At 50.1% G+C, this 69,881-nt stretch overlaps 1 long non-coding RNA gene across 1 annotated transcript; it reads left to right on the forward strand.

The window, feature by feature from the left end:
• The first annotated feature begins 35,544 nt into the window (after positions 1-35,544).
• On the forward strand, positions 35,545-56,733 carry LOC110342477. Its single transcript, XR_002384558.2, has 4 exons — positions 35,545-35,654; positions 52,001-52,048; positions 52,566-52,808; positions 56,124-56,733. It is a non-coding gene; the product is annotated as an uncharacterized LOC110342477 (long non-coding RNA).
• The last annotated feature ends 13,148 nt before the right edge of the window (positions 56,734-69,881 follow it).

The raw sequence follows: 69,881 nt of genomic DNA on the forward strand, positions 1-69,881 counted from the left end.
TCACATGAAAGGGGCTGAGGCTAATAGTCCATCTCCAGTCTCTCTGAGTTTGTGGAATAGCTCCTCACTGCAAATTGTTACCGACCCAGACAGTCAGGAACAGCCATCTCCCAGCTTGTAAGACTGACGCAGCCAAAGGCGTGTCCAAGAGGCCAAATTTTAGGCCAAGTTATTCTCCATGGCTTTGTCAAGTCTCACCTCTATGGTCTAGAGGCTGGGCCCAAGTGTCTCACAGGTCTCCATATTTTGGGGAGCGTTTAGGAAGAAGTATGCATGTATTCCCCCTGGTGCGGCCTTACTGGGGTTGCTGAGTGGCAGATTCTTCAGGAATATCTAGTTGGTGTGGCTCAAAGTCTTTCTCCTCACCAGGCTACAGTGTCAGCATTGATGAGTAGTTTCTAAAGACTGATGCTGCTGTCTTCAGAGTGCAGCTTCATGTTTTCAGTGAAGCGAGGCCTACATGCTCACTGGGCAGGCAGCTTCCACAGAGGAGTGGGAGACTTTTTTTCTCTGCTTCCTTCCCTCCAGAGACCTCAGTCTGACAGCTGTCATGAAAGTCCGAGGGAAGCCTCTGGGGCTCACCTGTTTGAGTTGGGGTGGTGAGTGGGCGTCTGGAGTACGGGTTTGCAGGTAGAGTCCCGCTGTGGAAGCCATCCAGCTGCTTCAGGACTGGGCTCTCGAAGGTCCCAGAGGAAGGGGAGAGACTAGTGAGCAGCAAAAAGAGCTGTGGAAATGTTAATTTGGCTGTGAATCTCAAACCAATGCCTTAGCCTTTCTAGAAGCCAGTTGCTATGGTGACGGAAGCAGTGCCAACTTCGAGAGTTGTTTTTGTGGTTAGAGTGACTGTCTCAGACAAAAGAGATGAAGGCTAACCCAACAGCACAAGTCCCACTGTCTTCCAGGCCTTGGGTGTTGCTGGCCTGCTTTGGGAAGGAGTGGGTGGCAGCCTTGAGAGGAGCCATTTTGCTCTGGCTTTATTCTGGGGATCTAAGAGCCCGACCAGAAAGGAGAGGTCATCTCATGTTCCCGGGAGTGGGGAGCACAGCTGGGTTTATCCAGGGTGAAAGGCAGCTCAGTCAGAGCTAAAATGAGGCAAAAACCGACCTGCTCTCTAGGCAAACTCACGATAGAGCATTCTTTATGGAGCCCCTGCCGCCCAGAGTCTGGCCCTAGCCCTCAGAGGTCTGCTCTTTAGGATACATTTTGTCTGGGGCCTCAAATATCAACTCTCTGTTGAAAATTTCCTAAGTGACGGAATGGAGGCCTCTTCTGTAGCCGGGGTGCTGTTGTACCTCGTTAAATTTCAAAGTGTTTTACAAATATTTATCCACCTTAGGTCATTTGCAAACCTAACCCCTGTCATCCCACCCCAAGGTTGTCCCCTCCAAGTCTGGTTGCCCAAAATGAAGTCAGAAGCAGTGGACTGGGAATTCCATCTTGGCGGGCTTTGAAATGCTGTCCCAAATGGTTTGTTTATTTCTCTAGTCTGCCCTTCTTAGGGCTCCTAAATGTGTCAGGACTGCCCAGTCCAGACACGCAAAGCCCTTTGCCCTCCCTGCTAGAGGTGAAAGGGTTTTACTTATGAATTCATCTGAAATCACTTTGAATCAAGTTAAGACTCTCTGGGATTATGAGAAGGGACCAGAATAGAGAGGCCATTGGTAGGAGCGAGCTATTCAAGGACAGGTGAGCTGTCTGCGTGGATGTGCCGAGAAAGCCTGTTTCATGCTACACTAGGAGGTCCCCAGAGTGTAACTGCTTCCTCGTTAAGAGGAAAATTCTTCTAGTTGGAAGCCTGGATCCTTCCTGGGCTCCTGTCTTCCCCCTCTTACTGGTAGTCCACAGGTCTGAGTTGTAACAGGGCTCATAGTGGCCGAACCTGATTCCGCCTGGCTTCTGGTCTGAAGTCTGACCCCTGGTGAGTTTTCAGAAGCTGTGGTCTGCCTGCTCCTTCTGATAAGATAGGCCTTTGTGTAGTGCGCGCAGGAGGGAGCAGCTTCAGTAAGGTCCGGATCCTGGTCACGGTGATACCAATCCTCCGGCTGATGTTTGCCAAATAAATAGCCTCATTAGGAAAGGCTATAAAAGTCTGATAAGATTTTTATAATTATCCCCCAAAGCACAGATTCTTGGAGTTTCAGTTTGTTAGAATAGGAGGCTGGGAGAAGGTTCACTATGTGCATGCCTGACCTACAGTGTCCGCCTACCAGCCGCACGTCTAGCGTTACATACTTTGTTTTTGCAAAAGCACCAAATTGCCAAACAGAAGGGGAGAAAAAAAAAGACAATGACATATTTTAGGGTACTATTTTACCTTTGCAAATCAATATACAAGCCATTAAAACTACATTTTTCCATGAATGATAAGTGTAATTACCTCTCTCTTGCCATAAAAACTTGTCCTTATTAAATGTAAATATTTAAAAATGATTGAAATATATTTGAAGGGCACTTTATAGCCTGATTTTATATGCTGACATCTGGGTTGCCTTTCCTAAAACACTCTATTTCTTGGAGAGTTATTAAATTAGTATTTTGAAGGGACTAACACTGGACTTGTTCCTTGTTTCAATTTTAATTTCGTACATATTTAGATTTACTGGGAACTGGAGTTTTTACGTGTGGCTAATGCGTCATTACATTTGTGGTGCTTGCACACGTAGGGACCATGATGTTATTGGCAGAGGGAATCTTTAAACAATTGGAAATTCCATTCCCCATTGACTGTGTACCCCGCAAAGAGTACAGGAATGAAGACTCCGAGATTCCTGCCTGTAAATGTTTAATTTTCCAATTCTTCTTTAGATCAGGATGATTTTAAACAATATTTACTCTACGTTTAACTGGTCAACTTTGTAGATAGTGAATTTGCCTGGCCTGTTGTTTTCTCCTGTGAAATCTGTTGAGGACTTGATTTAACAAAGTTGCAGAGTATGAGAGTGTTGTTTTTTTTTTCTTTTTGGAAGAGATTTCTCCCTCACTCCCCTTAAAAGTTCTTAATTTTGGTTGTTTCACAGGAAGTATGTTTATAGGCAGGATGCTTGCTCAGTTCTGTGCTTTAAGAGAATCTCAGACAATGACAGAAAATCTAATATTTGAAAACACAAGCTCCACTAACATACCCAATTCCAGATGGTTAAAAAAGATTTTGCCCTAAATGTGCAAGAATTCAATATGAGTGGCTCAGATATTTTTTCATGGGAAACAAATAATTCTCGGATGGATGTATTCCTGAGCTCTGCATAGGAGAGCAACCATCCATGCAAGCCGTTCTGGGCTAACCCTCCAGCCCTCTCCACTCTTTTCCTTTTAGAACGCTAAATCCTTGAGGTGTATAAAAATGTTATGATAGGCAGTGGGTCAAGTAATCTGAACATGTAGCTTTTTATAAATTTTTCTTTGCAAAGGAAAATTTTTCTTCAACTCAATCCCCCCAAATAAATGGTTTGTAAAAACAAAAGTCTATTTGTTTTGAAATTGCACACAAGGAACCATGTTATAACAATATCTCTATTTGCCTTCTGCCTGAGCAAAGAAATTTAAGTATAGTCAGTGACTCCCTCGTGATAAAGTTTTAAAAAATAAAGTTGTCTCTGGGGGAGAAAAACCATCAGCGAAGTGTAGATATTTGCAGAGGGGGGTGGTTTTATTCACTTGTCCAGAGGAACAACTTCATCTTTATTAGCTATTTTCTGTATGTCTTTTTTTTCTTTATAGTTCTGTTCATGCACTTTCCTGAAGCTATAAAACTTTAGAAATTTGCTCTTTTTAGTTACACGGGTTCTTCTTAAATGTGCGAGTGTGCCATGGCAGCATGGAGATTTTAGATGAGTTTTGAGTTTCTTCCTCTTCTTCTTCTTCTTCTTCTTTTTTTTTTTTTAAAGAAAATACTTTGCTAGAACTGTTGGCAAAATGTCCGGCATCCAGGAGCATGGTCTCAGTGCCACTGGGGGTGGACAAACCTACAGAGCCTGCGCAGATCACAGGCAGTGGCTTGGGAATTTCTTAGGAGGCATATTTTCTTACGCTAATGCCTTTGTAGATTCCATCCACGTTCAGACATCAAAGGGCATGCAATTAATAATGGGCATCTGGAGGGCCGATCACATGCTTCCGATGTTAAAGTGGGGGAAGGACAGGAAAATCAGCCGTGGCCAGGTATTAGCTGTAATCATTTTTAAGCAACGGCACTGAAGGTTTCTCCTCCGTGCCTCTGTTCTCTGAGAAGTGCAGCGGCGCACAACACATGCAAAAAACGTTCCCGGGGACACCCTTCTTCTGCTGGATCAGTGAGCAGTGAGTGATCCGACCTTGGCTGTCAGTGTTAGCTCACATAGCCTTAATTTCTCAAATAAAACCAAACCCATCGTTGAGTGAACTCTTTCCTTAACCCTTAACCCCACATGGACACATGGTAACAGACAGTTGTATTATTCAAGTCTCTGTTAATTCCAAAATGAATGTTTCCAAATACTAGGATAATCGTAGCTTTCTGTTTGCCGGGACCATAAGCATCTTAGGCATCATTTATTTCTTCTCTTTTATGGTAGCCTGTTTGTCTTTTTTAATAATGATATATGTTACCAAATCTCAAGTATAAGATAGTCAAGTAAGACTTGTATATATGTGCAAGAAAAATGTGCCAGAGAAATGTGGAGCTTTGGGCTCTAAACTCTCCAGCAGATAATAAAAACCTGCAACTTTTTAACAATAATTTTCATTTCAGTGGGTCGCAGATAATAAGGAGATGCTTGTTCCTGGGAAATTAAAAAACTGACATGGGGGAAATATTTATTTGCTTTCTACATTGGCCAAATGACTGGTGGATGTTTTAAAAAACTCTAAATAGACAGATGCAACCAATTCTCTTTCATTAACAAATACTGCAATTTCACAATAAAGTAAATTCATTTAAAAATGTCTGTAGTCTTAAAAGCAAAGCTGCCACTTTCAGCTTATTTAAAATATTTAAAAAATGATACATTAACTGGTTGGGGGGTGAGGAATTCTTGTAAATCTTTAAAAACCAACTTGAATTTTAAAGGCTCCTCTGGCAGGTCGAGGTAGGAAAAGCTCCTGTCCATTTTGCGTTAGTTTCTGTGCGTTGGCCTCTTGACTACGTGTGCCCAGCAAGTCAGCTTTGTGTCCCTTGTCCTGTAAGCAGGCTCGGCAGCATGCTTTAGAGTTAATCAGAAGCAGGGTCTGCATTGCCGTCAGCAAACATGTTATAAGCTTACTATTTAATAGTGATTCCGGGGGTAAGGCCATCATCCCCTTCCTAAATCCAAATATAAAAGCTGAAATCGTATTTGTTAAAACTGTCATGTTGAATTTGTGGCACAGATTGCTTTCCTGGGGCGTGCTGGGCCAGAGCTGAGCGGCTCCCAGCTGCAGACACCCAGAGCCCAGTAACCTCCTGTTAGTGACTGAGTCGCTGGCTCCAAGCTGCTCAAACTGCCTGCCTCCCCCCCCCCCCCCCCCCTCCAAACAGGGCTGCAACTTAGCCGACTCTCGGCTTTTCCACATTGTAAAACCATTTGATTTATTTGTTTGGTTTGGTTTTTAGAAGCACTGCAGAAATTATTTCCTACTGGCAGAGAGGGCACTTGGAGTTACACTACATTAGTTTCATGTCATTAGTTTAGCGTTCTCGAACTGAAAATTGGGAAGTATATGGACGGCTTCTAGAGAGACCTCAGCTCTGACCAAAGCAGAGCAAATTAAAGCTGACGGATTCCTTTTGCTTTCTAATGCGTGGGGTGATACATCATAAAGTGTTCTGGCCACGCTGAGGGGTTCCCTCTGTCAGTTCTGGAATTTGGTGGTAGGAAATGTTAGTTATTAAAAAGCGGGGCGCTCCTGGGGTGGGGGTGTCTACTGTTGTCATTCCAGTTTAAAAACAAAACAAACCAAAACATACTTTTCTGTCAGCGATTGCAGCGGGCAGCCAAGAAGGGGGCACCTGACGACAGCGGGGCCGTATCTTTGGTCTGTGGCACCTCCAGCCACTTCCCATTCTGAGTCTAGATCTTTGTAAGCAACGCAAACCCCTCGACCCTGGTTGCTCTTCTGGGATGGAGCTTGGGGTGGATGGTGGTGGTTTGGGTACATCTAGGATGTGGTGGGGGCCCCCTGCACTCCATCCGTGGGACCCAGCCCTGGAGGCTGGCACCCGGTGGGGACAGAGCGAGGGCCAGGCTCCACAGCAGCTCTTGTGTCTGTCCCAGGCTGCTCAGTGCCTGGTGGCGAAAGCCAGCCTGGGTTTCTGCCGGCTGTAGCGTGGGGACCAGCATGGCCTTCAGGTGAGCGCTCCCCGAAGCTTGCCTGCCACCTGTTGGCCGCTGGTGGTGCTGACGCGGTGGGAGAAGCTGAGCATCCAATAATCCTTAAAGACTGGGCCAAGGTCATAGTGGCTGGAGACCAGCACCTGTCTCCTGATGGCCCATCAGGCAACCTCATCTGTCCAGGTGGCCAGGTCCACCGCAACAGAGCAGGCCCTGAAATACAATGTCCAGACCCCTGCCTCTGCGGACAGGACAGTTGAGCTGGACATCCCGACTCCTCTTTTGGCCTCTGATGTGTAAGTTCTCTTCTAGGAGAGACAGGCTTGGCTTCATTTCTGATGTACATAGATAGCCCTCTTGATACGCTGCCTCTAAGGCTGCCTGTATGGTTTGGGATTTCTTGCCACTGAGTATGGGTTCTTTCCCTTGTACAGGGCCTCCCTGGGTCTGATGGAGGGGTTGTATAGGGAACTTCATCCACAGGCAGAAAGAAGTGTATGGGAGCTTCCGGTAGAAGGGGAGAGTATACCTTCTCCTCTTTGGAAGTCAGGGATCACCTCCAAATATCACAGATGAACCATTGTGTTTGGGAGGGCTGTGTATCAGCTTACATTCACCCAGGAAATATTTCTGTAGGCAGCCTCTAGCAATATGTGGCTTATGTGGATACTGGGAATAGGAATATAAGACAGGGTGGCAGGCATGCTGGGAACCCCCCCCCCAACACACACACACACACACACACACAGGACAAAGCAAACTATCTCTCTAGGTTATATTTGATCTGAGACACAGAACCAGTCAATGGACCTGGCAAGACTTGAAGAACATCTCCCATGCTTTCCCAGTTCTGGGGATAGAGGCCGTGAATGATGGCGGAATCTGCATTCCTGTTTTGGGTGTGTGTGGGGATCCGATGTCAGGGCTTTCTCCTGGGTCCAGAGGGGGGGCTGAGAACCCCAGCCACTGTTGGCCCACAGGTGGGCCTTGGCCCAGTTGAGGTACACAGTTTTTCATCCCACGGGCTTTACGCACAGACTGCTGTCATTCTCCCAAGGCCGGCACCTGCAGCGCCATGAAGAACTTGCTCTCTTGATCTGCTCCCATAGGCCGAACCTCATTTACTCGGCATTTAATAGACAGCAACCATCCAACCCAGGCACCTTTTCTTTGCCCCAAATAAGGGAAGTGGCTGTGAGAGCCCAGGGTTTTTTTTTTTTTTTTTTTTTTTGGTTTTTCGAGACAGGGTTTCTCTGTGGCTTTGGAGGCTGTCCTGGAACTCGCTCTGTAGACCAGGCTGGCCTCAAACTCACAAAGATCCTCCTGCCTCTGCCTCCCGAGTGCTGGGATTAAAGGCGTGCGCCACCAACGCCCGGCGAGCCCAGGGTTTTGTAACCGAATGAATTCCTCCTAACTTACCTGAGGACAAAACGGCGTCAGCGTCTCATCTGTAAAACTGTAGGCACTCTGATGTTTGGCTAATAGCTGTTGATGATTTAGCCATAAGAAATACTTTTCTTAGTCTAGGGCCTCATGAAAACCCTGAAATGGGATGATGTAATTGGGCAGATCTCTCCCCGCCCCCGCTCCTGTTGTAATTTAAGGTAGAGATGGTTCTTTGACATGTTTTCTCCTGGGTGACTACTGACTTAAAACCAATATATACAGAGAATGCCTTGTGGTCAAGAGCCCTGACACACAGCTCTGGGCTTTCAGAGAGGACAAGGGCTCACTGAACTGTCTTAGTAGAGGGGGGAGGGAGGGAGAGGGAAGGGAGGAGGGAGGGGGAGAGGGGGAGAGAGAGAAAGAAAGAGGGAGGGGGAGAGAGGGGGGGACAGAGGACTACTGAGCCAGGACTCGCATTTTTATGGAGACGAAAGAATGTAGGAAGTCAGTAAATGTCTACCTTCCTGGCCCCAGGAGCATGAATAGAAAGCCCCCGAGCAACGCTATTCACCTCAGCACAAAAGCCGCCTCCCACCAAGCAACTCCTTTTCATTCCCAGCCTTTCTGACAGAAATGCACAGCTGACTGAATGCACCTTCCCACAATACTGTCCGTCATGAAATATGGGGGGGGGCAAAGAAAGACAAACTTTAAACACACCTGGCACAGCTGGTCTCCGCCTTCGTGCTTAGAGTGGCCTCCAGCCAACTGGCTTCCCTGTCTCCATTCATGAGCTCTCCAGAACTCGAACAGGTTGGCTTTCTCTTCCTGACAACATCTCTAAAAATCAGGCTGGAGAGAGTTTGGGACATTTGTTTGATACGCAATCCTACGGGGCCTGTGGAACTCGCAAGAGCTAACGTTCTCTGCTGGCCAAGGCAGCGAATGAGCTCAGAGAGGGGCAGGTCTGTGGGGGTCTCCACCCTTCAGGACAGAAGAGGTGAGTCCACAGGGACTCCCACACAGCTGCCGACTCTGCTGGAGTGGCCCGACCAAACCCCTCGGGGTTCCCCAGGAGAAGGGACGGGAGGCCAAGCGGGGGCCACTTTCCTCTCTGTACACACCTTGGAACACAGAACCCTTGTCCACAGTTGTGGCAAACTGGAACAGCGAGACATCGCCACGGTCAAAGCGGCTCCCTTGTCTTTTCCCTCAGCCCTTATGGGTGACTTGGCTTTCCTCCTTGGCCGTGCCTGTGTGGAGGAAGAGCATGCCTGAGCCATTCTTGTCTTTTTTTTTTTTCCAGATGCCACAGTTCATTTGTTTTAACTTTCCCTCTCCTGAGATAACAGATTCCAGAGGCCAGGGAGGCGCTGTGTGGAAAAGGCTTTTAAGTGGGGCCGTTCTCGGTTGCTTGGCAGTCTCTGACGGGGGTGGGGGGTGGGGGGTGGGGGGGGTTGGGGGGAGTGAGGCTGCAGCGGCACCTTTCTGTCTTTCTTTTTTCTGTCTGTCTGTCTGTCTTTCCTCCTCTGTAAAACACTGGAATCCTCTGCCGTTATCAGCTGGGGAATCCACACTGGTGTTTAACCCTAAAGGAAGGAGAAGAGAAAATGGACTTGAGGACAGTCGGTGGTGGGGTAACTCGTCAAGCAGTCACTTAGAGAGCATTTGCCCCGGCCGTTGAACGTCATTACCGTTAGCCACTTAATCCCTGTGAGAGGCCGTGCTCTGGGTCACCCCCATTTTGGAGATAAGTGTAGCCCTGTGTTTCTTCTGTGTGGCTGTAGCAGGGCGGTGATGCCTTGGCCTCTGCCCCTCAGGCCCCTGTTAATTTGCTTCATGTGAAAATTCGGGCACGTAGGACCTCTGGAAGAACTGTTGCTTGCTCCTCGTCACTCCTGCCTGCCTCACAGGAGTTGTACGTGTCCATCTGGGTGCACGAGGGGATACTGTGAAGTTCTGGAATTTGGAATTGCAGCAGGAAGCTGAGGACGTAGAAAATGTAAGCTCCTTGGTTGGCCTGTCCCATGTCCTGCGACCGGAGTCTAACAAGAGCTGTGGGTACGCTGAGGCCAGACAGAATCTAGATAAATAAATCAATAAAAAACAAGTTGGTTTTTGCTTTCTGGCATAAAAGCCATTCCCACATATGTGAGGGTGTCAGATGGAATAATCCAGAATAAATTTCCCGGAAGAGAAGTGGATCCGAATGGTACCAATCACTCCCCATCTCCCCTCTGTCCAAATTTCATGTAGGGTGAGTCACTATGGTGGCTGCTGACGGCCCCTGGAGGCTGGCCAGGATTGGGGGCGGGGAGGGCTCTCCAGGTTTTCTGCGTGCAGCCTGGGCCTGGTCCGATCTGTGCAGACGGGCGAGCTCCAGCTGGGGAGAGCTCTGCTCTTTTGCCCTCTGGGCTGCGTCCAACCTGGCTAACGGTCAGAGAGAACCACGCCCTTTGATCCTAGGCTTCCACATCGCTGGGGTGCTCTCTGGTGATCCCATGAGGGTGAGGCGTACTCTCTGGACGGATTAGACACGGTAATTCCGGAACATCCCTTTCCAGGCCTTCTTGGAATTGGCGCTCATTGGATGGTGAAGGGCAGTCGGGCCTCGCTGGGGAAGAGAGGGTGGGGGGAAGAACATGCTGGCATTTGCAGAACCAAGGTTTCAGACCACCTTCAGAGCTGGGAGATGTTGCTAGGCACGGCCCGCTTTTGACCCTGTGTCATTTACCGTACAGCCCCGATCCCAAACTGTCCCTGTTGGTTTGCACGCTCGTCTGCCGCCACACATGACAATCATAGTCACAAACGGCACAGCTTTTGAAAAGCTTCTAATTGGGAACCTTCTGGCTCTCTTTTGTCAACCACAGCACAGTTTTGTTGGAGAAGGGGGCGTGGTATAAAACGTCCTTCATTTGGGTTTGCGCAGTTCTGTCATGTTTAAGTTCTGACTGAATCCCTGGCTGGATCCTTCAGGGTCTCACATCTCTGGGCCTCATGTTACCTCACACACCGGTTAGTGATGCTGGCTCCGATTTCTTCATTGGGGCCCTGTCTGCTTACTCTGCTCTCAGTTCTCCTTGATGCTGTGGAGACAGGGAAATATGTAAATGTTCTCACAGGGCATTCCCCTTTGCAGATGTGGAGTCCTTTGGAATTCTCACCTGTCCGTCTTTGAAACAACGACCTCTTTGAAGTGTGTGATTTTTCTCGTTCCTCTATGTACCCAACATTACATGATAAACTCTTCCATGTTTTCCTTTCTTGTCTCTTCCAGTCTCTCTTCTTAGTGGCCTCCTCATGAATATAGAACCACAGCTTTCTGTTTGACTCACTGGGTTATAGTGTAATCATTATTCGTTCTCTCTTCAAACTGCTGAGATTTATTCAGCGAGGCCCCTCCAGGTTTCATGCCGGAGTCCTTGTGAGTATTTCTTTGCTTTCTGACTCTGATGAGCTGTCCTCTTATCTGTCCCCCTCCCTTCCCTGGTCTTGGTGTATTTTGCTAGGTAACAGTAGTTCCTCTGCTAGGTTCTAGGTTGTCAGTCTGCCCAGTGCTCCTGGAAGGCTCTGGGCTGCCTCAAGTCTAGGGGGGGATACAGAACACATCTCCATCTACTCTAGCTTTGAAATGTGTACATTATAGGTACGCAAATGCATACATGTGTAAATAGGGGTTTCAACTGCTACCTCTGAGTCTCGTGGATCCCCGGGGTCTCCACTGCTTCCCATTCACCTGAACTTGAAGCTCAGTTCCTTCTCAGAAAGGACCCTGGCTCCTAACACTATGACATACTTATATTCTCGAGCTTGGATTGCCAAGGAGGTGGGAGCACTTTGCCCTCCCTCTATGCCGACAGTGTGCAATCAGTATATGTTGTTAAAAGAATTGTTTGGATCCGTTCTTTGCTTGAGTCGAGTATGGCTCACTTCTGTTTGCTTTCGATTTTAACTTTTCTTTTTAAGGATCCATGTCAATTTTATTTTTGATTCTATAGCATACAAATAAGCGAATAGCCAAAGCATATGCATATGTAAAATCATATATATATATAGGAAAGCACAGGCAGGAAAGGCCAGAGGGGATATCCCTGGAGTGAGGGATTTTTTTGGTAACTTTTGAGCAAAGCATGTTGACCATTTTTAATTACCATGCTTTTCTTCTAGTAAAAAACAAGCAAACAGGTATCTTTGCTCCTTTTTACACAAAGGTATCATGCTAAGTTCTATACACATAAATGCACACATAAAACCTTGATGTATACATAACATATGATGTATTTCATAATAAGCAGTACACCCTATAATTATTCCATGTCAATTCAGAGTTATTTCCTTTTTTCAAACCACAGCATGTTATTTCTCTGCACGTATGTACACAGTGGGTTTTTGTTGTTCCCAACCGGTTTCTGTCTGCCTTTGAGGGGTTAGGGAATTTCTAGTACTATTCTGCAGTGAAGAAACTTGGGTGTGATACATTCCTTTATTGTAATTTTTGTTCGTGTGTTTGTTTTGGCACAGGGTACCACTATATGCCCAGGCTGGCCTCAGATACATCATCTTCCTGCCTCGGCCTCCTGCCTGCTGAGAATGTTAGAGTCTGCCACCTTGCCTGGCTTGAATGCAGTGTTCTCCATGGTGGTGTTGTCTTTGGGGTGATTCCTTAAAGTAGGGTAATGGAGTCAAGACCAATGACTGAGTGGTTGTTAGTCTTGACAGCCTCCTCACAGGAGTGTATAATATCCATCCTCACCAGCAATGCAGGGAACACCCGCTTCCTTAGAATTTTGCTGACGTGGTTTGTTGTTAAGACTTTGGATTTTGCCAGTCTGTTGGGTGAGAAGTAGTTATGTCAGTGACGTCTTAATTTGCATCTCTCTGATTATGCACCATTTTATCTGCAGACATTTTTATCATAGATTTCAGATCTGTTTTTATGCCTTTCTGTTGGGTTGTTGATGCCCCTGCCCACCATACAGCTTTAAAGGGAACTCATTAAAGCTCATTGCCTGTGATACACAGAGAAGGCAAACGATTCCTTCCACACTGTCCTCTATTTTTTTCTTGTTATATTTCTGCTATTCACCCTCTTAAAATTAAATGTCAGTTATTAATTAATATCTGATTTCACTTAGATTTGGAATTATAGTTATAAGACATTGCTACTTTTGGGTTGCAGAAGGGGTCACGTTTTCATTTAGCACCCATACCCTGGAATGCTCCATACTTACGCACTGGCTCATCCGGACCTTGCCTTTGTGCATGATGTAGAGAAAGGATCTAACTTGGGCCTTTACAAGTATCTGTTCAATATTCGGGAGCCAGTCACCAGAAGATGTCTGTGTTAGTGGCTTAGGGAAGAAGGGGCTCACTTTTTGCTTTCGGCATCGGAGAGACAGAGTCTGTCATGGTGAGAAAGGCACCGCGCAGAAAGCTGGCCAGTCACCGCCCCCAGGAGGCAGCGAGCCCACGTCAGAGCCCGCACCCCCCCTGATATACTCTGTCCAGCAAGGATCCACCTCCTAAGGGCTTCATAAGCTCCTCAAGCCAAGTGGAGACCCACAGTTCAAACAAGAGAGCCTATGGGGACATTTCTTAGCAGACCACCACATTCTGCACCTGGCCCCATAGGCTCATGGCCATCTGATACTGTAGTCTTTAACAGTCTCCAAATACATCAGGGGATATCGACTTTGAGTTGGGCTCCGATGTTCAAAGTCCAAACCATTCTTGTGAGACTCCAGGCAGTATCTGAACCATTAACCCCTGATAATGTATATACTCCTGGCATATAATGGCACAGAATATACAGTCCCATTCCAAAAGGTAAACATAAGGCATAGCAAGGAAAGACTGGGCCAAAGAAAGATCAAAACTCTTAGCTTCATGCCCAGTATCTAGGGCTTCGGTTTCAAAGGACTTAGGTGGTTCCATCTCTCCATCTTTGCTGCCTGCATCATGCATCTCTCTCGGGCTGGTTCTCCTCCTGGTCTGCATCCATCCCTGGTATCTCTGACAGACTTGACCTTCACAGCTTCATGCAATGACCTCACTTCAGGGATTCCAAACTGCCCCACATTGCCTGGCCTCGGGGGCTCTCTGAAAAAGCAGAGGAAGAATCTATAAGGTCTTCACCCGTGCATCTTCATAGGCTCCAAAACCAGAACAGAGTGCCTGGTATTGTTGTCAAACCCTGCTGCCAGGCTTGGGTGAAGCCTGGCTCCACTGGACCTTAGGGGCGTGAGCTTCTGCATTCTGAAGGTGGTGAAAATTCCCAAGACACACGCTTTCTAGAAACACAAAGCCCCAGGGCCCTCTCCTTCCACAAGCTGCAGGCTTAGCTGGATTGGGTCTTACCCTCAGGACCCTTCCTGTTGTTCCAGTTTGGAGCCAGGGGCCTCTCTTTAGTGGTGCTAACCTCTTTGCCAATGACTGTCTTTTCCAGCACGTGACTTCAATCCTCAGTTTCTTAGGCTTTGTCCTCTCCACGTTGCTTGTTTTCCTTTGTCTTCACCTGTCCCTTTTTATTGTAGACATCCGTGAGAGTAGTGAGCAGCAACTGCGCCACAGGCTGCTACACCGCCTTAAAATCTCTTCTGCCAATGAGGCTGATCTGTTTCTTTTTAATTCAGCTTCATAAAAATTATCAAGACACGGGCAGAATGCAGACAGGTTTTTAGCCACAGTATCCCACAAACAGCCTCTAGCTCAGGTCCAGTAGAGCCCTCGTTCCCCAGCGAAGCCTCACGGGCCGGGCCTTCCTGTACATGGGCAGCATCACTGACTTTAAAGATTACACAAGACTGTTCCATGAGTTCTGCCCACAGCACACAGTTCCAGAATCTTCCACAGAATAGTTCAAGGACACAAAGGCCATCTGGTTCATCACAGCAGCCGCCGCCCTTTTCTGTTGCTGTGATAAAATACCATGACCAAGAGCAACGCAGGGAAGACAGGATTTATTTTGGCTTGCGGTTCTGGATAGATAGAACCCGTCACTGCTGGAAGAGGACAGGGAGGAGGACACAAAAGGCTGTGAGCTCCCGAAGCCACCCCCAGTGAATTTGCTTCCTCCATCAAAGCTGAGCCTTTTGTAAAAAATTTATTATTTATTACATTTTTAAATTAGAAACTAGCTTGCTTCACATGTCAATCCCAGCTCCCTCTCCCTCCCCTTCACCTGCACCCTTCACCCACCCACCCCCAGCCTCCCACCCTATCCCCACTCCCTTCCCAAGTGGATCTCCAGAGTCTGTCATTTCGTTCAGGGCAGGGCCTAGGCCCTCCCCCAAGAGTCCAGGCTGAGAGAGCATCCCTCTCTGTGGTATGGACACACAAAGTCCATTTATGTCAGGGTTAAATACTGATCCACTGCCCAGGGCCCCATAGGTTGTGCAGGTGTCTTCACTGACTCTCACACTCAGGGGGTCTGGATCAGTCCATGCTGAATTCCCAGCTGTGAGTCTGGGGTCCTAGAGCTCCCCTTTGTTCAGGTCAGCTGTTTTTGTTCGTTTCACCAGCTCAGTCTTAACCTCTTTGCTCATCAGTCCTCCCTCTTTGTCACTGGGTTCCAGGAGTTCAGTTCAGGGTTTAGCTGTTGGTGTCTGCCTCTGCTTCCATCAGTCACTGAATGAAGGTTCTATATAAGGTAGTGGAGTTGTCAAACTCATTATCAGGGATGGGCATTAAAGCAATGCCACTAGCTGGGCACCAAGTATTGAAATGCATTTCTGTTTCTGGAGTTTCTGAAGACATTTCTCATTCAAATCACCACAGTTTCTTTTGCTTAGTGATGAGAGATAGCCTTTCCTGCACGAGCAGGGTTTCCAGTGTACCTGGCTATGGTTCTGGATGCCACGGTCTGTCCCACTGCTCCATTTATTTTTGTAACACTGTCTGTCATCCTCTCTTAACTACAGAGATTTGAAAAAAAACTGGTAGACCTAATTCTTCTTTATTTGTAGTTCTTTTATGTTTTTATACCAGTGCTTGCATGTTAATTTTCCATGTGAGCCTTAGTATCAGCTTGTCTAGTTCCAAAGCTATTTAGAAATTTTTTGTTGTTGTTGTTGTTCAAGACAGGGTTTCTCTGTGGCTTTGGAGTCTGTCCTGGAACTTTGTCTGTAGACCAGGCTCGTCTTGAACTCACAGAAATCCACCTGCTTCTGCCTCCCAAGTACTGGGATTAAAGGTGTGCACCACCAATGCCCAGCACTATTTAGAATTTTTTAAAAAATGAGTGACTCTGTTAGTGTGTGTGTGTGTGTGTGCGCACACGCATCCACTTACACTGAAGTCACAAACAGTGGTGAGCCTGACATGCGCTGGAGCCTGACCTTGGGTCCTCTGCAAGAGCACCGTCCAGTCATCTCTTCAGCCCTAGTCCTTTAAACTTTTTAAAGATCTTCATAAGTTTTCAGGTCAACTGGGGGGCAACCCATTGACTCAACTCCTCTTCAGGGGTGTGTTACAGTTTTCTTCATGTAAAAATGTCAGCATTTCTTGTTTAGTTTATTTTAAGCAATTCAATTTCCCATTGCTATTGTAAGTGGGGATTTTTCTTCTATTATATTGCATCAGGTATTACTTGTGCCTACACAAGTTTAGGTATTAGGTATTACTTGTGTCTACAAAAATTCTGTTTAGGTATTAATTTTATATCTCAATATCTCCTCTTATGCTGAGTTGTTTTATGTGGGTTAGTTCAGTCTTGTTCTAGGTTCCCCCTGGCAATTCCTGTAATACTTTCAGTGGATTCAGAAGGCCAAAACCATTTCCATAAAGACACTGAGAATTTGTTCTCTAAATTTCCATTTTCTCTCTAGCATATAGTAGAGGTTTTCCAGAGGTTATGTGATGTGTGTTGTCACAGCAGATACGAAAAGCTCCCTGGATAACAAAAAATACACATGAAAATACAAAATCTTCACTGTAAGTTTTACTTAGTTATTTTGAAAATATGATTCTTTATGTTGACATATTTATCATTACTTTTAAATTAATAAAACTTTTCTCAGTTTAAATTTCTCATATAGAAAATATGAAGAGATGTAAGTCCCCCAAAATGTAAGAGTATAAAGGAGTTTGGCCATCAGAAGTTTGGAGAGTGAGTTTTATAATTCTGTAGCATTTTCTAGATATGCTGCAGTGGGAATCTACCCAACATTTCTGGTTCTCAAGGCTCTTGGCTTTCCCTCATCTTCTGCACTGGAGCTGTGTCTGTTGTTGCCTGGGCTTGTGTGTGTGTCTGGGTCCTGTTCTCCTCCGTCTCTGGAGTGTACCCACCAAGTAAGATGCTGGCTTAGGGATGTGTGTCAAGCTTTGTTTGTGGACTTATTTTCATGGTCAGACTCTCCTAGCGTTTGGGAATGTTTATGACCTTGATCTTGTTGCTGCCATTGTATTTATATACATGTATGTGAATATATGTAGATATGAGTGTGTGCATATATACAATAACACACACACACACACGTACATCAGTACCCACAGAGGCCAGAAGGAGCATCAGATTTCTTGAAACTTGAGTTACAGATAAATAGGTATGAACAACTACGTGGGTACTGGGAACTGAACCCAGGTTCTCTGCAAGAGCAGCCTCTCAGCCTTCCGCAGTTTTTAATAGTACCATCAGCTCTTCCTGTTTCTTACTTAACCTTTACCATGTGGGCTGACAGTTTTATGGGGTCTCCTCTGACTCTTGCCTATCCCCTCAGTAAGAATGGATAATAGAAACCATGTCTGACTTTCCTCTCCCTTGTGCTGCCGTCTTCGCGGACGCACCTTTGCACACTCAGAGCATATCATGTTGGTAATCTCATGATGCCCTGACCCGCTTCATCATACCTCTGCCATTGATGCACTGAGCTGTCGTCACCAGGCCTTATCCGAAGCTCCAGTCTTTCTCTGGCAGATGCGGGCTAGGCGTGGAAGCCTAGGCACGCGCGTCAGAATACGGCTCCCTCCTGCTCCGACCACTTGGTGTGTCTTTCTTAGGAAATCCTGTCAGCCTGACTTATTGTTGTTATTATTATTATCATTTTATGTGTGTGGGCGTTTCTGCTGCGTGCACGTGTGAACCGTGTGTGTGCTTGGTGTCTGAAGAAGCCAGAGAGGGCATCAGATCTCGTGGGACTGGAGTTTGGGAGGGATGTGAGCACCGTGTGGGTGCTGGGAACATAGCCAGGTCTCTGTGGATGTGTGGGGGGCAGCCACTTCTCACAATTGCTGAGCTTCTCTCCACAGCCTGAGTTTCTTACCTGAACAGGAACTCGACATTCTTCCCCTACGTGTCCTGGTGCTATTGTCTCTGCTATTGATGTTATTTTTCTGGTTTTACTAGGGAATATTCCAGATGTGTGCACCCCAAATCAACTGCCTAAATCACACAGTAGGTCTTCTTCATGCACTGATTAGGACCTATCGTATGTGAGGAAGCATTATTCCTATACCATTGTTTTATTTATTTATTTTTTTGCTTGTGGCCTCCACTTATTCTTAGTTTATACCTTCTTTGCCTCGATATTTCAGCAGATTCCTTTCTGTCACCCTTTGATTCCGTTTTGTTACCCTTTAAAATGATCTTTAGTAAAATTTAATCTGAATCCATCTGTTGTGGACGTCTTGTAGTTTGTTATTTATTACTGGGGAATTTTTGGCTTTTTATTTAATGTTTCCCCTAAAATATATCAATGCCACTTCCATTTCTTCCTCACTAAAATCCTTTTTAATTCTTATATTTTAATATGTGATCTTAGTTGTTGGGTTTGGGGGGTTTGTTTGGTAAGTCTCTCAGAGGACCGGAGTGTTGCTGGGGTTGTGAAGCACCAGGGGCTGTATGGATAGGGTGGAGCAAGGGTCTGCTTCAAGTTCAGAGAGCACCTGTAGAGAGCATGGAGCACTGCAGAGAGCGTGGAGCACTCACTGCAGAGAGCGTGGAGCACTCACTGCAGAGGGCACGGGGCATCTTCAGAGGGCACGGAAAGGCACTGGATCTTGGCTGAAAGGCCCCCGTAAGCAGATTTTGTTGCTTTTTCTAAACTTCAAGTCTGTGTTTTATAATATTTAACTCAGTTTGGGATATCATGTTACATTTTACTTCTTCTATCACTGACTTCTGGGTACAGAGTTTTCACCAGGTAGAATGTTAGCTTCATATTTTATCTCTATTTCTTATCGTAACTTCTGATAGTTACCCTTGAGATGTCCCCGCCATTCCTAGGTGGTTTGCAGGGTGCTCCAAGACTGCCCCCTTTTGTCAGTGCAGTGAAGTGCAATTTGTCCCTTGGTTAGTGGGGTGGGGCAGGGGACTGTATGTGCACCCCCCCCCTTACTGCTACATCCCTAAGCTGAGGGGAAATACCTTTTCTCAAATCATTTCCTTCTCTCCAAAGAAACGATGGTCTACTGTGGCCAGGCCCAGCCCTGCTGCTGTTCAAGTATCTTCCCTGAAGTCAAACTCAAACACCAAGTTCAGGCTTCTGAACTCACGATTTTATTCAGTATTGGGTTTTTCCATTCAGGACGATTCTTTCTATTTTATCTGTTGCTCCAACACACAACCCTTGACCCAACGGACTCGTGTTTGTTTTCTAAGGCAAGGGTTTACTACGTAACCCGGGGAGTGCTTAATCTCCTAATCCCTGCTCCAGCCTCCTGAGTCTGGGATTACAGATGTGCCACGGTGCCTGGCTTTCCTGGAACTTTCTTAGGAACCCCTGTTCTCCATGATCACAGGTGTGTAGTAGTATTGGCACTTTGGGATTCGGTACTCAATTCCTACATGAACTTGAAACATCTAGTGATATATGAGTGCTACTAACCCTGAAGGCACGAGTCATGTGCCGTTATTTTCTTTTTTCTTGTTGGTCTCAGTTCTGTTTTATTTTTAAGATGCAAGGAGACGTTTGGATTTAGGAGGCCACCATGACCTTCCAGACTTATTGCTGTTTAGACAGCGCAAAACATTGGCTTTCAAAGGGAAGTTTGTCATCTCAACAAATACTTTGAAAAGTACTTGGAATATGTATTCGGTGCCAATGAGACCAGTGTGTTAATCATAATTCCATGTATTATTCACAGGAGCCCACGGGCCCCCTGGTGGGACATTTAGAAAACGTCCCTTGCAGGCCGGGAAGGAGACCTCTATGGGAGAGAAGGCCCTGCCTCTCGGGCTCCCAAAGCCTGTCCACGTGGATGTGGCATTTTCCTGCATTGCTTTAAGGCTCCATTGTTGACATCTTGTTAAGCATTTGGCAATTTTTTTAAAGTGCAAAATAATTCTCTGAGCCATCTGAGGTTTCTCCTGGTGGAAGTGACCTTGGGCGGGGCCACCGCCCGCTCTCACCATGTGGGTGAGCAGCCTTGCTTCCCGGAAGTGGTGCTCTGCCGAGGGTGCCACAGACAGCAGGAGATGGCTCTGCCCGCCTGCTGCCCCCCCCCCGCCTGCTGCCCCCCCGCCTGCTGCCCCCCCGCCTGCTGCCCCCCCGCCTGCTGCCCCCCCGCCTGCTGCCTCCCCCGCCTGCTGCCTCCCCCGCCTGCTGCCCCCCCCCCCGCCTGCTGCCCCCCACTGCTTCTTGGTGTTTCTGTCCCCGCCAGCTGTTCCCTCAGGATAGTCTTACTCCACTTCTTCTAATAAATACTTCTGTATTAAATGAATGTTTAGAAGTTAGAGATGTAGTCAGATCCCCCCATTTTAAAATAAATTCATGCATGAGTACTGTATATTATTACCACTCCTCCTTCCCTCCATCTCTTCCCATGGCCCCTTTCTCAAATTAGTGACCTCTTCATTTTTGTTGTACACACATGAGAGAGAGAGAGAGAGAGAGAGAGAGAGAGAGAGAGAGAGAGAGAGAGAGAGAGAGAGAGAGAGAATCAGTCATGTCTGTTTGGGCTTTCTAGGGAGTTAAAGGGATTTCAACCAAGTATATATGTTTGGGTTCAGGGCAGCATTATGGGCCCATAATCCTAGTGCTAAGGAGGTGGACACACGTTTATTTGTGGAGCTTGCTGGCCAGCCAGACTAGCTGAACCAGTGATCTTTAGGGGTAGTAAAAGACTTTGTCTCAGAACCTGGGGGTAGTTGCTGGAGAGGAGGCTCAGTGGTTAAGAAACCCTGGCTGGCCTTCCAGAGAGACCTGGGTTTGATTCTCAGCACCCACCTGGCAGCTCACAAACATCCATATTTTCAGGACCAGGGATCTGACGCCCTCTCTGGCCTCTTCAGGTACCAGGCATGCAGGTGGTGCACAGATATACATGCAGACAAAACACATAAACATTTAAAAATAGAGATTAGGTAGAAAACAGCAAGGAAGATGCCCAGTACTGATTTCTAGCTGCCACATGCTCATCAACCTGTGTACACACATACACACATCAATGCCCACACATGCACACATGCACATCCATCAACACACATGCACACATGTTAGCACCCACACATACACACATGCACACATGTTAGCACCCACACATGCACACATGCACACGCATCAACACACATGCACACATGTTAGCACCCACACATGCACACATGCACATCCATCAACACACACATGCACACATGTTAGCACCCACACATGCACACATGCACACATGCACACATATCAACACACATGCACACATGTTAGCACCCACACATGCACACATGCACATCCATCAACACACACATGCACACATGTTAGCACCCACACATGCACACATGCACACGCATCAACACACATGCACACATGTTAGCACCCACACATGCACACATGCACATCCATCAACACACACATGCACACATGTTAGCACCCACACATGCACACATGTTAGCACCCACACATGCACACATGCACACGCATCAACACACATGCACACATGTTAGCACCCACACATGCACACATGCACATCCATCAACACACACATGCACACATGTTAGCACCCGCACATGCACACATGCACATCCATCAACACACACATGCACACATGTTAGCACCCGCACATGCACACATGCACATCCATCAACACACATGCACACATGTCAGCACCCACACATGCACACACATGCACACATGTCAACATACACATATGCACACATGCACATACATCAACATACACACATGCACTCACATCGACACCCACACATACACACATGCACACATGTCAACACCCACATGCACACATGTCAACACCCACACATGCACACATGTCAACACCCACACATACATGCACACACATCAACATCCACCCATACACACATGCACACATTAACACCCATACATGCATACATATTAACATCCACATGCACACATGTCAGCACCCCCACACATATGCACACAAACACACATGTTAGCATCCCCCACATGCATACAGGTTAATACCCACACATACACACACATGCACACACATTAATACCCACACATGCATACAGGTTAATGCACACACTTATACCCAAACACATTAATACCCCCCACACCCTTCCTCACATAAATAAGAGTCAGTAAAGAAGTAAAACTCCAAACTCAAGAGAGCTCTGTCCTAGGCTGAGCAAATTCCAGGTGATGTGAGTTATTTCTGTGACTGTTGCATTAGTAACAAGATCCATTCTGTTCAGATACCTGGTAGAAACCTGGCCCACTGCATGATAGCCCAAGCTACCCAATCAGCCTCTGGACCATGGGTCAGGGTCAGGGAAAAGCTATGGACTTGTCTAAACTAGACAGGATTCCTTGGCTTTCTGTTAAATTTAATTACTTGGACAATATGGACATACAGTTTCTTTGTCAGCTGAAAATGCAAGCCAGGTGTGTAGACACACCTCTAAGTCAAGTATCCAGGGAGCTAAGGCAGCTGAAAGCCGGCGAGAGTCCTCCCTTCTCTCTCTCTCCCTCTCCCTCTCCCTCTCCCTCTCCATCTCCCTCCCTCCCTCCCTCCCTCCCTCCCTCCCTCTCTTCCTCTCTCTCTCTCTCTCTCTCTCTCTCTCTCTCTCTCTCTCTCTCTCTCTCTCTCACACACACACACACACACACACACACACACACACACACACACACCGTCCCAGGGTGGGTAGCAGGGCCTGGTCTGTGATCTGGTCTGATGGTGACTGAAGCTGACCTTGCCTGCTTACATCTCCGTTTTAGTGTTTAAAATTTTGCACAGTGAAAAGTAAAAATCACAGGGTTCCTGGATAGACCAGAGTGACTACAGATGTCTAAGCTTCCCTCACGCCCACCCCTGTTACTCTCTGTTCAGGGTTATCTTAGGCGACCCCTGCCCTAGATGATTAGAGGCTTTGACTGTACAGACAGCGTGGAAAGCCATGGGCAGGGCCATCGGCAAATAATGGTGAGCTGCAGGGTTGACTGCAGGGTTGACGTGGGCCCTGTGGTGGGGAGGAGGGGGGTCCACTCCAGACCCCGTGCAAGGGAACAGGTGACTGCTCACTCCCAGTCTCCTCGCCTTTGACCTGCTGGCATACCTTGTGTCTAGGGGACAGGAAACCATCCATGCAGCTTTCGCTTTGCGGGGACTAGCAGGTTGGGGCTGGCATTGCTGGTGGAGGACAGGTCTCCATGCCGATGGCTTTTCAGCCTCTCTGGGTCGTACCACCAGCTGGCACCGTTATGCTTTCCACTCACGGTGCCCTGTGGCCCTGCCTGTACTAGCACAACACGGCTTGTTCTCCTGTAGCAGGATTGTCCCCGGTGTGGACATGCTATAATTTTAATTTGACTGTTCAATGTGTCCCCTGTGGCTTGGTCCTGTAACCTGACTGGGGCAACAAGGGAATGAAGAGTGTTCAGATACACTGACACACATGCAGAAAAGCTGGGATCAGGCAGCCCTGTGCATTCTGGTGGAGCGGCACCAATTATGCAACAGTGTGGAACCTTTGTGTGTGTGTGTGTGTGTGTGTGTGTGTGTGTGTGTGTGCGCGTGTGCGTGCGTGCGTGCATATGTGTGTGTGTGTGTGTGTGTGTGTGTGATGTACAGCGTGTGCAGAGGGGTTAGCTAGTTTCAGTAGGAGGTCTCTGTATTGAGCAGTTTCAGGCTGGGAGGAGGAAGCCACGGTCGCTAGCTTTTCCACGCACTGGTCGTCATTCATATGTACTCACTGGGCCTATTGTTCATAAATGCCTGTATCTGAACCAGAGAGAGGCTTTGCCATACCCCGAGCATCACCCGGAGGGAGGCTTTGCCGCTCCCCGTGGTTTCTGAGCCCTTGCCCATCATATCCACTCAGGGCTTCATCCACACGCCACACATTCACTCGGGGCTTCTGCTGTTCCCCACAACTGCCCTCTCTCAACGAGAACTTTCGCGGCCTCTGTCCTGACTTTGGGAGCTCTTGCCATATGCATCTTTTGCTCTCTTGGAGACCTGTGTTTTGTTGAATACTTTTATGTATGTCATATATACTCGTCTGTCTAAACAGCCTAACTTTTGGCAGGCTGCACTGGTGGGAAGACCGCCAGGTGGGAAAGGCGGTGAGGATGGACTCAGTAGTCTTGTGGGTTAGAGTTGCAGCCCTGCTTCCAATTGCCGTGTGCCCGTGGGCGGGGCGCCGTGTGCCCGTGGGCGGGGCGCCGTGTGCCCGTGGGCGGGGCGCCGTGTGCCCGTGGGCGGGGCGCCGTGTGCCCGTGGGCGGGGCGCCTTGTGCCCGTGGGTGGGGCGCCGTGTGACCATGGACAAGGCACTTGTACTTTTTGAGGCCCACTTTCTCTACAAATACATGCCTGCTGCTGCCCACAGGGATGCTGTGAGGGTGCCGAGGGGTTCCCTGTGACAGGAGACACTCCCCTGTACTCTGTTGTTTGGTGAGGAAAAGTGCATCTTATGTTAGATACAGTTGTCAGAAGAGAAGAAAGTGATCTTCCCCTCTCTTACCCCGCCACCCTCTACCTGTGTCTATCACAGCTGGACCTTTAGCAAGAAGCAAGTCATCTTTCTGAGAATGGCGCACGGAGCTTAACCCACGGCCATGCTCACACTCAGCTTTCCCGAGCGATGGGGCTGCCTCACAGCAAGGATGTGCTGAGGCCGGACTTCAGAGCAGCCTTTCCCACGAGGCTAATGCTCTGTGGGATTGCCATTTCCAGGGCTGTTTGGGGTGGATTTTTCCACCCATGGGGATGGCTGGAGCCTGGCCTTGGGTTTCTCCTCCTCTGACTGTGGCTGGGAAGGCAGTCTGGGCCATCACTACCAGTCTTCAGTCAGTGACAGGCTAGAAACTTCTTGTCCTCGCTCCTTACCATACTAGCTTTCCCCAGACAGCTCCAGAGTGTTCACCCTGCCTGACACCACACCGAGTGTTGTCCTGAACTGCTCATGTAGGCCTTATCCCTGAAGAAAGCTCAGCTGTAGCGTTTTTAAGCTGCCTCTCTAGGGCCCTGCGGTTTGACAGAAGTCTGTGTCGGCCACTGGGTCGGATGCCCTTGGCTCACCTGCCACCCCTGATAGCGCTGCCTTTGAATGCCTCAGTCTGTGTGTGGTTTGGCTTGCGCTAAGCTCTCTCCAGTGTTGTGCTTGAATTTTTGGCGTTTTGCTCTCCGCTCCCCCTCCCCACCCCAGCTTGGACAGGATCATATCAGCAGCAAAAGCCAATTTCTTGCGAAAATCTTGCTGGGGTGCTGCTGGCAAGCCTTGCATACCAGAGAGGCGGTCTTGGCCCTTTATGGAAGTTATCAGGAAGATGAATAAGGCCCTGAAACACAAGAGAACCAGCAGACTGACTCAGACCTCACAGAATGGCTGGCCCTCGCCTTTGAAGAGCAAGCACTATTTACACCCCGCTAATGGAGCTCAGACTCCCGACCCCGCAGCTCTATAAATATTCTCAGGCAGGCACAGGGGAGCAGGGCAGAGTTCGAGAGAGGCCTCCGTCACCCACACCCCTCCTTCGAATGAGATGGTGGCGTGGGACGTCCACAGACAAGTGGCGGCTCTAGCAGAAAGTCACATGCACAGAGGCCTGTAAATGGCCATGGCCGCCTCTTAGCTGGAGAGCAGACGCGTGGAGCTTCCTCCTGGCTTAAGTACGTGGAGAGCAGCTGGTAGTCATCCTATCAGCATGAACATCCATCACGGCTCGTTTCAAATAGAAGCTTGGGAGGGAGAAGCATGGGCTCCCACGAAGGGCGAATGCTCCCCGAGTCTGGCGGCCGCCTGCCTCCAGGAGCTCACCAGCTGGAGATGGAATCGGGGTGAGGTCTGTCCTGTCTGAAGCTGCTGATGGGTGCTCACCACCCATGGAGCAGCAGCAGGCCTTGGCGAGGTGCAGGTAGACCTGGAAGGGAACCATCTGTCTTAGGGCTCAGCCCCAGCCCGCACACGGTGGGCATCAACAACCTGGCTCTTGGACACGTCTTGGTTTGTGGGAGCTGATGGCAGGCAGAAGGTCACCATCAATCCTATGGCAAGCTCTTCAGGGTTACCCTCTGTCTTTCCCCCGTCAGTCTCTGTAAGGGAGGCTGGAGCCTGCCTGTCTGTACCCTCCTCTTCCCCTGACTAGGGACACAGTCACTTTCTTTGGTTTTGCTTGGTGGTGACAGCTGATTTGCTGTCCCGCCTGTGAAAACTCTTCACTTGATTTATTAGTATAGTCACCCACCATGCTGCCCATTCTCAGGCGTCTGTCTCAGAGTGTTCCAGGCACTTGGAGGTAAGTGGGTGAAGAGGAAAGATGGGGGAACACTTGGATAGAACACAAGGAAAGACACAAGGTATGAGCGGGCTGTCAGGAGAGCCGGGGTAGAGTACAGCAGAAGGGCGGGGTGTGGGGAGAGGGGCTTCTCAGAGGAGATGGTTTAGACTGAGGAGGAGCCCACCAAGGAGAACATGCCTGAAGGATAAAATCCCTGAGGTAAACCGAAGCAGGATATCTTAGCTACTCTCCCTTTACCATGACAAAACACCACAACCAAGGCAACTTATAAATGAGAGCTTTCTGTTTGGTGTTCAGGATTCCAGAGGGTTAGAGTCTTTATGGCCATCAGGGTGGGGAGCATGGCATCAGGCAAGTAGGCATGGCGCTGGAGCCGTGGCTAAAGCTTGAGGTCGAGGCAGCTGACTGGTAAGGGTGTGGGCTTTCAAAAGCCTTCCCCTAGTGACATGCTGCCTCCTACAGAGCCACACCCCCTAACCCCTACCAAACAGTTCCTCCTACAAAGCCACACCCCCTAACCCTTCCAAACAGTTCCTCCTACAAAGCCACACCCCCTAACCCTTACCAAACAGTTCCTCTTACAAAGCCACACCCCTAACCCTTTCCAAACAGTTCCTCCTACAAAGCTACACCCCCTAACCCTTACCAAACAGTTCCTCCTACAAAGCCACACCCCCTAACCCTTTCCAAACAGTTCCTCTTACAAAGCCACACCCCCTAACCCTTTACCAAACAGTTCCTCCTACAAAGCCACACCCCCTAACCCTTACCAAACAGTTTCACAATGGGGGGGCAAGTGCTCAAGCATATGAGACTATGGGGGCCACTCTCATCCACGCCACCACACAGGACATGGTTTCGCGGGTGATTAAAACCAGCAGCATGGCTTGCATGTGCTGGGTGTAGGCAAAGCAGGGCTGCAGGCTTCAGGAAGCCTGGCGTGGCTCTGATGAAGTAGGTGGTCCGGTTTTAATTCAGGGCTGCAGCGAGCTGAGCAGGCTGCACAATGCGTCTTGTTAAGTATCTGGTTATCTGGAACCTGGTTCTTGCCCGAAGGGGAAGACTGAGAGAGATTCCACTTAGCCACGAGGACTTGGGCTTTAGAGGACACAACAAGGCAGAGGCAGGGCAGTATTCAGACTTTGAGTTCCTTGTGAAATGTCTGCACATATCTGTGTTCTCTACTTGGCAGCCTGTGGCTAGGGCTTTCTGGGCTCTTGCTGCAGGTGTGTGTGTGTGTGTGTGTGAGCATGTGTGGGTGCCCTGGAGCAGCTGGGGTAGGTATGAAAACCTTTCCTGGTAGGGTGCTTCCCCTTGCCCATCTGCAGATGGAGGAGCTGAGGCCAGAGAGAAAATAGTGGGCTTTATTGACTAGCTGCTGAGCATCTCAGTTTGGGGAAGTTCTTAGCAGAGTCAACTCCTTTATCTGCGCGGCTCAAAGATTCCGGTGAGGGCTGAGCCACCTGTGTGCTCCTGACAGTGTGCCCCACTGTGTCCTCTGTTCCTCGGGAACCTCTTGCTGCACTGGAGGCTCCAAACCTTCGGTGTTTGGAGGGCCAATGGCTGTTCCCAGCCTCTTCACCTTCTTGATAGGCTGCATGGGACAATCAGAGCTCTAGTCATGTTGTCCTCCAGTTGGCCTCACGGGGATGTCTGTACCCACTTCAAAATCCGCACTGCAAAGCAGACAGCACTGCCTCGAGGGGTGGGGCTGTGTCTCCGGATTCGCGTCACATGACTGGGCCTTTTGCATTTAGGTAAGCAACTTGGATATTTTGAGTCTGGGGCCCAGCAGGGAGTAGAGATAGGGTCAGACAGCAGTTTGCATCATGTGACATGCTTGTGGGGCATTTATTCCTTGTTTCTTGACACCTGCCCCCTCAGAACAGAGACTTTTCACACTTTCAGGGTTTGCTGGGGTCCCTGGTTGGAAGGGGACAGGGTACACCATCCTAAGTCCTATCCCACCTATGGGTCTGGTGGAAGAGTGTTCTCTCATAAGGTCCTAGGCGATGAGCATGGGGTTGGCCCTGGGACCCACTTTGGTGGCTGCTGTGTGTTCCTGTAATGCCATCATGCTGCCCAGGAACCTGGTGTTGCTGCCCCTGTCACTTTGTGGGTGGGGCAAACAAAGCCTTTGGGGACTGGGCCACTTGCTTGGGCTGGCACAGTCAGCCACCACGTGGGGAAGCGGCGATTCCAGTGTGGCCCAGTCATCCTAGGCCGTTGATTCTCAACTGTGGGGCTCCCACTTTGACTTGCCGGCTGCTGATCCACATGGACTTTTGGCCAAGATTGTGGTTGTTGGCAACTATTTCTGTTACCGTTTTGTAGTGAAACAGAAGCAGATAACCCCAGAAAACTTGAATGAGGAAATCCAGGCTAAAGGCTGGACTCCGCAGAGGCGCTGACTCATCCGGCTGCTCTAGGTCTGAGGTGGGGAGGCTGCAGTACGAGGTGTCCTGGGATGTCCTCAGTGAGGGGTCTTGGGACCTTACGGGATTCAGTAGTGGCAGCAGGAGCTCAGGCCCTGCCTCTGTGACACTGTGACAAAGAGAAAGGACTCCTTCCCACCTTCATCGCCGCTGTCCCTGCCTTCCTTTTCTTCACGTCCTCCCCCTCGCCTGGTGTAGAGGACCCCTAATGTTTTCAACACGGAGCGATGACAAATGTCCTCAGTAGCCCTGGCTGACTCTGCACATTACACATGCCTGTGTCCCATAAGTGTGCCCTGTCGCATCAGCTGGGATACAAAAGCTGGAAAAGGGTTTTATTTATAAGGAGCTAACTTACAAGGGAGTAGAGCGAGGCCTCTACCTTCTGTCTCCCGGTAGCCCAGTAGCTTTCTCCCTGCTTGTGGGAGATCCCGAGCCCAGAGGAGACTGTGCCCTGAGACCCTGCAGTCACGCACGCGCGCGCGCGCGCACACACACACACACACACACACACACACACACACACACACGCGCGCGCGCGCGCACAAACACCCCCCCCCCAAGCATTTCATACAGAGGCCGTCTCCGGGGACATGACATGACCAACTGGACTTGACAGGAAGGGAAGGGACAGGCAAGTGGAGAGTTGGACCGCTCTGGGGAGGTGGGGATGCAGAGGATGTGCACACTTGAGGGGCATCATTTGACTTCTGTCTCCCAATTCAGTCCTGCCTCTGACCACACTTCCCCTAAGGAACTGTATTTTCTGCTCGGATCAGGTCATGGGTAACCCTGAATGCCACATGTTCTGAAAGGAGGAGTCCTCACTCCAGTCTCTGCCTGAGCGTTGGGTTCTTGTGGAGCTAAGTTGCCCTTGTGCCTGACTGCTCAGTCCCAACACTGCAAGCTTCCCATGGGAATCCTCAGCCATATTTACTATAGCATCTGTAGCAGGCATCCTCCACCCCAACCCCACCCTTGCTGGCAAGAAGAACGCATTTGGTGAGCTTGGGTTCCAGCCCCACCCCCAGCCCAGGGCAGGCTCTGCCTAAGCTGGTATCTTCATCTCCCTGAGCTGAGCCCTAAACTCTCTGGGTCTTAGCTGGATTAAAGGCCTCGATTGTTGCTGAGGAGGAAGGAGGTCCCTCTGTAATTGCTGTTTAAATATGCCTAACAATAGCCATATGTGGAGCCAGATTTGAGGGTTATTAAATATGAGCACCCTTCTCCCAGACATGCCTTTGTTTGCATAACTGGGCAACATGGGAAGAGAAGTCAGGAAGCTGCAGAGCAAAGGGGGCTTCAGAAGCCGTGTTTCCGGGGAAGACTGGGTCTTGAGTGGCCTCAGGGTGAGTGTGTTCTAGTCTTGTCCTGAGCAGGCGGCACTCTGGGGCGCTAGAACTCACTGCCCACTGTCTTTCTCTGACTGAAGCGGAGCCCGTACCTAGCAGCTAGCCCCAGGGCCCTGAGACGGGACTGTTGCCCTCGGAGGATGCTCCCATGTCAATCATCAGACCCCACAGCAACATCACCCACCAGGAGTGGAGTTAAGACCCCAGGAGAGCTGACTTCACAGATGATGCAGCTTTTGATCGTTTCTCTAGACGGTAAACTGAAATAACTGTGTAGGCTATCAGAGCTTCCAGAGAAAGCTGTAAATTATAAAGAACAGGAATTGCACTTGAAATGCATGAGCAACAAATAACACAGCGCCTTGATACACATGGTGGGTTTTTTTTTGTTGTGAGGTTGGGGAACGTTGGAACTGCAGTTATCTCTGGGTAAAGGTGGTCATAATATTTCTATGAGGCACTTTAAACACACACACACACACACACACACACATGCACCTACCTTCCTTTTGGTGCCGGTGTCTGGAAAACTTACCTCCTTATTGACTTTACCCATCACTCCTTTCTTCTTTGGGTAGAAACAGTTGGATTCTCCTTCTGTGGGGGCATACTTGAATAGCTTATTGGTTAGAAATTTTATTGTATTTATGTTAGGGATTTGCACTGAGAAGCAATTTACAGGTTGCTTCTCTGCCGCCCGGAGTCTATGATATTAAGAACATGTTAATAATATCGGCCCCTTCTCACAATTAAATGTCAGCATAGAGAAGGGATAGGGAGAAGGGAGTAGAGAGAGTGTTCCCCCTTCTGTCCCCTCCCTCCAGCCTCCTTGTCTGCACCTTCTCATAGGGCTAATGCTCCCAAAGAGGATCCGATGAAGAAATGTGGTCCTGTCCTGCCTACGCCCTGGGAGCATGCGCTGAAAGGAACTGTTATTACTGTGTGTTGTAGAATTCCTTGTGGCCAGGGCTTAGTCACTTAGGCTCAGGGAGCCCAATTTGCCTCCTGTGCAAAGCCCTGACTGCTGGGAGGGCTGTGTTCAGGCATTCCTGAAAGACAGCCCTCAGCCTGTCTGAGACCTCAGGGCAAGGAAAGCACAAACTGATGGCTTGCTAATAATGCACTCGGTGCTACACCCTCAGGACAGGAAGTTCTCCTGAGTGTCTGCCCTAATCCCCGGTGCCAGCCTCGAAGTGCATTCCCCTTGCCATTCCCTTGGGGGAAAGGACGGTGAGGATTTCCTGTGCGCAGAGGAGCCTGACCTCTGTGACCAGCCGCGCGCTCTCGCATTCACACTGTGGGGTCACCTCGTAAGCAGATTCGGGAGGCGGAGGATGATAGGTGCTGCGCTGCTTCCTGGTGTGCCAGTCCCAAGAAGAGGAAGCTCGGGGTGTCCCGTGGGACCTCAGTGTCCTCCCCGCAAGACTGTACTCCAACCCTTCCACCCTGGTCCATCTTCCTCCCCTGCTTACACAGCCGGGTGCTGGGTGGCATTCCGACTCTAGTCCCACTTCCGGCCTGACTCTAGTCCCACTTCCGGCCTGCCCCAGTCCCACTTCCGGCCTGCCCCCAAGCTATGTCAGTTTTGAACACTCTGGCTCTTGGCTCCCCTTGGTCTCCTTTCTCTGTTCTTACCTAGGTCCAGTTGCCTCCAAATCTCACTTGAGTAGCAAGATGGCGCCCACACCCGCCTTGGCCCTACAGCCCTTTCTTAAAACCCAGAACCACCCTCTAAAGCCAAGACTGCTTGAGCTTCTCCTCCCCCTCCTCCACCCCCAGCAGCTTTCTATTGTCCTTGTCACAAAGTCCTGCCTCCTGCCCACCCGCTCCTTGCTCTCTGTTCCTTAGCCACTCGGACACCCTCCTCCCCCGTTCCTTAAACGGTCTACTCTCCCTCCAGCTTCACTGCCTTGGAGCCTACTCTGGTCTCTCCCTGGCCGACTTGCGCCCATCCTTTCCTCGCCTGTCGCTGCTTATCTTTCAACTCATGGTTACTCAGTTGCAGTAAAACCTCCGTGTTTGGCACAGACACCACTCGGCAGCAGGCATTCCATCCACACCTGCATAATGAGTGTTTATGTCTGGGGTTCAGCGAGGCCTCCAGGGGCTTTCCCACCTTCTCCTCTCGGGAGTTTCTTGGAGTCCAGGCCCACTCTATTCGGGCATCATTACTCTGTGGTCCTTATCCAGGATCCCTCAACATTCAGAGCAGCATCCGACTGTATCACAGATGCTTGACCCGGGAGAGCCGTCAGGTTCTGCTGCAACCAGCGGCTCCTTGCCTCTGAGAGGCCAGGCATGTTCTAATCTTTGTAAATGGGATTATTCCCAAATAGCAGAAGGACTTCTGCTATTTATAAGGACCCTGAGGTAAAGACAAAACAGTCCTTTTGTGAAACAAATAGTTTGCAGTAAACAGCTGGTTGGTCTGTTTCGTGACCTAGTGGATCGCCGCTACTAAAAGAGCTTTGCCTCTGAGGACAGGTGACATTGACCGACTGGCTGTCTTCCTGCAAGCAGGCTTAGCAGCTTACTGTCCTCTGCACTCCCTTCTGAGTCCCGCAGTGAGGTAATGGCCATGTGGCAGAGCCCACAAGTACCCCATCACTGTCCCCAGCTCCCTCTGGAGCATGGTAGCTCACTCATTTTCCTCTGCATCCCTTTTGGGACACATCGCACCCCCAGCTCCAGCCTTCCAGGTATGGATGGTAATGTGACTGACACGGTGGCGTCTGGTGGAGAAGCTCCCCATATCTTCTCCGGGCCTTGTTACTGGCTTAGTGTGTGAGCTGGAGTATGACCTCTTCTCTCTCCCCAGCAGACATGGGTAGGGCTAGCTCTAGGGGGGTAGATCAAGAACTTAGAAAATTGTATCATGACTTAAATTCAGAGATCCCCAAATGGTTGGCTTCCCAGTGTAGGGTGTTTTGTTCAAAGCTTGGTGTCCTTTTAGTTTTTTTCTAATAATTTATTTATTATTATTTTTTGCACGTTGGTGTTCTGCCAGCATGAGTGTCTGTATGAGGGCATCAGATCCCCTGGAACTGGAGTTACAGGCAGATGTGAGCTGCCACGTGAGTGCTGGGAATTGAACCCTGATCCTCTGCAAGAGCAGCCGGTGCTCTTAACTGCTGAGCCTTTTTCTGAGGTGTGTCCTCACCTGTTTCGCGTCCCTTCTCTTGGCCTCGGTGTCCCCTCCTGCGGTCTCTCGTGGGTTGGCAAATGGTGTTGTTATCTCTCTGACCACACCTAAGGCAGACACCACAAGTAAACTCCAAGAATCGTTCTTAGTAAAGAACCCGTGCTCATCTGCGCAGACTTGCATCCTGGGACAAAAGCTGGTGGCTCACAAACCACCTGAGAAGGTCAGGCCCCAGAGGTCTGGACTGGGCTTCAGTCGGGGGATAGGTAGACACTTTACCCGGTATGCTGGGGACAGGTTGTTTAGATGGGTTCTCACATTTGGGACAATGGCGACCAAATCCGACTCAGAGCCCAAACGGAGCATTGACATTTATTTCTTTCCTGTGTACCCCAAAGTCGGTGGGAGCCTTTAACAGAAGCCTCTACCCTCTTGAGGAGTTTTCCTGGAGCTTGAGGTGAGAGATGCCTTGGGAGAAGGTTGGGCAAAGAGTGTGTGCTGAGGAGACAGAGGGCAGCTGGTCCCTGAGAGTCTCAGGACAGTATGGAAAGGTCGAGGGGCGCACCACGTGGGATGTATCTGAGTTCAGGTGTGAGGATTTGGGTGGGCTGTGCTGCAGGTTCTGTGGAATTGGGGGCTGGGTTTGAGGGCAGGACCTGCTGCCTTGCATGGTCAGAGGTCCCAAGGGGTCGGAGATGACCTGTTTGTGTCTTTGCACCTCCCCCTCACCCCCCATCACCTCTCCCCCCTCCCCCCATCACCCCCATCACCCTTCCCCCCATCAACCCCCATCACCCCTCCCCCAGTCATCCCCATAACCCCCCGTCAACCCCCGTCTTTTTTCTTTTTTCAACATTTTGCTTAGACAATTAATGAAGACATTGTATAGTCAAACAGGCCAGACCCCAAACGTGAGCAAATCCAAACCCATGCCCCCATCCCAAGCCTTTCCTAAGAGGTCAAGCGCCCCCGATTGTGAATTCTCGGCATCTCAAAGAGGCTCTTCCCTTGGTCCTGGTTGTGCCATTTAACAAACTCATTTGGGACAAGTGCAGAGGTGAAGGCTGGAGAAGAGAAACAACTGTCTTTTCTTCTTAAGTGTCCCCGGGACACCGTTAGGCTCGGAGGATTCTCACTAATCTAATCCCTGTCAGAAAAGGACCGAGAGTGAAGCATGGGCTTTAGGAGTCAAATCCCCTTCCTACACGCTCTGGGTTTGTGCAATCTCCTTCACTACTGTGGCTGCCTGCTGCCAAGCCCAGCTCCATCTCAGAGAGGGCTAGGGGATAAGGATTTCAGACTCCACTCTTGCAGATTTCATATTTAAATGTGCTTGACTCTCTGGTTTGACTTTTCATTGACCCTTAAAGAACTGGAGTATTTTAAGGAGGGGGGGGACAGATCTCATTATAGGAAATGAGAAAAACGGGGCAGAGTTTTAAAACTTTTAATGACTGAAACACGATGTTCCAAGTCACTATTGTATTGGGGTTGAAGTCACTGTTTGGTTACAAGTCTGTTAGGTCTAAACGGGGTTGATGACATCTGTTTAATTTTAGATGTCTGGAATACATTCTGAAAATAATGAAATCCAAATGTATGACCAAATTAGAGAACAATTTTATCTGTGACCGAGAAAGTTTTAAAATCAGAGCAAACATTACAACTGAACAAAGCTTTAAAAGACCCATCAAGCCTTTGGTCATCTTGCCTTGACTTTTCCCCAGTGGGTCTCCATGGTTGGGAGAACGTTCCTTGTGGTTTTTCTCCATGTGCCTCTGACATTATTATGTAATTTGAGGCCCATTTTCCTGTCCTTTCTCTGGGTGTATGCTCAGCGCTGTATGATCTACCCTAGAGAGACCACCATATTTGTCAAGAGAAGACCCTTTGCCAGGCAACTGTATTGATGGAGCAAAGGGCTCCAGGCACAGTACTTGAGGCCACTTGTCAGCCCTCTCATAATTGGCTCAACAACCCTGGGAAAGGTCCCAGGAAAACGTACAAGGGGCTGTTCTGGGTCAGGGGAGAAGTTAAAGGCATATGCTTGGCTGTCTTAGGCTGCCAGGGTCACCCTGGCTCTGTTTTCTCTGAACCTTGCTTTCCATGTATGTATGAGGAGGAGTTCGGGCATTTAAAGCACTGGGGTGCTGTGGGGTACTCCTTTCCCCTAGAAGGTTCTGTGGTGGTAGACCCTCCTGCTATTGGGCTATGCAAAGGGCTCCCCCCAAGTCCTAGACAGCCAGCTAAGGGTGATAGATGTCTCCTTTGCTGTCCCCATTCCAGGAAGCCATGAGAGAGTGCTGTCTGCGGATCGGCATGCTCATGTCTACTCCCCACTGCCAGAGTGGGCCCGGCGTCTAACCTTCTCCTCTGCCCATGGTGGACCTGCATACAGACATGGTAAGTGAATGAAGCCTGGGGTTTCCTGGATGCTTTGAAATCCTCCTGCCAGGGAAGGTGATTCTGCCCCTGATAGGTTCTCTCATCTACCAGGGATTTATCAACTCTTAGTATCTGGCCCTGTCTACTCCTCCAGTCCTCCTTGGGGAAGGAACCCCTTCTCTGTTGAGACCCCCATCAGGCTTAAACGCCTCCAGTGTGTGTATCCTAAACCACAGGCCCGTTGATCACTAGCCATGCATTCTGCTTGGCACTTTGAGTGTGCTCTTGGATGTTACAAGGTGAAAGGAGGCAGGTCAGCTGCTTGCCCTCAACTAATGACCAAGATGAGCCTCGCTGGGGGGGCGGGGCATGAACTGCATATCTGGGGGAGAGCTTAGACTCAGAGAGGCCTCTGCAGATCTAATGGGTGTAAAGGGGGGCGGGGCTGTGAGGTGCTGTTGATGGAAGGATGGATAACATTGATCTGCCCAGACCCTCTGAGTTGGTATCTGGGTCACATGTTCCCTCCTTAGGACCTGGGGTTGTAGTTATTGACCCCACAGTTGAGAGGTGTCGGTAGCTGTGTGCTGCATAAAGCAGAAAGGATGGTCTGATTATTGTGCCGTTTGACAGGTATATTCCCTCTCAGGGGACTCCAGAGGCCTTGTGGTCAAAGGCAGGACAGTAAGTTGAGGTCAAGGAAGGGGACAGTCACTTACTGAGGACCTGTGTCTCTACAGGGTTGTGGGATGGAGTTACTTGTTCACTTGAAGGTCATGGAGCCTGGGCTGGCGTGACATTGGCATTCAACATGTCTGCTGCTCACTGTGACGTGTGGTCATGGGGAAATTCTGCATGTCTCTGGGTCTCAGGAGCACCAGTTATAAACAGGAACCAGAGTGACCACTCTTCCTTCCTCCCTGGGCTGCCCGAATGCTGGAGCGGGGTGTAAGCAAGTCTGTAGGCAGGCGGGAAAGCACCAGGAGCGGGCTGGGCTGGCAGGTATGCTGTTGGCTCTAAGAAGGCCATTCCGGTCGTATTAACTTGTTTGTCTTGCACACCGTTCTGAGCTGGGTGTTTTCCTGTGACCCAGGTCCCAGCTGCAGGTGACCTGTCTATGGGAGTTGGTCCCTAACTTCTTAGCTGGTGATGGGTAGACCATGGTATCTGGGGCTAGGTCCACTTGATGGCACAGGGGCCTTTGCCAGGCACATGCTGGGCAAAGCTTGGTGCCACATTTGCTCTTGTTTTCCGGGACGCCGCCTTCTCTTGGGGCCCTGTGTCCACCACCCCCATGTCCAGATTGCGCTCTCTGTGCTGGAGTTGTGCCCACAACACCGGCTTTCAGTCATGCCCAGCCACCATCCCAGTGCTGCATGTCACAAGGGCATCATCACCTGCCTACTGCACAGGACGGTTCAGGGTGTGATGGCAGTGCTCATGGACTTTGACGTTGTAATGTCACCTTGTCGTGAACTTCGCTTTGCTCAGAGACAGGCAGAGGACCGGTGGTGGGGCTGTTTGCACCTGCTGTGGGATGGAACAGTTCTTCATGCTGTGGGATTGGAGCATTTCTTCGTGCTGTGAGATGGAGCATTTCTTCACTGAGATGCCAAGAGGCCCACCAGTGTTTTCCTGCCTCCTGGCTGAGGCATGGGGCTAATAACAGTATCTCTCTTAGAAAGTTTAATGAGTTGAGTGTGAAGAGTTAACTATACTGCTGGTACTATATACCTATGTATACTATGTAACTGCTGGCACATAGTAGGTGTTCAAGAAACAAAAGTTGCTGCTAATGGTGCAGTGATGACAATGACAAAGACAGTTATTGCTGGACATTCATTTGACCTGCCAAAACCTACCCTGCGATGGTCAGAACTGTAAGGCTGGGTGACTGGTTGTCTCTTCCTCTGCCATGAGTAACAAAAGTGACCCTTACCCCCTCCTCTTTTCATATTGCTTCTCAACTCTCCCACGAGCCCTTCCTCTCAGGCTGTAAGGTTATAGGCATTGGAAATTAATTTTTTAAATTATGTTCTCTGACCCTTTAAACTTTATTTCAAATCCCCCTCGCGCCTTAATGAAGCGCAGGCTATTTTGGGCACTTTGGAGAAGTGTGGCTGACAGCGTGCCCTTTTAAGTTACATGGAAGCTCACATGGCCCCAAATATGTATCTATATAATTAAGAATAAAAATCAGCATCCGCAAGGCAGGCTGTGTTAGTGAACATCACATTTAATAGAGGATTAGGAGGTGGAATTAAAGTCGCCCAAGGGTACTCTGAAAGACTTCAAACACCTTTTTGGAAAACAAATTAATGTGGTTTTCAGAGAGCATTTTCCAAAGACGATGGAGGGTTTTCCTCAGGCTTCCTTGCTTTCTTTTGAAATGTATTTTTAACACTTGTGTAAACAGTTTGGGTCCGTGGCACGGGGCTTCCTGGGCTCCCTTCATTAGCTGGTGTCTCTGGGAGAAGAATTCGGCTCATTATCTGGATGTTTTGATCTCCCTGCGGCGGCCACCGCTTCCTTCTTCCCTGCTTGCCTGCTGGTATGGGACCAGTTGGTTTGTGGCTCAGTGGCTTCCACATCTCCCTGCCAGTCCCCAGGCTTCCCAGAGTGAGCAGGCCCTCTCCTGATGCAGGCTGAGAAATGGGAAAACACACGCGGCCTCGGTTTCTCTACCTTCTGCCTTCTCAGGTGCGTGGGTGTGCATGAGGCCCCACGGCGCTCTGTTCCCCCATTTCTGCACATGTTCACAGACTGCCCTTGCAGGCTTTGGGGGTCTCTGCCAAACGGTGAGCGGACCTGAGATTCTGCAGGGGACACTCCACAAATGAAGTCCCGGCAGGCGATGTCCTTGGCGGAAGACAAGCAAGTCTTCATTGTGTGCAAGCCTTGTGGCAGGTGAGGGAGAGGGTGCATGTTCCCCTTGGGAGCCCCTGGGGTTATGCTTAGCCAGGAAGATCCATTTAGAGGTTTTGACCTTTCAAGGACATGGGGTAGAAACTCCAAATTATGCCTGTCAGGTTTGCCTTTTAAAGTTAATTCTTCCTGTGTAAAACGAGGGCAATAAATAATAATAACTAGCACTTATTAGGACTTACTGTGTTCCAGGCACCGCTTGAGGTGTTGATTTATTTTTTTCATAACTTTTAAGTATGAAGTCCCATTGTTGTACCCATTTCTCAGAAGGCAATACCAAGGCCTTGGGAGGTTAATTTAGGTAATGCAGCAAGCTAGAGATGAACAATGCCACCCGCACGTTTCTGGCACCTGCTGAGGCATTCTCAGGAGCTGGAATTAATTACCCCCTTGATCATCCCTGGGTCCTACCAGGAAGCCAGAATGGCCGGGCTTAACCCTGGCTGTGGTCATCCACTCCTTCAGATCCTGTCCGTCCAGCTTTGTGTTGCAGGCAGTCAGGAGGCATGCGTAAAGGTGGCACTCACTTCCTTTCTCAGTGAGGGTTGCTCCTGTGTGACAGTGGCAGGTGGCCTCTAGTCTGTGCTGATACTTGGGGTCCAGCAAGGGGGGCAAGTGGTTGGAGGCACGTCCCTTACCCCATGGGGCAAGCTGTTCCTGTTGCTACTGGAGACCGGGCAGGGGCTCAGGAAGCAGGGAGGGAGTGGTGTGGATCACTGGTCTGGGGGAGAAAACACAGAGGTGACTTGTCCCTGAGGGCCCTCCTTGCACACCTACAGAGGGGACTCCGGCCTTAGGCTACCAAACCCCAGTCACCAGCGTGCCTGTTAGTAGTGCAGGCTCCTGGAGAGAAAGGGCGTCTGTCCCCGGAGGGTCGGCCCTGGAGCGGGCACTGTGCTGAGAATGTTTGCATTCCCCACGAACAGTGCTTTTGGTTACGGTGTGGAAACAGAGGGGGGGTTGCCTGGCGTCGGTCACACAGCTGGGTCTGAGCAGAAGAACTGACACCCACTCCGCACCCTGCTGCCCAGGGAGGAAGAGCTGAGGCAGGGGGCTGGAAGGACTTGGGTGTGTGTGGTAGGCAGTTGAGAAGGGAGCGGATATCTGTGGAGGATGATAGGAAGTTGCAAGGCGAGTGAGTGATGGCAGGCCAGACCGTGTCCAGTGTGTCCAGGACCTCATCCAGACAAAAACAGGGGAGCGGGCAAACCAAAACAGGGCGAGGCGTTAGGGCACGCTTGCTTTTCCCCGTGTGATGCTAATGTACGCACCGAGGGCCGGCCTGAAGTCTTCTTGAAGTGAGAGGGTGTTGTGAACCATGTTGCAGCCTTCAGGTGGCCCCTCGTCTTGCTGCCCAGACCCTGGGATGCAGGCTGGGTTCTTCGCAGAGGGAAAGGAGGCAGGCGGTTGGGCAGTGTTGCCGAGGCGTGTCTAGTCTTCAGGGACAAGGCTGCAGGACAAAAGTAGTGAGGCTACCGTTGCCTCCTGGGCCAGGGCTCGCTGTGTTCGGCACTTTGATCTTTCTGTGTGTGATCTCTGAGAGTGTCTTTCTCAGAGAGACGGTTCTGGAAGCGAAGACCTTGGAGCTCCTGGCCTCCTTTCCCCTCTGAGGTCAAGCTGAACCAAGATGGGTTTCAGATGGGAGCACTTGGCTTCCTTTTGTGGGTCCAGTCCAAGAGTTAAAAACAACATATATTCCCCTAAGAAATGACCTTGGAATATTTAGTTGTAATTTTTTTTCCCTTGGAAAGAAATGCGGTTGGGAATTCAGGACAAAGCTGCACATCAGAGTCTGTTGGTCTGTACTTCCGGGACAGCTCTGGGACCCACAGAGAAGCAGCCTGGCCTTCCTGCTCTGTACCACATGGGCAGGCCCTGGCTAGTGCCTTGAGGGATGGGTTACGGGTGGCCCAGATCAGCGTGCTCAGCCTCTTGAGGCTCAGTCCCCAATGCTTCCGGGCCTCTGAAGCATGGCGAAGGGACTGTCCAAGAGCAGCTACATGGCTGCCATTGGCCTCTCTGCTCTCCGATTGTCATCATTCTGGCTCCATGGGCTCAGCTGATCCACACTGAGGACACCAGGAGTGACTGAATGCCGCCAAACTCGGCATGCTATTGTCTGAGAATGGACACGTAACAGGCAGGCTACTCTGCTCTCTTAAGCTGGATCACGTGACTTCTGGCCTTCTAGTCTCAGTTGGCCTGGGCCCTAGGCCTTTGAGACTTTGGTGGCTTTTATTTTTTTAATATTTTTTTAATTTAAATTAGAAACAATCTTACTGACTTTTAAAACAGATTCTGAGACCCTGCCCACCCCTCCCAGCAGGACTTCTTTGTGGCAGTCAGGTATTGATTGAAGGCAATTCCTTCCCCGTCGGGGCAGGGCCCGCCCGAGTCTCTGCCAGTGCCCACAGGTCGGTCGGTGGCTTTCTCACTTGTCTGGCCTCGTTTGCCTCACCCTGCCCTGCCCAGGGAGAGGGCTCACTGATTTGGGCAAGGACTCACATCCCAAAACTTCCTGGAAGGCCCTGAGTGGGAAGAAAGGGCGAGGCCGGAACTCTATCTTAGGAAGGGCATCACGATCACTTTCCCAGTCCCCACAGGCTTCCAGGTCCTCCGTAGCCACCACAGGCAACTTTATACCAAGGAGCATGGTTATGATGCATCCCCCAGAAACCAAAAAACTCAGCTTGCAAGAACAAAGTTGGGAATCACCATTTCCTCCTGGGCATGGACGCCAAAGCCAGAGAAGAGCAGGGACGTGCCCAAAGTCACGGTTGAGTCAGTGGCAGAGAGGAAATTCAGGTCTTTGGTCTCCCAGCCAGTGTGTCCAGGTCCTAGGACTTCGTATGGTCTGGACAGAGGGCCACGGATAGGACAGATAGGTAGCAGAGACAAGCCACAGCGTCAGAAGCATGTCCCTTTCAGGAACACCCCACCACATAGCCTCCAATCTCGAGGTGCAAGCATGTGCACAAAGTGGGGACCTGGCACGGGTGGCGCCACTCCAGACCCGGTGCCAAGTTGTACACGAGCCACGCGGCTGTGGTTGTGCTGGTGTTATTCCTCCCTGAGTCCACACTTCATGACAAAGCGTGACTCGGCAGAAGGAGTTGCCAAGGGGCCAGGGGAAGGAGAGAGAGAGAGAGAAGAGAGAGGAGAGAGAGGAGAAGAGAGAGAGAAGAGAGAGAGAGGAGAGAGAGAAGAGAGAGGAGGAGAGAGAGAGAGACAGAGAGAGAGACAGAGAGAGAGACAGAGAGAGAGACAGAGAGAGAGACAGAGAGAGAAGAGAGAGAGAGAAGAGAGAGGAGAGAGAGAGGGAGAGGAGAGAGGAGAGAGAGAAGAGAGAGAGACAGAGAGAGAGAGAGAGGTCAGAGCGTTCATGCCTCGCTAGAGCCAGGGTAGGGTAGGGCAAGGTGGGATTGGATGGGTGAGGCTACGCGGTTTCTGAGTAGTGGAGAGGGCTGGCTTGGGATGAGGCCCCAGGAAGGACAACCAGGCTTAGCCAGTGTCCCTTTACTGGTCCCTCAGATCTGAAGGGAACTGCCTTCAGTATTGTCAAGGGCTTGGCTCAGGAATGTGGAGCGCCCTGCCGGCTAGGCCAAGGCGAGCGACTTGGCCTCCCTCAGAGCCTCCTGGCTGCCTGTCTGCCAGTTGGGCATGGCATCTTATAATTGATGGTGTTGTCAGAGGAGGGCCTGAATGAGAAGGGCTGGCTGTGGTGCTTGATGGCGGAGGCAGAACTGAGGCCCCGTGCTCCCTTGCCATGGAGTGCTCCCTGGCCAGGGAGTGCTCCCATCCCACATCTAGTCTCTAACCTTGCCCTACAGTCTCCATGCCAAAGCCTCATCTGTCAGCTTCCTGAGGCCCCAGGGAGTCAGGGGTGACTTTCGGGGTTACCCTCATCCTGCGCACACAGTAGGAGGGTGAGGTGAAGCGGCGAGGCAGGACCTAGCCTGAAGTTTTCACTCACTGGCTCACTGAGAGGCCAGGAGTGTCCTACCCAGATGTCTTCTCTCTCAGCCTTCTGGCCTAATGGTCCTGGAAACACAGGGTGGGTAGCCCAGCCAGCCTACTCACACCTGCTACTTCTGAAAGCCCTTGTTAACGACAATAATCATTAGTCTGTTTCTCAGAGAAAAGACTCTGTAGGAAAGATGTGAACAGAATACGGTAATTAATCGAGATGTGTATGGATATTAGCCTGGGCTCTGGCAAGGGCCTGCACGCATGCCTGGAGCCGAGGCCTGGCGTCGAGTCATGGAAAGTGTCCCTCTCTACCTACTCCCATCCCCCAGGAAGCAGGGAGCTCTGCCACTGGCTCATGAGCTAGTCCCAGGCTGTTCCTCCTTCCCCGGCCATGCCAGGGGCTGACCCATCTGCTGCCCCCAGCTGACTTAGTGTTAATGCTTTGTTCTGGACCCCTTTGCATGCGTGCTGGATGGAGATGGCACATGGAGCTGCCCTCCTCCGTGTGTGGAGCAGGTGAGGAGGGTTCTCCATCCCTTCATCTGCCACTGTGCTAGGGACATGCTGGAAAGGGACACCCAAGGGTAAGGACGGCTGCGTGGGCTCTACCTGGGGGATTGGTCTTAGAGGCCATCGGGCCCCATCCTTTGGCTGGGGATCTACTTGTAGGTAGATGATTGGAGAAGATGACCAACCAAAATCTTTGCCAATCAAAATGAGGCATCGGCCTCACAGGGGATGATTTTGCCATCACCCTTTCCATGGGGCCACTGCAGGATGAGGGCCCAGGCAGGATGCCCAGGTCAGCCCAGCTGCAGAGCTCTCTAGCCTCTGGCAGCCCCCCAGCTGAGTGGCCCAGGATTTAGAAGTTCCCCATAAAACAGAAATCACGGTACTCTTGTCCATATTTGCAAGGAAATAAACCCTGAACCGAAGAGAGTGGATATAATGATCTTAAGTGTAAATTTTTCACCCATAAATTTTTAATTAAACCTTTGGCACCCATCCGGCCTGGAAAGCCAGGGTGGATGGCAGAATTACAGGACCATTTGAAACGTGTGAATCTAGTGAGATGATCCACAAGCTCATGTGGGCATGGCGGCAACTGGAACTTTAATGACTCTGTGGTGACTTGACAGTTGTGTTTGGCTGGTAGGGCTGTGCCTGGTCCATGCAATATTTTTGGCATTACACTGCTTTGCTTTGGTAACAAGTGCCCGGGTCCAGGACAGGCAGGGAGACTGGTGGCTCTGCTTTTATTACATTTTGATAACTATCTTTGAAAATGTATGTAATCTCAGGGTGACCTGGGAACCTACCCTGTAATTTGAATCGTAGACAAACTCCTACCAGGTCTTCATGAACGTATTTGTGTATCCAATTGCCTTACTTGCTCCAGGGTGCCCCCAATCCGCCAAACAAAGGAGGTCCAATTTGGTTGCATCATTTCTGACAGAGAAGCAGAGGTGGAACCAAGTGCATTAGAGTGTGCAACGCGGGAGCCAAGGCATTGTTTCTTGGTGGCCTGGGTTACGTGCATATAGCAAACGGATCCTGGATCTGCCTATGGCTGCATGCTAGAGGAAAAGCTGCTGGAAGTATGGTTAGGAAGAAGTGGACTGTCTATGGAAGGCAGATTTTATTACCACCACGAGGTAAACATGACAGTTTTACAGTTGTCAAGTAATCCCTTATTAACATGGGTGCCTCGGGGTTATTATGTGCCGAGTTTTGGTTTTGTACCAAGGATGGTTATCCTGAACTTGAAAACAAAGCCTTCAAGTTATTAATATCACTCCGTGTGCTTGCATACGTCTTTTCACAGCCATGTGCTACCCACGTTAGTATTAAGTTAAAATACAGAAAGAGAAGTAACCCGAGGTGGAATCTTTGTATTATTAAGCCTACTCTTGGCAATTTGGCTTTAGCAAAACCCGTCGTCTGATTTTGTTGTTGGTTTTTATTTGTATCTAATTTCCAATTTTGCTTCTTTTAAAAGAATGTTCCAGGGTGATAAATATGAAGAGCTATATTAAGCTAGCTCGAATTTTTGTTTCTGTGTTTACCTGTATTTCTTTACCTGGTATCTTTTTTGAATTCTTGTCATACGACTGCTAGAATACAGCACAAATAAACAAGGCAAAAACCCTTCATCCTTTGTAGAGTTTATAATCTGCACACACAAGTGGGCCGAAGTACTTTAACCTCACACCAGAGCAACAACAACCACACACACATGCACATGCGTGCTCACACACGCTATAGCACAGAATTGGGTAGAGAGGGAAGATCAGGTAGCTGAGGGAGAGGATAATGAGTTTGGTTTAGTAGCATGGTCCAGGCTGGCCTGTCTGAGGATAACATTTTCTCAAAGAGCCTAGAATGCAGGGCAGCAAAACATGTTCGGGTGAAGAGTCCTACATCTGGAAACAACCAAGTGTGAAGCCTGAGATAGGGATATGATCTCTGTGTGTGGTCTAATATTTAAGTTATGTGGCAAATAAAATTTGGTATCCACCAACACATTGCAAGATTCTCCCCTTGCGACTGGGGACCTTGCAGCAGCCAGCAGCCAAACCGAGGGGAGGAAGGTCTCCGAAGCTTATTAGGCAGGATCGGCGACTGAGGGGTAGCAGAGAAACTGGATGCAACCCTCCTCTTCCTGAAGTCTTGTCTCCCCAATGAGACTCTGTAGAGAAGGGGCGTCAACGTGACTCCCTCACAGTCATCAGCGGGGATTGAAATGCACTCCACCCAGCTCCACTCCCAGGGGCTCTGATTCAGTAGGTGGGTGGGGCCTGAGAACGAAGCTCCCTGAAGTTCCCAGGTGGTGCCCATGGTGCTGGCCCAGGGCCACACCTTGCAAACCACTGCTACAAAGCAAACTGCACACAGCCCGTGAGGATCTGTCCATAGGGACGGCGGAGACGATGAGGCAGGGAGACTTGGGCTGGAAGACCTCGGGTCACCTGGAAATGGTTGTCTGCCTGGAGAGTTAGAGCTGTGATCTGGAGACTTCAAGGAACAGTGTCTGTCACTGAATACCAAATGTGTGACAGATGTCATCCATGCGTCCATGCCGGCTCCTGTAGTCAGTATTTTCACATGTCTCAAGGTCATTATGCGCTGTGGATGGGGATGCAGCCGGACAGACCCGGACAGTGTTTAGTGCGTATAGGTTGATCCCGATGAGCAGTGGTCTTGATGCTACAACCTAAAGGTTCACATCGGTGCCCTGGGAGTCTGGGGTTCATGAGCTCTTCTGTCCCCTCCTTTCTTATCCTCTGACCCCACCTTTAACTTTGGGTCTTTCGGGGTACTTGTGAGGGTTTTTAGCCAAATGACTCAGTGTTCTAGAAATGTGAGATGCCATGAAAGATGATCTCCTGTGGTTTGGCACGACATTCCTGACTGTGGGCCCTATGCCCTTGCTGGTGGTACACCATCGGATATGGATTTTATACCTCAAGGGAAGAGACAGGAAAGGGAGAGGAGCGGACATGCAGGAAGCTAAGCCAATGGCTCTGCACACTCAGAATTTCAACCCCACCCACAAAGAAGCTGCAGAAAATTGAGGGGTTTTTTTGTTTAGTTTTGTTTTTTGCAGCTTCAGTGGTCATCGTGATGGGTTTGGTGGGGTGGGGCCGGCACCCATCTCTCATGTCTATTCTGAGTTCTCCAGGGCAGAGTGGTCTGGGGCTATCACACCTTCTTGCTCCTCCCCCACGCTAGAAGGAAGGGACAGGGTTCCATCTGCCTCTGCTTACCCTTAGCGTTCAGCTGCTACTTGCCCGGCACTGGCCTTTAGGGCCACTGGAATGGTTGGGGGAGGTGGCAGCTGAGCTGGGATTAAAACATCCATCCGGAGATGTAGCTGTGGCTCTTGGGATCTGGGAGATGACAAGGGCAAGGCTGGGGGGGCCTTTTGGAGCCCAGCCTCTGCACGGCCGTCTAGTCTCTTAGCAGGTGCTAATACTGACTAATAGAGAGACCACGGTCAGATAGATGGGGCCAGGCACAGCCATTTCCTGGGGCACTGGACAGGCCTCATCTGGGAACTAGGCTAGCCCATTAGCGTCTTCTCCCAACACACGGGAAACGGACATTAGGCTCAGGGAGCTAGTACTCCTGCACCTAGGAAGGAAGCCACTTACAGCAAGTGTTTCCAAGCCCCTGCTGCCTTTTGGATGATTGACAGAAAACTTGCCTGGGGAGAAGTGTAGCCTGTGGACAGATGCAATGTGGGATCACTACAGTCTTCCCTTGTGACTAGCTGTGTGACTGGCTGTCACAGGCACACCTTTCACCTCTCTCTGGTCACCACTCTGCTCCTTAACTCCTTGCGGGGCTTGAGGGACCTGTCTGTGGAGTTGGGACATTTGGGGGCACTAGTGCTGAGGTTTGGGCCCTGTAAGTGGGTCACCTTTCTTGGCGGTACTTGCTGATGCGGTCTACTGGGCACTTTCCTGAGCAGTTACCTTGTATCTCTGGAACGTTCCCATCTGCCTGACATACTGGAGGGATCAATAAGAGAACACCCTGCCAAAAGTACGAAGCATTTCTTCTTCCTGATCTTGTTTGTAGTGGCAGGGTCTGTTGCTCATTCTTAGGGCTCTGGGATCTGAGCTGTGGCTGCACATGGGGAGGAGGAAGATGGAAAAGGAGGGGAGCATTGGCCAGTTTATCAAGACACAAAGGGAAGATTCTCTCTTTGGGTATCACATTGGAAATGATGATGGTAATTGTTATGGGCCATGATCTCCGGGGTTTTTATACTGAAGTCTCATGTAGAATCTGTCCTTGCCATGATGCTGTGAACAGGTGTAACTATTACAGAGCAGGGAACTGAACAGATTCTTATTTTCAGACAATACACTTAGCATTTGAACATCCCTTCATTTGTCTGTGGGTGACGGGCTTGCTCTGTTTGCTGATGTTATAAATCATCACTGATTGGGCAATTCCTGTTGGATAGTGATTTATTTGACACAGTTCTGCAGGCTGGCAAGTCCAAGCTCAAGATGTCATATCTGGTGAGTCCCCTTCATGCCATGATCCAACGTGACAGAAGTCTTCACATCTACAGAGAACAGCAGAGCCTGTCTTTGTCACTTTTCTACTGCAGTGATGACCGAGGCAGCTTGTAAGAGGGCAGGTTTATTTGTGGTTTACACTTCAGAGTCCACCACTATCACAGCAGACAGGCCGGCATGGCTCTGGAAAGAGTTCACATCTTGATCTACAAACAGGAAGCAGAGAGAGTACACCAGGGATGACAAAGTTCCTCAAGCAAGGCCACACTCCCTCCCTCTCCAAACAGCCCTCAACTAGGGACCAAGTGTTCAAATGCCCGAGACTTAGAGACATCCCAAACAAGCACAGATCACGCTTGCTACAAAGACGTGATGCGGTAAGGACACGAGGATGACTAGCCACCTCTCACAGGCCCTATATCCCAACACCTCTGCTGTGAGAGTTAACTTTCGAACTTGTGAGCTTCGTGGGACACGAACCCCACTGATGGCGGTTATTGCCAGTTGATAGGAAGAGAAGCAGAGGACCCGCGGAGACCAGAAATGCTGTAGGAGCCTGTTCAAGGTTCTTGCCGGGCAGCCGAGACTTTGAATTCTGGGCTCTACACCGAATACTGTGTCCTGGTTATCATGTTCTGGAACCCTCACAAGGCGTAGAGAAATGGGAGCTCACATGCTTTCATCATGATAATGATAAAGACGGAAATGGCAGCGGTGACAAAAGATCAAGGCTCTGGAGCCAGATTGACCAAATCCCCATGACACCGCCGGGTAACTTCGGACAACACATTCATTTCCCAATGTGTGCAATGGGGAAGGCAGCTGTGCCTTTCTTGGGCAGCTGTGTCTTCTCGAAAGGTCAGGAAGAGACCATCCATATACGACTGTGATGGCCGTGGCTTCCTCCACACATTCTCCCTGGTCCACACTTTGCCATATGTGAGGTTAATACCGTGGGGTTATTATGGCGAAACCGGCAGGTAATGGATGCCCAATAAATATTAGCAGGGTGAAGGACTGGAATTTACCAGGTGGTTTAGAAGCCTCCTACAGTCATTAATCTTTTCTTAAAAGGATTCTTCCCACAACTTCCTGCAAGCAGGGAGCCTGTTCAGCAAGTTTTCCCTGGGTCTGCTTGGTCACAACGTCCTGAGTCCTGTGTACCACAGTCCCCAGCTGGGCATGAGGGCTTCTCCAGAGACAGATGAAGGCAGACACTAGCCTTCTAGGAAGCCACCGTCCTCCCAACTAGCTACTCCAAGGGTATGTTTGAACCAGAGCCTTCCCCCAGCCCAGGAATGGGGGTGACTGGCTAGCTTGCCGCAGAGGCTGCAGAGCCTGTCAAGGTTAACAGATAGTCCTTGGCTCTCCCTTTGGAAGCTGTGCAACTTCTCCCCTGACTTGGGCTACATTGTTTCAAAGCATGTGGTATAAACTACTGACCACTGGGGAATTGCTTGAATTAACAAACTCATTTCCCCCAGACCTGCAGTTGACGTTGCAAGAGGAGTTCAGGGCTCTTTTGCAGAATCCAGGAGGTCAGGAGAACTCAGGTTGCACTGGGTTTTCGGTCTTTGCATGGTAGGCCTCTCCCTGTCTGCATTGTCTCAGCCACTCTAGATTGATAGGACTGTGGTGAGCCAGGGCAGTGACTGGCAGTGGACCCGGGCTTGGGAGAAAGTTTGGGTTGGAAGGAGTTTCACACAGTCCTACCCTCCTCCTGTTTTCTCCTGCATTGGGCTGAACCTACCCTTCCGAATGACTTTGCCTAAGAAATGAGGGTGCCTGGAATCTCAGCCCTGGGGAGTCAGAGGCAGAAGGGTTGATTTCTGCAAGATCAAGACCTACATAGTGATTCTGAAGTATAGAGTGATCTATATAGTGATTTTATAGTATACAGTGATCTATATAGTGAGTTTTAGGCTAGTCAAGGATGCAGTGTTAAACAATGTATCAAAAAGGAAGGAGGGAGGGAGAGATAGGGGGAGAGAGAGAGAGAGAGCAGGTTTGTTTTTGTTTTTTGTTTTGTTTTACACACTGATAGAGAACTTCTAGAACCTACCTTTGAAGGAGACTCTTGGGGAGGCAAGGGTGCATAGCCCAAATTAGTGGTCCTTAATCATGGCTCAGCCTCCTGGTCACCTGGGCGCTGTGTAAAACAGCAGCTGGACCTCCTCACCCTGGATTTATCCAGCAGTAAGAGGGGAAGGGGGGCCTCCAACCTTCTTGTGGCCATAGATGTGAGTCCTTATTTGTGTGTCACAGAGGGTGGGTAATGGCTGGTGTAGCAGGAGTTCTAATAGGTCTTAATAATAAAAGCCCAGAGTCAGATATAGGGGAAGGTGCCAAGATCAGAGAGACAAAGGAACAAAACCACAGCCACCTTACCCACTCAACTTCCCAGTCAAAAGAGAGTGAGATCCTGTCTCCTCCCACCTTATCACTTCCTCTCTGTCCTGACCTCCAGACCTCTATGGTTAGCTAGTGGCTGTCTCCGCCCTCTGATCTTCAGACAAGCTTTATTTGTACAAATGACCACGGGCTGGCTGCCTTGGTCATTTTCTGTTGAGGAATTCTGTTGACAGACTCCCTGCCCCCGCCCCCCCCCCCCACATACCTTGGCATGTTGGAGAGACACAGCGGCCTTGCACATGCTAAGCAAGTGCTTTTTTTTTTAATTTTTTTTTTTTTAGTTTTACGAGACAAGGTTTCTCTGCATTGTTTTGGAGGCGGTCGAGCCAGCCTGGCCTCGAACTCACAGAGATCTGCCTGCCTCTGCCTCTTGAGTGCTGGGATTAAAGGCGTGCACCACCACTACCCGGCTAAGCAAGTGCTCTTAACACTGCCTTATGCCTCTGCCCTTGCGAGCAAATGTGTGATGCTTAGGCTATCTTCGGATCCTTCAACACTGGATGAGAAGCGAGAGTCTTTCTGTGGGGGAGGGTTCCACACCTCTGCTAGATCCCCCACTGACTAGTCACTGAGCCGTTACTTTAAACCACTGTCTTATATTCTCAGCTATGGTGAGACTTCTGAAGCAGACGGGACTGCTTCTGTCATTAAAGGAACACGGAAGCTCTTGAGAGTCTGTCCTTCCGCCCTGTCATGTTGGTGCTGTAGCTGTAGCTCAGTAGGGTTGCTCCAGGGAATGGAGTGTGAGGACAGGGGCCGTGCCACCTGTGTGTACTGAGCCTCTCGTGTTCCCTTCTGCTGTGCCCTGACAGCATTGTGCCTTGCTCTCCCCCCATTCCACAAGGGATCCCGCTATGTCGGGGAACCTAGAGGCCCCTGCAGTGTGTGCCTTGGAGATGAAGAATGTCCCCAGCATCTTGGCTCTTTGCAGAGGTGGGTGCCCAGGGATTGTGACTCCAGGCCACTTGGGTTTGCATCCATGGTATTCTATTTGTGGGTCTCTGGTTAGGTCAAGGCCAAGCTTCTAGGGCTTTGCTAATTCCTCTTAAGACACCAGACTGGCAATGAATGCATCCGCAGCGGCTGTCGTACATGGTGTTGGTTGTAGGGTTGGAAGGCTCTGATAGGGACACGCCAGTGCTCCTGCTTGGATGCCATGATCCTGGCGGTAGATCTGGTGCTACCCGTGGGTGCTGCCCCTCTCCTGCCGTCTGCACTTCATACAGGCAAGCGTGTGCTTTTTACGTGTCTATAGGCTTCCTTACCGAGGCGACATTTACATGCTATAAAAAGTCCATTAGCTGAATTTAAGCTTCTCCAGAGATCGGGGGGGGGGGGGGGTGGTGGCTAATCTGCATCTGGCATTTGACACATGGGCTTGAAAAATCCCACAGACTCCTTCTGTTGGACCGAAACTGATATTGGAGCAGTAAGCTCTATGGAACAGGCAGGTGGGTAAATGAATGTAAGAGGTAACGGAGGGAGAGAAGGCTACGTAGGACCAAGTGTATGTTTTATAAAATAGGGGAGACTGGTATCTATCTACTGGTTTGTGTGTGTGAGTATTCAGTGAATAGCTTCTATTTCTAGCACCAGTAGCACAGGCGGTATTTACGGTTGTGACTATCACCAAAACAACTTGGTTATTTTTATAGATTGAAGAGCTTTAAAACCATTCACATTTTGAAAACTGGTGCTCAGAAGTCTTTGTTTTTGCCTTTTGGCTAAAGACTTCACTGGGTTAAGAATCAGTACAAGGCTGGCTTTTCCCAGTGCTGTACGTACTGTATCTAAGCCTGAATTTTATATCGAGTCCTGTGACCCATCTGTAGATGGGCCAGTACTGCTGGCTTCCTCTCCTGCCCTGGGAAGGTCACCTGAGTCCTAGAACTGCCATGGGCACCGTGTGTTCAAAGCAAGGTCTCCCCTACATATCTGCACCTTGGCAGAACTTGCCTTTGAGACCCTAGTGTGTCTTTGAAAGCCTGGCTTAAGGAATAACCCAGCTGTGTGCTTTCCCCGCAGACTCTGCTGGCCTCCTGGAGAAGCACCACCTCTGGAGCATGGATGACGGTAGGCTCCCAGGGACCAGGCACAGAGCCCTCTCTTAAGGAGCCTTTCCCTAACCCATTGCTGAACATCTAGAGAAGGCTCACTGAAAGAGTTCTTGAGGGTACTGCCTCAAATGGTATGGTGAGAGGTGGTGACAGACCCTAAGATAACACCAGACTGAGAGAGGCTTCAGCTTGACTGAGGGCGTGGACTCTCCTGAGCCTCAGTTTCTCATGTTAAAATAGGAATGGCCATCCCCGTCTCCCAGTTGCTCTGAGGGTTTTGTGACATGGTGACCGTGTGTCATAGACACAGGAGAGTCCTGTGCCACCACTCCCGTGAGCCTGAAGTGGAGTGGCTTGCTTAGTTGCCTTTGTAAACTACATGTGCTTTCACCTCCTTTAAGTGATACCCAAAGTCCCAGGCACTGAGCTGAGCCTGTCACCAGCTGGGCCGGCCAGCAAAGGGTTGCCACCCATGGGCTGTGACCCCTGACTAACTCCTGTCAAGAATTTCAACACCTTCTCCCCCACCCTAGGTTTGGGGAATTTGGAGCAGAAAGGCTATTCCTGGCAGTCCTTGGGGGTATGCCCAGCTTCCTGATGGCTAGCAGACCCTGGGACTAACCAGGCTGTGGAACTCGGCCTGGCCGTGACCTCGGGTCCCAAACCTGCCGGTGGTGCCCTGCTTGTCATCTGCAGCCTTGTCAGGGCCAGCTCCGTGTTCCTCTGAGTCCCTGGTGGAGCGTACTGAGTTATGTAATGCTGCTGAGCCAACATCGGTGAGTCACAGCCAATTTGCCGACCTCCAGTTACACTGCCCAGACACTCCACGTCACGGTTGGCTTTTGTCTTGGAGGCCGTAAGCAGATAGCGTAACCACGCTTACCATTAGACATTTTGCAAATCATCTGGGTTCGAGCGTGCCGCAGCCAGACAGTTCATTTATGCTGCGGATGGTATGATTTGTAAAGCAATAAATTTCCCATCTCTCTGCCAGCAATAAAGTACAGCAAGCAGGCGAGGCCAAAGCCCTCAAACACACACCGGCTCCCCGTGAGACCTGGGGAGTGTTCTGTCAGGTTTTGCTTCTCCATCCCTGAGTTCTATGGATTCTGAGGAATCAGGTTTGGGTCATAAATCTCCTCTTCCATCTGGGTGACTCCTGGCCCAGCACGGATTTGTTATTAGCATGTGCAATTGGCTCCCACCATGACCCATTTTTTACTTCCTGGGCCCCTCTTGTTCTGGCGTTAGAGGGAGGGCCTGGACAGATATGACTGACCTAGTCATGGCCATCCCGCCCTCTTTGTAGTTGCATGTCTGCCTCTGGGTCCATGTCACAGCATGTGACACTCTGGGGCGTGGCGGGGCATGGGTACGGAGTGGCGAGAGCTTTTCTTAGTGTCCGTGAAACAAGGGCATGAGATTTGTCACCGGAAAAGGGTTCTGTGTTGCAAAGGTCAGAATCTAACACTGGGAAGGGTCAGGTCACAGCTCTGATCATGGAGGAGGGTCAGGATTATTTGGGGGAATACCTGTTTTCAGAAGGTAATCTATAAGCACGAGTCACTAAAAGGGACCCCAGAACTTCAGCTCAGCATGCCAGTTGGGGTCTGGACACTACAGGTGGCTTGCTGTCCAGTTTTGGCCAGACTTCCCTTGCTGTGGGTCGTAGCTTTTGCTAGAGGGGTCTGTCCCCGTACTGGTTCTGGCGTAGATGGTAGTGAGGTCCCAGATACTTCAGACCTGCCATCCAATAGGGTCACTATCCCTTCTGTGGAGACTGTAACCCGGAAAGTCCCCTCAAAGTGAGCATCCTTATAGCTAAGGCTTTCTTCTAGCCCTCATCTTCTCTGTCCCCTACGTATCTCCCTTTGCCGCCTCTTTCTCAACAAACAACAAACACATAAAACAAAACTCTTCCTCCCATTTTTGATATTTGCTATCTTATCCCATTTTAAATTTTAATAATATTTAACAGAGAACAGAGGGAACGTAAGTTGTATATAGCACAGTTGCCCCAAACTCTGTCACCGTGGCTAATTTATGCTATTTTCTCCAGGTGGACCTGTTCCGTCTGGGCTTGGGGTCCCTGTAAAAGGATATTCCTACAGTTAGGCAGCTCTTCTGTCACCTTCTGGCATATGGGGGTCCAGTGGCACCCTCATCCCTTGGGCTTGCATTCATTGGTTGGCTTCCAGCATCAGGGATTAGACTGGAAAGTGGGGCTAAGGGAGCTTTGAATGAGGGAAGATCAAACTCCAGGGATGCCCGGCTCCAGCCAGGCGTGCTCTTCCAACGCGCCTCCTTCAGGCTACTGAAGATGACAAGTGACAACGAAATGCAGCCACCTAGGGAGGAAGACCAAGGTGGAAGGGCGTGGTCCTTCTAGAAGACTCACGAGGGACACGTGGCTCCCTGACACCCAGCCAGTGTTGACACTGGGGTTAGTCCTATTGGCTCTGTGGTTTGTGACTTCTGCATATACCTTGGCTCCAGAGGACACGGGCAAGAAACCAGGTGTCTTGGTGTAGTGGATTTGGCATCTATCTGTGTCTGGGTCTGCTTGTGGCCCTTGGATTTAGAGCTCTGATCCCTCTTGAAAGTTCTGGGCCTAGGTGGGTCCCATTCAAATCTGAAGACGTGCTAAATGTGGTCTGCTTTTGTCAGTTGTTTTATGTATGTCCCTTCTGCATATTTACCCGGCAGTGGAGAGACGCTGTGATGTGAGCCGGGTGTGGCCAAGAGCATGGGCTTCCAGGAGTCTGGTGCTGACTAGAAGGTATCCCCTCTTGCCTTTCCTCCAACATCAGTTTGGTGTGATCATGCTTGAAAAGCATTTAACGTCGTGAGAAGCTTTGCAATCGCCAGTTTTCATTATTGCCGTCTTTACCAATGATATTACCGTCGGATTAGCAAACTTGCTCTGTCTCCAAGCCAAAAGTTAAACTCCAAACATCACAAGGGCTAGGCCACAGCCTCATTGGTCATGCTGCAGATAGGGATACTGAGGCCCAAGAGAGGGAGAGGTTCTGGGGGTGTCTCAAGGTGAGAGCGTGGTTGGAACAAGCCTAGAACTCAAGGTCATTGCCCTGGCGTAAGGCTGTCCCGCGGGACGGATGGTCTGAGGAGATTTCTGAAGGAGGTGGGTTTTGAGGTGAATCTTGGAGTAAGAATTGTAAAGAGGTCAGCAGGAAAGCGAGGAGAGATCTTGTATGTAGAGTAGGGAGCATTGGGGTGGCAAGGGCCTAGGGGAGCATGGGTGGGTTACCTATCTTCCTGCCTCTTATTGGCCAATGTTTTATTCATCAACCAATAAGAGAAGCATATATGCAGGAGGACATCCTTCATCACCCTGTTGTAGCCTCATCCTCTATGTCTTTCCCTCTTAGGAAGATACTTGTCATTGGATTTAAGAACGGCTGTGTACAATAGCATGGTCTAGTTCTCAAGACCTGGGGCAACTGCATACATCAGCATGGTCTAGCTCTCAAAACCTAGGACAACTGTATACATCAGCATGTTCTAGTTCTCAAGGCCTGGGACAACTGTATACATCAGCATGGTCTAGCTCTCAAGACCTGGGACAACTGTATACACTGGCATGGCCTGCATCTCATGTGCTTTCATTAAATTACTTCTGTAAAGAACTACTTCTAAATAGGTTCACATTCTTATCCTAACTTGTAAGTGTCTGGCAGGACAACCACTAGCCATGCATGTCGCCTCTGCTTTTGAAATAGTAACTATGTAGCTGGTGAACTAAATGCTTAATTTTAAAATTCTATTTAAGCTTAATTAAATTTTAATGTAATCAGGCCTAAGTGACTAGTGGCAGCTATATGGGACAGCAGAGCTCCAGCGTGTTTTGACTTGACCTTTTCTCCTTGTCTGTTCTTCATTTTATTATTGAAAATAGATTTCGTCATAAGAGCTAAAATGACTCTCACTTTCTATGCGTGCGATGTTTAGAGCTTAGCTTTTGGCTTGGAGACAGAGGCCAGATGGAGTTGGCTAGCTTTAGACTCAGCACAAGAAAGGATACCCTCCTCTCCAGGTGACAGGAAAAGGGACACTTTCGTTTTCCCTTGCAGGAGTCAAGCTGGAGAGCACTGCCTGATAAGGCGGGTAAATCTGGAGTACTGGCAGCAGGGTGATAGCATGGTCAAGTTCTCACACCAGAAGAAAGGATCAGAGTCTGTCTACACCTGGGTGTGCCCCATGTGATTGGGGTTCTCTCCACCCAGTCCTTCCTCACCCCCAGCCCCAGCCCCAGCCCCAGCCTAGCCCACCCCCACCCCTAGCCCCACCCTCATCCCCCCCATTCCCATTCCCTCAACTTCCCGAAGTTCGGGTGAAATCTGCATATCCCAAAGCTATCCCCACCCCCCAGCTCTGGTCTCCCTGCTTCCACAGACAGGCACCACTGCCCTGTTTTAGAATACCGTGTTTATTTTTCCTGCCGTTGGGCACCGTCTTCAGTACACCTTCATTTGTTTACTTGCTTGCCTGTTTCTGACCCTTCCGGATGAGACTTTACCCGAGGAAAGCTAAAGTCTAAGCACGTTCGCACGCGTGCGGCTGTTTGGGTTTTAAGCTTCAACTACCCTCTCTCCCTCTTCTCTCCTTCCCTCACTCGGCCATCTCCCCGGCTCATACAGAGCAGCTCCCGAAGCTCGAAGGCGTCCGCCTGCCTGTCTCTGCTGCTGCTCATGCTCAGCAGCCTGGAATTTTCATCAGGATTTTTTTTTGGGGGGGTAATGTCCAGGCCCCTGCCTCTACCTGGCTGCCTCTACCTGCCCAGGTGAGAGGCTCAACCCTGCTGTAGGGAGAGGGTGTGGGAGGGCAGGCTGCTGACCAGGGCCAGGGAACACTGTGCTGCTTGGCATAAGACACAAATGAGGGATTTAGAGGCATGGAGCTGGGAGGTGTTGCTAGGCAACCTCTGCAAGGGGCCTGAGGTAACACAATCTGGGAAGCAGCCTGGTAGCAAGGCCTCCTAAGGACAAACCTGAATGTCACCACCAGCTCTTTCTGAAGGCAGACAGGCGGGGAAGGTCAGCAGAGCGTTTCTGGTACTGAGGCAGCGGGACCGCTGCTTCCACGGCTCCTTCATGGGTGGTGCCTCCTTCTCCTTTAATTTGTGCCCCCCCCCCATTTTTCACAAAGGAGGGTCAGAAGTGGTTCTAGAAGTATTCACACCATAGCAAGACAGACATTAAATAAGGAAACACGGGGGGCAAGGGAAAAGAAAGCTAAGTCAAAGGCTTGGCTGTCTGTCAGGCAGGCCATCGCGGTGTGTTTGCAGGCCTGTGGGACACAGTGGAGGACGACAGCGTCCAACAGCCATGCGTCCTGCCTTAGCTGGGTGGCAAAGGCTGTGAGTCCAGGCTCCTGGTGAGATGTGGCTGTCAGTCAGACTCTGAGCTGAGATGTGGCTGTCAGTCGGACGCTGAGCCTCCTAGCTCCTGGTGAGATGTGGCTGTCAGTCAGACTCTGAGCCCCCTAGCAGCCAGCAAGAGGGAGCGCGATGACGAGAGTCCATGTGTGTCAACAATGCTGTATTAGTAGCAACATAGTGACAGTGGCCTTGTCCTCCTTCCTCGATGTGCAGGCCCTGCATAGGGTCCCCAGTTCCCCCACCCTCTCATTTCCAGGACCAGCCTCTCGGTTGAGGCCCTGGTATTGCCCCAGAGACCCAGGCAGGCAGGCACATTGTGAGAGTCCCAGCCCCTTTGGCTTAGCCCACGCCCCTTGAGTTTTAGGCCAGCGTTTCCAGTGCCTAGAATGCAGTTTCTTCCCATTGGCCTTTGCCCCTCCGCTTGCCTGTTAGAGCCCCGGGCGTGTGGCATCTCAATGACGTTTCCAGCGGCACTCTGAGCCACTGTGCCAGCGTTAACTGTCAACCTCAGGGACTGGAGTTGCCTTAGATGGGAGTCTTGATGGGAAGGCTGGCTAAAACCCTGTGGGCGTGTCTGTGGGGGATCGCCTTGATTGTTAGTCAACACGGGAAGGCCCAGCCCACTGCTGGCAGCACCATTTCCTGGACAAGTGGTCCTGGGAGGTGAATAAAAGCTCACTGAGGGTAGGCTTGTGAGAGAGTCCGAGAGCTAGGCCAGCAGGCCGTCTCCCTCAGTGGCTTCCGCTTCAAGTTCCCGCTGGAGTTCTCACCCTGATGTCTCTCAGAGGCAGACCGTGGCTTGAAATGAGCCAGAATCAATCCTCTCCTCCCCCGAGTTGCTTTTGGACAGAGTGCTTTGTCACAGTGAACGAGCAGAAGCAGGAACAGGCCTGAGGCAGCTGAGGAGGCAGAGGCAGAGGCCGCCGAGCCGTTCACCCATGCCCCACAGAGCCGTAGCCCACTGTTTCTGCCTCATTACTAGGAGTTCTGTTTGGGAACCGCCTTGCTGGCAGGCCCATAATGTGTTTGGTCCTCCCGCCTCTGGCATCCCACTGGGAGACACGTGGCAGCTCTGTCGCTCACTTCAGTGAAGGGGTAGGACGACCGCTTCACCTCATGGGGTAGGATGAGAAGATGCCGGCATCTGGGGTCTCCCCCCCCCTCACTCCCAGGGCTGCCCTTTTGCCTACATATTTATTGTCCGTTCACCAAATGTCCTCTGATCATGTTGGATGCTCTGTGGTAACCTCTAGTCTCTGACGTAGGAGACTCAGTATAGCTGAGGGATTTACACACGGCCTGAGAATACGGGGGGGGGGGGGGGGGCGGAGTAAGAGGGTAAGAGTGCCAGCTAGCAGCAACAAAAATAAGGACACAGGCGGGTCACATACACATGGCCCTGTGCCATGTCAGGTGTCCTGGACCCCAACCCCCAACACTCAGCAATGAGCTTTCTCTAAAAGTTCCAAGCCGTCTTAACCACAAGAGCCCAGAATACTGTTCCTTTGTAGGCTATCCAAACGGAAGCAAGAAAAAGCCTCATTTTTCTTGTTCCTAGAGGTGAACTTCTACTCAGGTGACCTAAATGTGTAATCCTAGAAGGTCTAGCCTGTGACACGCGCTGTCCTATAAAGGGAGTGCTTGCAGCCAAGGGGCCCACTTCTCCCTGAGGAATGTTGAGGGGATCTTAAACACACAGGGAAGCACCTTGTGCACTTCCTATTAATGAACACCGTCTGCTCTCGGCTTACACAGCCAAGCTCTTGGATGCATTTCAATGTTTTGATCCCCCTTTAAAGAAAGCGAAGGCAGCTATTCCAGGGATGGATTCTGAAACAGCCTGTGGCAGCCACCAGAGCAGGAGCTGATTGGACTGCTGGTTATCATCCCATACATCTGCCTGAGATATAGAGACTTGTGTAAGTAAAAACACATTTCTTCTCTTCCAGAATCCCAGGTACTCAATGAAGGGATGGCCAGGCCAACCAGGAAGCAGCACCAGGCACTTTCTCAGACTCGGGGAGTAGCTGCCCACTGATAGAGGAGATTTAGGCACGTTTGATCTCTGGTCTCTGACTAGCAGTGTTTGTCTTTTTATAAATGATTGAAGAGAATCTTGCTTTGTATGGTTAGGGCTGTTTTAAGAAAGCCAAGCTCCATTCAATGGCAGGCATCTGGGATGGGCTGCTGCTGGATTCCAAGTGGAGAAGGGCGACATTACCCTCAAGGCTTGTTCTTCAGATCTGTCAGCTGGTGGCCCATAGTGCGTTGCAGCTCTCCTGCAAACGGGGCATGTGGCATTCTTTTGGACAGTCCGTCTTCTGGCCTTCATCCTGGCCCTGCTTACGGCCATAGCATAGCTTCCTCACTGTGTACCCATACCCGGTCTTGGTCCTGAGTCTGGCAGATGCCCTGGAGAAAGACTTCTTCTTGAGTTCAGGATGATGTCAGGGCACCTGGGGACATCAAATATGGAAGAAGCATGTGTGGATGGGGGGGTGCACGTGTTGCTCAGGCCTTGGATGCATGGAGAGACAGACAAGCCAGTCCAAATTCAGATGCTGATCATCACTAAGACAGCTCAGCTTAAGGAATATGGAAGAAGCATGTGTGGATGGGGGGGTGCACGTGTTGCTCAGGCCTTGGATGCATGGAGAGACAGACAAGCCAGTCCAAATTCAGATGCTGATCATCACTAAGACAGTTCAGCTTAAGGAATGTGTAACACCCCATGCCCACCCACCTCCCTAAGACATACAGGCCGAGTGTGGCTTCCAGCATCCAGACTGCTTGGGGTCAAGTCTTTTTTTTTTAAATAATTCATTTAACTTTATTTTATTTGCATTACAATTGTGAACTGCCATGTGGGTGCTGGGAATTGAACTCGGGTCCTCTGGGAGAGTAGCCATGCTTTTAACCACTGAGCTAACTGCCATGTGGGTTTGGGGTCAAGTCTTACACTCTCCAGGTAGTGGCCCTGTGGTTTAGGCAGGAGTTTCCTGCCAGCATGCAGTTCAACCTATGTGTCCAGCATGTGCTGCTCCATAGCTGAGATTCTGAGCTCACTCTGTTGTTGAGAGCGTGTGAACTTCTGTCACTGCGTGAGCAGCTCCACATGCAAACGCTCAGCAGGCTCTCAGGGAAGGGAAAGATTTCAGTTTCGTTAGTAAAGAAATAATGTGTGAAGGCAAGCATATTAAAAGTCCTATAAATACAAGCTCAAAGACAAGTTACTACTTATTAATATTCATACTTGGCGAGGAACTCCACCTAGAATGTAAAATCTGTAAGAGAATGATTTCTCTACCTCAGTAATTAGAGATAAAACAGTCAGACAACTTATAAAATCATTCCAGTCTATCACAGAGCTTGCAGATACAAGGTAACCCAGTGAATTGAAACTGAGCAGCCAGCTCTCCCAAGAAACACAGTTGTTATATCTTGAGGGGAGCAGCAAGAGGAGGAGGGAGGAGGAAGAGAAGGAGGAGGAGCAGAAGGAGGGGGAGGAGGAAGAGGAGGTGGGAGAAGGAAGAGGAGGAGGAGGAGGGAGAGGAAGAGGAGGAGGAGGGAGAAGGAAGAGGAGGGGGAGGGGGAGGAGGAGCAGGAGGAAGAGGAGGGGAGGAGGAGGAGAAGGAGGGGGAGGAGGAAGAGGAGGAGGGGGAGGAGGAGGAGGAGGGGGGGTAGGAAGAGGAGGTGGGAGAAGGAAGAAGAGGAGGAGGAGGAGGGGGAGGAGGGGAGCAGGAGGGAGGACGTGACTAGCAAACGGCCCTGAGTGTGATACACCTACTAGGTGGGTGACAGTGTGCCTTAGAACTCATTGGAGCCACACGTACAAGGTGGGTGTGTGTCGCCCTTGTCTCCCTCTAGTGCATGGGCTTCCACGAACCTAAAGAAAGAGTTGGGGCAGACCACGGGGTAGAGGATGGCCAGGCTGCAGGAGCGTCCTAAACTGTAGTTAAGTGTAAGGAAAGTCGATGGAACCACCCGCCACTCCTGACCTTTGGGGACTAAGAGGTGAGGCTGTCTGCCGGCAGCAAGGGAACAGGTGTTGGGGTCCCATCTGCAGCTAGAGCAGGATAACCAAAAGAAACCACCCGGAGCCCTGCCTGGGGAGCAGCCCATAAATGGGGGAAATTAATGCGTGGTGCCAGAAATCAAGTCAAGGCTCTAGGGGAGAGAGAGTGGGTAGCCAGTGTGGGGTGTTGCCTTGTGTTCTCATATGTTCATTAGAACTGAACAGAGGACCAGAGACACAGGCCAGGCACAGAGTCCTTGCCTAGTGTATGCAAGGCAAAAGCAAACACAGTAAAAAACAGTGCAAGTCAGTGTATTCATCTTATGTAAACTCCCATAATTAAAAGTGTGGCATAAAAAGTCGCTTTGTTTTGTTGACCTTCAAATCATAGGTAACGAATGCTATATCATTTCAGATGACTCAATGATGTAACATTATCTTTTTAAAATGTCTTATTTATGTTTATTGCATATGTACAAGTGTTTGCCAACATCTATATACCTGTGTGCACTGGGTAGTGCAGTGCCTGTGGAGGCCAGAGAGAGCGCCAGATCCCCGGGAACTGGAGTTAACAGATGGTTGTCATGTGGGAACTGGGAACTGAACCCCAGTTTACTGCAAGAACAAGTGCTCTTCACTGCTGAGCCATCTCTCCACCCCCCAAATTATCTTAAGATGGGGAGAAAATGTTCTGGGAGAAAGCAAACTGGAAACATTCAGCAGGAGCTGTGAGCTCTCAACCGGCGGCAGCAGCAGCACCCGCTCTTCAGTCCACGTCAGCTCCTTCTGACTAAGCCTTCAGGGAAGTCATTGGGCAAGACAGTGGTGGGCCACCCCTTCCCTGGGCTCGGCGGCTGCTGTCATAGTGATGTCCACAAAAACAAGCACCGCTGTCGTCTGTCAATTGTCTCTTCTGAAGTGGGAGCCCCTGAGATGATCACCAGACTTCAAAAGCCGGGAGTTGTCCTGGTTATCTCTCGCAGAAGCCCAGCTTAGCCTTCTCCCTGATCTGTGACATCAAAGACGACGCTTTCGTTGCACAATCGTCTGCCACGATGGTGGCCAGCAGGCTCCCTTTGGAAGGTTTGCAAGGAAGCAGAACCAACGATGAGTCAGACTTACTCGGGCCCCTCTTGCCCACCCCCTCTCTTCCTCCTGGCTCAGCTCGAGGGTCCCTGGATGTGGTGGCCCCAGGTCTCGCCTGGCTGTGGGCCTGGCTTGGCTCTTCTGTGCTGAAACTTGGGGGTGAGCTCCCCGCTTGCCTGTAAGAGCAGCTCCATCAGACTTGGCCCAGGAGAGCAGGGTTTACCCATGTGTTTGTATTTATTTGGGTCACTGGTGGGAGTTTTCATTGACTGGGGGGGTGAATCTGCACTCCTGCCAGAGCGTAGCCAGCAGTGGTCAGCTTTGGTGCTGCCCTTGCATGGCCTCGTCCTCCTGCGGCATGTCCCATTTGTCACTCGTGGGCTTTAGACGAAAACCCCCTTCCGTTTGTCCCGCTTTCCTCGTGTCCCCTGGAGAGCATTGCACTACAAAACAGTGTAAGTAGTGATTATACACATGCTGCTGGTTTGTTTGTTTGTTTGGGTTAAGCTGAGCACAGTAGATGAATTAACGGTAGAGAAGATGGATTGAAGCGTGTTCTCCAATTCTATGGCTCCTTCCTGGCGTCCGCGTGGTTGCTCCCAACTGCCGCCACCCATGTGCAGATGTGAGACCTCAGTCAACTTGCCTTCTGGAGTTGGGCTTACAGAATGGAGCTGAAGGACCCAAGCCTTTGTAAAGCTGTTTTGTATTTCACTTTTATTTTTAAATGCAGTGAGGTCCAAAGCTTATGTCCATTTAGCTGACCTTTTCAGCAGTAAGAGCTATTTTATAAGGCCGCTGAAGGAGTGAAAGTTATCAGCAGAGCCGGGTAATGTAAAGTATTTATGAATGGGTGTGCAAAGCCTAACCTGGGGTGTAAAATGTGGGGCTGTGCTCAGGCAGAGCTGCTGATGACTCAAGGCTTCTTTGCAGTAAAGCATAATTCATGCTGCTGTTAGCCCTTAAAACAGGAAATAATATACCCATTTAACTTAATCACAATTTATATTACATGTGCATATTTCTAAACAAATGATGTAGATGGAGAGTTTGGTAGCAATAATATTTATGAATTACACTTTTAGTTAGCAAAGGAAATGTGTGACCTCTTACATTTGGTTTGACATTTGAATTTGGTGTTCAGTGTATTTGACAGGCATGATGGATTCTCATTGGCTCTGTGTATAAACAGGAAATGCTTCCTCGGTGAACAGTTATTAATGCAGGGCACCCCTGAATCTGAACGCTCGGTTGCTTATTCTGGTCCAGACTGTGACATTTAATTTCTCTCTTAAAAAATAATAAAAGCAAGACTTTAATTTTGTAGCTAGAAGACCTGAGAAATGTGAAGGCCATGCTCAGAATCCAGGAAATGGCAGACGTGCAGTCGCAGGCGGGGCGGCCGCTGGAGGCGCGGAGGAAGGCAGCGGTCCTGGTTGCAGACAGCCCCACGTGGACCCTGCAATTGCCTGCCTTCATTTCCAAGTCAGATAACCTACAGGAATTAGAACACGACGTGGGGCAGATTGGAGTAAGCCCACACTTAACCTTGACCCACAGCGGGGATTAAAGCGGTTCTTACAAGATTGGGAACCGGCACAGATTTTTCGTGCCGTGGAAGGCAGTAGTTGGGTTTTGTGTTTGTGGCTCCAGCGTGGTCCTGAGCAGCAGGGCCACACAGCAGAAGCTGGGCTGCAAGAACCAGAAGCAGGTGACTTCTCTACGGGCTGAGGAGGGGAGAAGGGCTCCGGGCTAGCTGCCCGCCGCAGGCCTGACCTGTTCCCAGATGGTTCTGAGTCAAATTTAGCATCATCTTAGGAGTAAGTTAGAAACCCAGAAAGTGGGGCCAGCGGGCCCTTCATCTGCATCTCCAGAGAGGGAAAGCAGCACTTCCATTGTTGGAGGGCAGGGTTTAAATTTAGTTTATATCGAATTACCCAGATACGCTTTTGTTGAAGTTAGAGTCTCATGAGCAGAGGGAATGGGGCTGTAGTGAAAGGAAACAGGTGAGAAGTCACCCCCACTGCAGGTGGGGTTCCATCCCACAGGAAGGAACCTCACAGAACACCCTGTCAACCCCACGGTTACCCATCCTTGGCCCTCCGTACTCCGTAGCCTTGCTAGGCCTCACAGCACTAAAACTAGATACTTACGAACGAATTTGATTATACCTGTCATGCTAACATTTAAATTTCACTAGGGCAGGGCTCTGCTTCCCTTGCTGCTGTACCCCGACCCCGGCTTATAAGGAGTGTCCACTGAAGGCCTGCGGATGAACAGAGGGTCTTTAGCTCTTGTGACCAGAAAGCAAAGGTTTCACAAAACAAGGGATTCTGATGCTGAGGAAGAAAGCCAGGCCCTTTGGGCCCTGGGAATTGCTCCAGAAGAAGTTACGGTTGTTTGTGGGTTCTGCGGGAGAAGGTGGGTGGGTGGGGGGCAGCCGTGAGACCCTGAGAGACGTCACATGTGTTTTGAGGGCTGAGGGCTGAGTTAGGTGTGCAGCTAGAAGGAGGACTGGATTGTAAGGGCCGTGTTGTATGTCTCCGAAGTCTGTCTTGCACACTTCTTTTCAGGTCTGTAAGCTGAGCAGAACAAAGTGAATCCTTGAGTCCTCTGGAGTTCTTGCGAGCCGCACCGAGCAGCCCTGTCCGGCCACTTTCTCAAGAATCATCATCCTGAGGGCTGGGAGAGGGGACCTGAAGGCAAGGGTGTGTCTCTCCTCAGAGCTGGCTTTACTGTGTCCATGCAGCCTAAATGTAAGCTTTATCCAGGCTTGTCTGAGCTCTAGGCATACACAGTGTCGCCCTTTTGACTAAGGAAGGCTCTGTGAGGAAACCACAGTCCTCCATCCTGCAGTCACCACAGGTGAAGCGGATCACTTTCCGTGCCTCCGATAACAGGAATTTACAGGTCAGTCGCTTTCTTCACTGTAGAAATGGACGCTCACTGTGCTCTGAGTCCAAATGCTGCCTGAGGAGGATCATACGGCACTGTGTTCTCCGGGACTCTCAAGGCAAACGCTTGTTTGTCAGTCTGGTAGTGCTCGTATCCCAAGCTTTGCCTCCCAAAACTGATGACTGCTCTGCCCCAGGGTCAAAGTAGAGAGTGAGAGAGAGGCTGCTGCAGTGGTCATTGGTTATTCTGTGTGGTGACTGAGCGCATCTTGAGTGTCTGTGACCACTTCCCCCTCTTCCAAAAAACTCTATTTTGGGGTAATTAAAGATTTTTCTACTTAAAATATGATAAAATAATGTTTTATATTTTAAAAACAAAGCAGCATGGAAGTCTATAAGGGAAAACTCCCTGAGCGTGGTAGCACATTCCTTTAAAGTCAGTGCTTCTGAGGCAGAGGCAGGCGGCCAGCCTGGTCTACACAGAAAGTTCTAGGCCAGCCAAGGCTACATAGTTAAGACCTTATCTTAAGAAAGAAAATAGGAAGGGAGGATGGGAAGGAGGGAGGGAGGGAGGGAAGAAGGAATAGCTTGTAAGTGAACCCCCCCATCCACTGCCCTTCCCATCCCCAGAACTATCAGAATCCATCAACATAAGGTTATTTCATCCAGTGTGTGTGTGTGGTATTGGCCCGTGTGTGTGTGCGTGTACTTATGCGTGCATGTGTGTATGTGTGTATGTGCACACGTGTGTGTATGTGCACGCGTGTGTGTGCGTGTTTGTGTGTGTGTGTGTACGCATGTCAGGTGCTGGTCCATGTGGATACATGTGAGGGGCAGAGGTTGGCATTGGCTGTCTTCCTCATGCGGGTCTTCACTGAACTTGGAGTTCTCTTAGCTAGAATGGCCAGTGAGCAAACCCAGCTGTCTCTGCCCCACAGCACCAGGACACAAGCCTGGACCACCATGCCCGGCTTCTACGTGGGTTCTGGAGATCCAAGTTCAGGGCCTCGGTGTCATGCATCGAGGACTTCACCCACTAAGCCACCCTCCCATGTCCTTCTCCTCGTCCTCCCCTCTCTCCCTCTACTCCTCCCCCTCCCCCTCCCTTCTCTCTTTTAGATACAGCGCTCAAACACATCTTTCCGTCTTAACGTTGCTCTTTAACCCTGTATCGTAGGATGGCATGAGTAAGAATTACCTCTTGAACACTGAACCAGAGTTAAGTTGGTATCAGTTTTCCTTTCCTCCCTTCGAGATGAGCCGTATGGTTTTTCCAAACCAAAGTACCAGCTGGCTGAAACCATCGTCTTCATGAGGCACTTGACCCAGCCCCGTGTCTGCTCATCCTGCGGCTCACGTACTTCCGGCATCCACAGCAGCACATGGTCCCTAGAGCAGGCTTTGAGGCACGGCAGCCTGTGCCTTCCCAGCTACTCCAGGATTTGCTCTTTTGCTGGGTGTCACTGGCTACTTTCTTGTCACCCCTTAGCCGTCACTGAGACCTCCTCCACCCGCATCCTCCGTGGAGCTGCGGCCTCTTCTGTTTTCACACCCTCAGCCTGCTGTTTCAGTTCTGTTGTTCCTCTTTCCCTAGCTGCTGGTGGCGCTCTGCACATTCTCACTCTTGCTAGTACCCATTTCCTCATCTTTAAGGTGCCCTCCGTCCCTTTATCCCAGCAGAGCACCAAAAATAGCTTCTTAAAAATTTAGGAGCAATTCAGTTTTAAAACATTCAAACCCCTTTCTTGTAAGGGCTTCTAGTTTTTCTGATGCAGAAAGCTACCTACTCTCTGCTTATAGACACATTCTCTCAGTTTCTTCTAATGTTTTATCTAATTATGATGTGGTTATGTTTGTATGTTATAAATAAGATATTTGTACTATGTATAAAATATGGTTGCTATGTAGTTATTGTAGACAGCATGTGAAAGGGCCTGACTTTATCTCTAGATGGTGTTACCTGTGGGATAGACAGGCAGAGCTACTGTCCCAACAGGTATGAGGAGTCAGTGGCATGAGCCCTGTCCCCGTCCAGCTCAGCACCTCTTCCCTTGCTGTTCAGCAGGGAAGGGGAAGGCTTTGGATCACACATGCTCAACTCAAGTTCAAGTTTTCCAAGTTCTCAAAGCAGCAAATATCCTTTAGCTTAAAAAGAAAAAAAACAGCAGCAGCAAAGCCCCAAATTTGAGTTATGACAACTACAGTCAATGTCCTAAATCAGCAACTTCTGCTGAGGACTGCAGAGCCCTCCTTAAGAGACCCCGGTGACGATCACCCAAGTCCTGGGAGGCTTGGGGGCCGTGTCACCTGGCTTTGTTTCCAGTATCTACTCCTGGACTGAGATTTCCTTTAGGCCAGGCTTTAGCCTGCAGCAGAATTTTTTTTTATGGCTGTGAGCTAATCCCCTAGCAAACCCTGGTTTGTGTAGAAATGCTGACACAGTACTAGCTCTGGTGATTCAGCTGGGGCCACTGGGCTATTTATGACTCCCTGGTGCCGATAGGGGATAATTCTCATTTAGTGTATTCAGTTTCTGTTGGGATAGGGGTCCCACTTTTTTCCCCAGAGTGACTGTTGAACCTCTTGCCCAAAACTTGAGTAAGTTAGGGGGCTGTGGGGAAGAGGGCCTGCCTCAGAATAGCTCGAATCACAGTAAGTTACAACCAAGGTGGGCTTTTCATCTGGGATAGCAAGAGTCTTAGAAACAAATAGATATTTTCATCCCCTATTTTATCTCTGGGCAGTGAGCCCAAAAGGTGTCTTACTTCTACTCCATGGAACTCAGGAGAAAAGCTAAGAGTGACCTAAGGCCACCTTTCTTGTCCACCTTCCTGCGCTTGCTACCTTGTCTGGGGCTGCTGGAGTGGGGTCCGAGGTGCTGCTCCAGCCGTCACGAGTCAGGCACAGCTGGACACCAGGGCTTCTGTGGGATGGGACAATGAGTGTGACAGACACCTTTGGGGGCATTGCTGCCTGTGCCCAGTGTATTCAGCATCCGGATGGTGGGCTGACGGGTGTGAGGAGCGCATTGAGCTGGCAGGAGGTGACCAGCTCTTGGCTTATGCTTCATTTCAGGCAGAGTCTGGGCAGTGCCTTGTCTCCTTGCTCTCGACATTCAGAAGACTGCAGGGACGAATTAGCCCTAATGTAAACGTGACCCCTTTCTATGTCTTACAATACTATTCAGCGGCATTGGGCACATTTGTGTGAAAATGGGCGCAGCTGTGCAGCCGGGATCTCCAAGTCCACATCCCTCTCATCTGCCCAGCATAAACCATGCCTGTGAAATAGTGGCTTCCCACTCTCCTGGACAGACTCCTGGTCACCGTACAAGTGTGGCCTTTGGATGCCCAGTGGCTGGAGGCCGTGATCGACTGGCCCAGTTACCAAGTGGCAGACTAGGACACGCGCGGGGCTGGTTGGCTCCAGACTCCATGCTCATAACCATTTCCGTGTATTTATTGATAAGCTTGAGGGCTCCCGCACTGATCCCCAGGCCAACAGGGTCATCCCAGGAGCATGAAACAGTGCTCTGAACTCAGCCACGGCAGCCAGACCGGCCCCACCTAATGTGAGGCCTTTGAAGTCAGTGATGTCAAAACCAGGCAGCTGTGTCTCTTACCAGCTTTTACGAGGCCTCTCAGGGTGATGGGAGCACTTAGAGAGGCAGCCAGATAAAGGGTGGCTGGACCCGCCTTGATAAGGTGGCCTGAGATGGGGTGACGGCGAACCCCGGGACTGCGGTTTCTGTGTGGGAGTGGGCGGGATTTCCGGCAGACTGGAGGAGCTGTGAAGACAGGCTGGCGGCCCTGGGATTTAGCGGTTTAGCTTTGTGGAAATCTCCAACTTCAAGGACTTCCCTGTGATGACTGAGCTTCGCCAGGCTAATTAGGAGCGAGCTCGGTCGAGCTCTGCAAAGAGGGAGGATGGAGTGAGAGGGAGTGAGGGTCGCTCATAGTGACCATGAGGAAGGTGCTCTTGTTACTCCTGACAGGTGAGGCTCACTGGGGACCAACAGGACAGATGGCAGGGAAGGTACTTGGGGTGGGGCGGGGTGGGGTGGGCGGGTGGGGTGGGGTGGGCGGGCGGGGAGCCACCTTCACACAATTCTTCTCTCATGGCGTCCCTTCTCAACCGTCAGCTAGGCATGGGAGCAGTGGCTGACTTGAGTTGCCCTTGAACTTAGGGCTTGGCTGGGGACTGGTGGTCATCTGGCAAAGGCTTGTGAGCTTACAGTGAGGTGAAGAGGCTGCCATGGGTGGGAGCAAGCATGGAGGAACTGTGCAGGCAGGCTCCTCGGGCCTCCTTAGCGTGGTCCTTACAAAGCCAGCCCTCATGGTGGCTGTGTGCTCTGGCAGCTGCAGAGGTTTGGAAAAATAATGTATTTTTTTCCCTTGGATGTGGGGAAGATGCCCTTATGATGCCTGTCTTGGAGCCAAGAAAGGTTAAATAACTG

The sequence above is a fragment of the Mesocricetus auratus genome, unplaced genomic scaffold (assembly GCF_017639785.1).
Source record: "Mesocricetus auratus isolate SY011 unplaced genomic scaffold, BCM_Maur_2.0 Super-Scaffold_100013, whole genome shotgun sequence".
Taxonomy (NCBI): Eukaryota; Metazoa; Chordata; class Mammalia; order Rodentia; family Cricetidae; genus Mesocricetus; species Mesocricetus auratus.